The sequence below is a fragment of the Oncorhynchus keta genome, chromosome 2 (genome assembly GCF_023373465.1).
Source record: "Oncorhynchus keta strain PuntledgeMale-10-30-2019 chromosome 2, Oket_V2, whole genome shotgun sequence".
NCBI lineage: Eukaryota > Metazoa > Chordata > Actinopteri > Salmoniformes > Salmonidae > Oncorhynchus > Oncorhynchus keta.
In genome coordinates, this window is record NC_068422.1 from 19,017,031 (window position 1) to 19,076,947 (window position 59,917).

Below are 59,917 nucleotides of genomic sequence, written 5' to 3' on the forward strand. Positions count from 1 at the left end.
GTATTACAGTTTCTTGACACCAGTACTCCACCATCCTCCACAGTGTCTCCCTACCTGAAGAGTCTGTCCATGGTAGCAGCCACCAAGCTGCTCCACCTCCTGGAAGCCTTCTCCACCAACTGGTTCCTGTTCTCTGCCTCCCAGAACCATCATCTGATCTTCTTCCTGCTCGAGGTCTTCAACAACCTCATACAGTATCAGTTTGATGGTAATGCCTGGCTGTAGCTAACTCGGGTTCCATATCTGATTGTGCTGTCTTGCCAAACATGGCAATGAGTGACAAGGAGTTGGCAAGACAGCACAAAGTGATCTGGGACCCAGGCTCTATAGTCTCACGTTGTCAGTCGTCACAAAGTAGTAGAGCAAACCTGGGGTCATAAGGCTAGGTTGGCTCACTCCTCCAAAGATTTTACCAAGCACTGACTGGGCAGTATGGGAACTACACCATCTCTTGGTGGATATTGGGATAGTTACAACATGGTTGACTTTAAATGACCAGAACATAAACTGCCAGACTGACACTATTTAAGAGCACTTTTCTTTACATTATAAACCTGCCCACTGTTTGTTCCTCCCCCCTCCAGGTAACTGTAACCTGGTGTACACCCTCATCCGCAAGCGCAACATCTTCCATCAGCTGGCCAATCTGACCTCTGACCCGGTCACTATCCACAAGGTAAAGAGAGTGAGAATGTGCTCTCTAATGTAAAAATCTATACCATACAACTTTGTCCATGTTACAGCAAACGGTGGATCTTAAAATGAAAAAGGGGCCAGCACTCACTTGTTGCAGTTGAATCATTGAAGCTTTTATTGATCATTTTCTTCTCCATCCACATAACAAGGCCCTAGAGATGAAGAAGACGACATTGGCTCGTATCCCCCGTACCAACTCCCAGGAGACCATCTCCATGGATGGGTCCCGACCGGCCGTCCCAGCTGAGCCAGGGACCCTCAAAGCCAGCCTCGTGGCCATACCAGGTACCCCCTCTCCTCTTTGGAGCTCTCCATGCATGCATGTATTTTGCAAAGCACATTTCCCTATGGTATGCTAATGTTTTCTATTAACTTGGCTTTGCCGGTTGTCCACTAAGCTTCACTAACTTCTAACCTATCACTCTACAACTCAGTTCATCACAGATATTGGAATTCTCTCAGCCCTTTTTATTTAAAAAAAACAGCAGTTGATTTGGTTTAGTCATTTTCACCAAATATCATAGCAATCCCTTATTTGACATCAGTTTTGTTCCATTGTTAGAAACCATTGAACAATTATCTAAGAATCTGCTGTCACTGTAGCTATTGACAAGCTGACAAAGAAGGCTCAGGTCTCTGAGGATGGCACCATGGTCTGTCTCCAGCACAACACACGCAATCCACAGATGACCGCTGACCAGCATACACACAGCCTGCAGCCTCAAACGGCTGATGACCAGCACAAACACTCTCCACAGTCCTCTGACACCAACACCAGTGGTATAGCAGGAGCCAGCAACACAGAGTCCAACTCAGGGAGAAACAATGAGGTAAGAGCTCTAATTGGGGAGACTCATGAACCCAGCTCACTGGAAATCAATCCATGGGGGAATGATTTAGTGAATTACGAACATGTATCAGGACAAAATATATACAGAATGCAACTTCTCAGTGACATGATTTTGTAAAGAAAATGCTGTTGAGCTTAGTGATGACCACAATGGTTATTCTTATTCCTGTCAGGAGGCTTTTCCACCAGTGTCAGACCTAGCCAGGGGTTGTTTGTCCAGAGTGTCAGCATCAGCTACATACTGGAACCCTACTCCAGACTGGGTAAGAGAACTCCCTCCCCTTTCCATCCAACCCTAAACATAGAGTACATTCACAGCTGGGGTGTTGTGTACATCATTGGTAAGATCTTTCCTTCTCTCCCTCCCGATAGATGGTGACCTGCTCTCCTTTCTCTGTACTGTTCTCCGTCAGGTCCTCTCCTGGAAGAGTAAGCTTCCTCTCCAGACGATCATGAGGCTGCTACAAGTCCTGGTTCCTCAGGTGGAGAAGATCTGCATAGACAAGTAAGGGAGAAAGATCCTAATCTTTCCAACAATGTAAAATGGGCGGGGGGGGTTACTTTTCAATTCAAGAGAGTATGACAGAGCATTTGTAGGATCATTTGATTTTGATTGTGGAACCCATAACTGACCAGAACACAGAGTGATCAATATCATTCCCCAGAACTGGATTAGCATGGATGAGATTGACCAATCCTTTTAATCTAACCTGCCCAGGGACTACAGTTAAAAATGTGCCATTTGGATAAAACAGGCACTTTGACAGTACTGCTGATTTATGTGCACTGTCCCTGTAAAACTTTGTATATGTTTTTCTCTTCCAGGGGCCTGACAGATGAGTCAGAGATCCTGAAGTTCCTGCAGCATGGTACCCTGGTGGGCCTGCTGCCTGTGCCACATCCCATCCTCATCAGGAAATACCAGGCTAACGCGGGCACTGCCATGTGGTTCCGCACATACACGTGGGGTGTCATTTACCTACGGTAAGCAACATGGGTCAAATGGAAAGGGAAAGATTAAAATATTTGATGGTGATGACAGTAAATACTTGTAGTATAAGACCCAATCCATGTACAGAATGAATATGATTAAGTTAAGATCTACTTTGGAGTAATTACAAAAGAGCAGTGCAGGCTATTGCCGAATCCCGAAAGCAGGATTATTAAATTGGCCAGCTAACTTTGATTAATAGCCACATAACTTGATTTTCTGGTTGATAAAGAAATCAACATTTGTATATTGGTTGTTTAACTGTATATTGTCAGTTAAACATTATCATTATATTTCTCAAGATGATTTCAAGCAATTTTGGTCAACTGGCTAACAATTTTTGATCCAGCTATCTTTACCAGCTCCCAGGTCTAGGAATAAAGTGTACCAGCTGGTGGTCAGTCAGTGTGTTTGTCACATCTACTTGCCGAGTCACTTATTCCATGACTCACAGGTGATTGTGAGTGATTCTCTCAAATTGAATCTGATCTTTATTAACTCCTTCCCACTGGGCTTTTGTACCGTAGTAACGTGGATCCTCCAATCTGGTACGACACCGACGTCAGACTGTTTGAGATTCAGAGGATCTAACTGGAGGAGGTGAAGAGGTCTCTACGACTGCGTCTGAAATAGCACCCTGTCCCCTATATAGTGCATAGCTTTTGACAGGAGCCCTATGGACCCTTGTCAAAAGTAGTGCACTATATAAGGGGACCGGGTGCTATTTGGGAAGCACACTGTGTCTCTCTGGTACTGGGTTGTCTGGCTAGTTCCCCCTCAGAACCACAAACTCATAACCGTCTCCTACCAACTGCCATCTTCAAACCTGAACACAAGTCTGGATGAGGAAGAGGACAGATGAAGATTGAACGGATATACCTGCTCTAGAAAACAAGAATTGACCGTTTTTTTCTTGCATTTTGTTTCTTGCCAAACCCGTAAATCATCATGTAATAAACCACTTTTCCTACAAGCTGTCTGCTACTACAACTGCCAAAAGATCTGCCATATCCTGTGTGTATTTTCTATGTCAGTATATTCCTTCACTTCTTCAACCTTAATGTAACTTTTTTCCCCAAACAAAGACCATGTATACACTACCGTATGTATACGTTAGGTAATCTGCTATTTAAGTTTTTGTATGTTTTAGATTATGTATTGCACTTATTTTCGATATCTCCTTTTTCAGGGAGCTTCATTTTCCCCCTATTATCGCTGTAAAAATGTATTTTTTATTTTGGTTTGAAATAGACTTAGGCTCGCGTGAGACTCACTAAAGGATGCAGCTTTAAGAAACCTGTCACGTCTGAATTAAAAAGGCAGACTAGTGCTGAATCCCAAATCGCCCCTCCAATTCCGTGTTCACGTGCCCCATTCGCCATATGCACACGTTGTGCTGAGGGTGTGAAAATAATGGATGGCTAATTAGATCCCCCGATAGCCACTTTGACCGAGTCAGCTATGCTCTCTGCTTCAGAGTGATGTGGTATCCCATAACTCACTGCGTTATTTTTGAGTTTGTGTAATTTCACACAAAATAAATGCGGTGTGGCTTGTTATGAGCCACCTGTATTTGTTTGTGTCTAATGTTGAGGCTTTACACATGTAACATGAAATACTTCCCACATTAAATGTTTATGCTACCAATGTTTATAACTTGTAAAATGACAGTGATTTTTCTCATTTTAATTTAATGCTTGTTTTCGTATTGAAACGTGGAACATGAATTGCATCATTCAAGTCACAAGTGTCCTGAAGTTGATGGGTTTCTTCGATCCCCTCGCCACTGCGTTCTTCTATCTCCTTCTCTGACAAAGAGGTAGAATAAGGATCGGACCAAAATGCAGCGTGGTGGTTACTCATGTTCTTTAATGAAGAATAGACGATACATGAAATAACTATATATATACAAAACAACAAACGGAACGTGAAAGCCTATACAGCCTGTCTGGTGACAACTAACACAGAGAAAGGAACAATCACCCACGAAAACACTCACAGAATATGGCTGCCTAAATATGGTTCCCAATCAGAGATAACGAGAATCACCTGACTCTGATTGAGAACCGCCTCAGGCAGCCATAGACTACGTCGACGCCCCACAAAACCCCAAGATAAAAAACACACCACAATAACCCATGTCACACCCTGGCCTGACCAAATATATAAAGAAAACACAAAATACTAAGACCAAGGCGTGACAGAACCCCCCCCCCTAAGGTGCGGACTCCCGGACGCACCTCAAAACCATAGGGAGGGTCCGGGTGGGCGTCTGTCCATGGTGGCGGCTCCGGCTCGGGACGTGGACCCCACTCCATAAATGTCATAGTTCCTCCCCCTCGCGTCCTGGGATAATCCACACTCGCCGCCGACCATGGCCTAATAGTCCTCACCCAGAACCCCACTGGACTGAGGGGCAGCTCGTGACTGAGGGGCAGCTCGGGACTGAGGGGAAGCTCGGGACTGAGGGGAAGCTCAGGACTGAGGGGAAGCCCGGGACTGAGGGGAAGCCCGGGACTGAGGGAAAGCCCAGTACTGAGAGGAAGCCCAGTATTGAGAGGAAGCCCAGTACTGAGAGGAAGCTCAGGCAGGTAGTTGGCTCCGGCAGATCCTGGCTGGCTGGCGGATCTGGAAGAGTCTGGTTGACTGGCAGATCTGGAAGAGTCTGGTTGACTGGCAGAACTGGAAGAGTCTGGGTGACTGGCAGATCTGGAAGAATCTGGTTGACTGGCAGATCTGGAAGATCATGGCTGACTGGCGGATCTAGCTGCTCTGGCTGCTCCATGCAGACTGGCAGCTCTGGCTGTTCCATGCAGACTGGCAGCTTTGTGCAGACTGGCAGCTCTGGCTGCTCCATGCAAACTGGCAGCTCTGGCTGCTCTATGCAGACTGGCAGCTCTGGCTGCTCCATGCAGACTGGCAGCTTTGGCTGCTCCATGCAGACTGGCAGCTTTGTGCAGACTGGCAGCTCTGGCTGCTCCATGCAAACTGGCAGCTCTGGCTGCTCCATGCAGACTGGCAGCTCTGGCTGCTCCATGCAAACTGGCAGCTCTGGCTGCTCCATGCAGACTGGCAGCTCTGGCTGCTCCATGCAAACTGGCAGCTCAGGCTGCGCTGAACAGGCAGGAGGCTCCGGCAGCGCTGTAGAGGAGGAAGGCTCTGGAAGCGCTGAACAGGCGGGAGACTCCGGCAGCGCAGGAGAGGAGGAAAGCGCTGGCTGCGCTGAACAGGCGGGAGGCTCCGACATCACTGGAGAGGAGAAAGGCTCTGGCTGCGCTGAACAGGCGAGGCGCACTATAGCCCTGATGCGTGGTGCTGGCACAGGTGGAACTGGATAGAGAAAACGCACAGGAAGCCTGGTGCGGGGAGCTGCCACCGGAGGACTGGTGTGTGGAGGTGGCTCTGGATAGATTGGACCGTGCAGGCACACTGGAGCTCTTGAGCACCGAGCCTGCCCAACTTTACCTGGCTCAATGCCCACTCTAGCCCGGCCAATACGAAGAGCTGGTATGTACCGCACCGGGCTATGCACCCGCACTGGAGACACCGTGCGCTCCATAGCATAACACGGTGCCTGCCCGGTCTCTCTAGCCCCCCGGTAAGCACAGGGAGTTTGCACACGCAGGTCTCCTACCTGGCATAGCCATACTCCCTGTGAGCCCCCCCCAATACATTTTTGGGGCTGACTCTCAGGCTTCCATCCGCGTCGTTGTGCTGCCTCTTCATACCTGTGCCCAGGGTCCTTTTCTGTCCAATATCTCCTCCCAAGTCCATAAGTCCTTTGATCACTGCTCCTCACGATTAACAGGGGGAGTTGGCTCAGGTCTGAACCCTGACTCTGCCACACTCTCCCTGAGCCCCCCCCCAATACATTTTTGGGTCTGACTTTCGGATTTCTTTCTGCGCCGCCGTGTTTTTCTCTTCGACTCCATTCTCCTATAGCACTCTTCGCACTGCTCCAGCGAATCCCAGGCGGGCTCCGGCACTCTCTCTGGGTCGACCGCCCACCTGTCTATTTCCTCCCAAGTCGTATACTCCTATACTCCTGCTGTCCATAACATCCTCCCATGTCCATTCCTCCTTTCGCTGCTCCTGCTGCCGCTGCCTGTTACCACGCTGCTTGGTCCGGGTGTGGTGGGTGATTCTGTAACGGCGTTCTTCTATCTCTTCCTCTGCCGAAGAGGTAGAATAAGGATCGGACCAAAATGCAGCGTGGTGGTTACTCATGTTCTTTAATGAAGAATAGACGATACATGAAATAACTATATATATACAAAACAACAAACGGAACGTGAAAACCTATACAGCCTGTCTGGTGACAACTAACACAGAGACAGGAACAATCACCCACGAAAACACTCACAGAATATGGCTGCCTAAATATGGTTCCCAATCAGAGATAACGAGAATCACCTGACTCTGATTGAGAACCGCCTCAGGCAGCCATAGACTACGTCGACGCCCCACAAAACCCCAAGACAAAAAACACACCACAATAACCCATGTCACACCCTGGCCTGACCAAATATATAAAGAAAACACAAAATACTAAGACCAAGGCGTGACATCTTGAAGTCCCCCTCTGTTTCACCAGAAACACATGACAACGGATGGCCTTCCAAGCGAGTTGGTAGGGGCGAGTGGCTGGTTTGCAATTCACCATAGGTGCACTGAGCAGGACATTTGTGAACTGACAGATGGAGTCGGGGAGGGATATCTTTATGGAATGCATTGGCTTTTGAACTGCAGGCAAATGACATTCTGTGTCTGATTTCATAATGTCAATATTTTCATAAAGTAACTTCTACAGGATATCATATGAAACAAATCATTATATAAATGAAGAATCAATGTACACATGTAATTAATGTTAAAACATAGTGGGTCAAGTATTTGTTAATTTAATTTCATAAATCCCATAAGTGTAACATTAATTGAATTCACTTAGTCTATTTTATGATATTTTGTAAGATTATTATTTGCATAAAATAGAAAGAGACCAGTCTTATCAAAATTAGATAATAGTATTTATTCTCGGAGCGCACTGCCATGAAACCACGAACAACAGTTTATATACAAAATATGACGTCATAGGTTATAAATTGTCCTTCCTCCTATCGACCAGGACCCAACAGGTTCAAAAGGTTATTCCCACCCCCTCGCTCGCTCACTCCAGACACACAGTTAAATCAAGATTCAATTTCTGAAGTCTTCCTCTATTACTATTCAGCAGAGAGTTCCAGCTAATGGAAAACCTAGGAAAACACTCAATGCCTTATCTAAACATCCCAGAGCTAAGCTGAGTCGGTTCAACCATAGGTTAACTATCCTTTCTGCTTACTTAAAACCCATTTCCTCCCCAACCTAGCTGGAACGGTATTTATTAATCGGCTATAATAAAACAGAGTAGAGTTTAATTAGTTATAGTTCTATTTAAAATGTAGATATTGTTTAGTCATTATTCATAAAATTCCTAATTACAGTTATTTGATATTTAGCTAGTCCCTAGTAGTCAGTCTGCACAACTTTTCACCAAGGACAAGAAAATGTGGAGGGATCTCATTGTGGCCTTATGTCCCAGAATAAATGTAAGTCAGTTTGTTCCAGCAGAAGAGAGAACGGGAGAGGAGAGGGGGAAAATGGCACTGTAGTCAGCCCTATCCGTCATGCGGTGATGGGTAGCTCCATTTAGTGCTTCCACAGAGTGCATCCTATAGAAGACTCCAAGAGTCTGTCCCATGTTGACCAGGACAAACCAGGCTGAGAAGCCATGAGAACTGCTTCCCCAGGCAGTTCTCAAACTGGGTCTGGGCTCCAAATGCTGGGATCACCCACAGCTGAGGAGGGGAGAGAAAATGTAAGGAGACAAATTTAAATTAAATTAAATTGAAAAAGGGATAGGGTGTAAATACGAGCCTGATCCCAGATCTGTATGCACTTTCTTACCAATTCCTATGCCAAAGAGAAAGCATAGGAGTTGGCAAGAAAGCACAAACAGATCTGGGATCAGGCTAGGTAAATACTGTAAACATGACACTATAAGCCCAGAGACATAATAGCCTCAGCATTACTCATTACAATGATATTGGAGAGAATGAGGATGGCACAGATCTCCTGTGTGGCTCTCATGTACCAGGTACTTTCCCATACATGTTCACCAGGTTGTGCAGATGCTGCCTTTCCTCTCCAGTAGAGCTATACCTCCTGCTTAATCCATGTCTTTATTTTTCACTATGGTCTTCGTCTTCTGCTTTGGGACAAGAGAAGGGTCATATTTTCAGTGTGTAACTATAAATACATGTGTAACTATAGTTTAGATAGTAATGATTTATGAGTTATGATATGAGTATGCTGCTACCTGAGTGCACATTTTGAATGATATGAGTATGCTGCTACCTGAGTGCACATTTTGAATAATGATGGTTCGATGAATACATGCTTGTTCACCTCTTTTATATTTTAAATAAGCAATTAGTTAGCTAATCTTGTCCAGGGGCAGTTGGAGTACTCAACATTACGTAAACCATGAAGAAGACAAAGAAGACTGGCCTTGAATATGATGCTCCTCTCCTTTCTTCTTGGCGAGGGCCAGGCTGGGTATCGGTGGAGGCCCTCGGAGATGATGTTCTGCAGCAGGTGCTCCAACAGGGTGAGAAGGGAGTAGGAAAGATCCAGGCTTCCTAGGGGCCTGCTAGGCCCCACCGCCAGAGCAGCCACCAGAGAGAAATTGGACAAGGCCAGCTGACCCAGGGCTGTACCAACCAAGAGGGACACATCCAGGCTACATGTGGGATTATGTCCCCCCTCCTTTTACCTCCTATCCAGTTTATGGACCAACATGCCAGCCAGGGAGCAGAGGGACATGATTGGCATCACAGCTAGATGGTAGCCGTAGAACATCAGAAACACAGTGCCGGTGCTGGAGCTGGTTCACCCAGACTTGGTACAGGATGGTACAGAATGAAGACAGCCTGCTTTCTCTGCTACCGTACGGTAAGTGGTAACGGAGCGCCAAGTCTAGGACCAAAAGGCTCCTTAACAGTTTCTACCCCCAAGCGATAAGACTGCTGAACAATTGATTAAATGGCCACCAGACTATTTACATTGACACCCTCCAATTAGTTTTGTACACTGATGTTACGCACTGTTTATTATCTATGCATAGTCACTTCACCCCTACATACATGTACAAATTACTTTGACTAACCTGTACCCCTACACATTGACTCTGTACCGGTACCCCCTGTATATAGCCTCGTTATTGTTATCTTATTGTGTTACTTTTTATAATCTTTTACTTTAGTTTATTTCATAAATATTTTCCTAAATCTTTCTTGAACTGCACTGTTGGTTAATGTTTACCTTTACATTTTGTTCAGTATGTATATTAGTTAGTAATTCAGGTATAGCACCTCCCAAATCATCTGACTCAGGCCCAGCCCAGTGGAACTACGTTCCTTGTGATAATACAGTACATCAAAGAAAAGAGAAACCATGATGAAGGCCAAGAGGCCGACACATAAGCTTTAATATAATAAGTTATGTGAACACGAGCAGTGTGCAGCTTTCTCTTTTTTGAAGTTATTGCTTTATTCCCATGCACCTGCAATGAGATAACTCAGATGTGCGAGTGCTTTTGGTGGATTTTTATAATAACTGGTCCAACACTGAATGTGTTTTAGTTGTGTAAGAATACACTATATACCTGTGTCAGAACTGTCCGAGCTGTTGGACAGATCCCCACTGAGAGTGACCATCAGCCTAGACCTAGCAGAACAACACCAACACACACAAACAATCACAATGTTTTTCCTTGTTTGCTTTGTAGGTCCCTATAGACAATGCAAATTCTGAAGACCTATAATACGATGATAAATGTGTTTCTTAAGTCAAATGAAATTGAGAGGCATGCACCTGGTGATGATCTTGTGCTTGTAAATGCAGTCTTTGGAGTGAGCCCACAGCAAATAGGTCTAGTGCTTCTACACCTGCATTGCTTGCTGTTTGGGGTTTTAGGCTGGGTTTCTGGTAAAGCACTTTGTAACATCGGCTGATGTAAAAAGAGCTTCATAAATACATTTGATTGATTGAAAGAAAATACATTAATTTAAACAGTAATACAAGGACATTTCATGGAGACAAATTCAAAATAAAGGTCCCTATTAAAAATCCTATCACAAGGAGACTAGCCTGTTTAAATATATATTATAACCTTTTGAAATGAATGAAACAATGAATTGAAACAAATCAGGAAAAATATACTTTAGTGGAAATAAAGGCCAATGATTGATGACTACCTGTAGCCCAAGAAAGAGAGCCTCGACGATGTGCGCGAGAACATTAGCAGTCGGCTTACACTTCATCATCAAGGTATAGTAACCCATCTTGAAGATATGCAGCAGGAGACTGAAAACACCAAACAGAATCAGGACCACTGGCAGGGCAGGGAGACAGGGGGCAACCAAAAACAAGTTTTAGTTTAGATTGCGTCCCATGTGGTATCAAATTCGCTTTAAAGTGCACTACTTTTGAATAGAGCCCTATTGAAACAGGGTGCCATTTGAGACATCTTTTGTTGAAGCATTTCAAACAATGGATTGTGATCTGATAGTTATCCTAACTACACATTGTCACAATATAGAAGCTATCCTTATAGAACTAACTGATTGTCCCTATTGAATTACTGAGGCCCACCCTGCACTCAACCACTTTATAATACATTTAGGAATGGATGTTGGAAGTATAGCTATACATCAATGTGTTTGTATCCGTCCCTCTGTAGACATACAACCTGGTAGAATCATAGAATACAATAAGGAGGACACAAGATCACATCTATACTGTATTCATGTTAAGGGAAATGTTAACTTTAGTCTGAGGCCAAAAAAGACAGGAAATTCGAAATCTAAATTGGACATATGGACTAACAAGGCTTTTCATCATCAGCAGCTTGACTACTGCTTGAGTATTGTAGCTTTATTGAAATTGGACCTGTGCACTAAACAAGGCTTTTCAGCATTAGCAGCTTGACTACTGCAGCTTTATTGAAATTGGACCTACCAACTAACAAGGCTTTTCGGCATGAGCAGCTTCACTACTGCTAGAGTACTGTGGCTTTATTGACATTGGACCTATGCACTACAAGGCTTTTCAGCATACACAGCTTGACTACTGCTAGAGTACTGTAGTTTTATTGATCTACTGTACTTCAACAACAGATGTACTCACATTGGATGGGTTGATAAGAATTCAAACCTTCTCTCAAACAGCCTAATTCCCTAATACATATTCTTAGAGGAGGTATACCCCATTAATGTATACTGAATAAAAATATAAAACATGCACCAATTTGAAAGATTTTTCTGAGTTACAGTTCATATAAGGAAATCGGTCAATTTAATTACATTCATTAGGCCCTCGTATATGGATGTCATATGACTGGGAATACAGACACAGATGCAAGTAGGGGTTGGATAAGAAAATCAGTCAGTATTTGCTGTGACCACCATTTATCTCATGCAGTGCAACACACATCTCCTTCGCATAGAGTTGATCAGGCTGTTGATTATGGCCAGTGGAATGTTGTCACACTCCTCTTCAATAGGCCGGAGCATTAACATGCTGAAACACGAGGTGATGGAGGCAGATGAATGGTACGACAATGGGGCTCGGGATCTCGTCACGGTATCTCTGTGCATTCTAATTGCCATAGAGAAAATGCAATTGTGTTCGTTGTCTGTATTTTATGCCTGCCCATACCATAACCCCACCGCCACCATGGGGCACTCTGTTCACAATGTTGACATCAGCAAACCGCTCGCCCACACAATGCCATACAAGTGGTCTGAGGTTCTGAGGCCGGCTGGACGTACTTCCAAATTCTCGAAAACAATGTTTCATAGAGAAATTAACATTAAATTCTCTGGCATTAAGCTTTGGTGGACATTCCTGCAGTCAGCATGGCAATTGTCTTGCTGTGGCATTATGTTGTGTGATATTCTTCTTACCAAACCACATGACCTTTGTTTTGGAGGTGTTCAGAACAATGTTAAGGGCAGAGAAAGCTTGTTGGACATTAAGAAAGCGTTTAAAACAAAATGCTGGCAGGGGGCAGTTGAGTATAAGACTGTATAATCTGCATATAAATGGATGAGAGAGCTTCCTACTGCCTGAGCTATGTTGTTGATGTATATTGATAAGGGGGGGAGGATCGAGCCCTGGGGTACACCCTTGGTGACAGACAGTGGCTGAGACAGCAGATGTTCTGACTTTATACACTGCACTCTTTGAGAGAGATAGTTAGCAAACCAGGCCAAAGACCCCTCAGAGACATCAATACTCCTTAGCCGGCCCACAAGAATGGAACGGTCTACCATATCAAAAGCATTGGCCAAGAATAGCAGCACAACATTGCTTAGAATCAAGGGCAATTGTGACATTATTGAGGACCTTTAAGGTTGCAGTGGCACATCCATAACCTGAGTGGAACCCAGATTGCATACCAGAGAGAATACCATAGACATCAAGAAAGCCAGTCAGTTGATAATTGACAAGTTTTTCCAGCACTTTTGACAAACAGGGACAAATAGAAATAGGCCTATAGGTATATAACAGTTACGAGCAGCTTGATTCCCCCTCACCCTTAAATAACGGACTAACCGTGGCTGCCTTCCAAGCAATGGCAACCTCCCCAGATAGGAGAGACAGGTTTAAAAGATCAGAGATAGGCTTGGTGATTATATGAGCAGCAACCTTAAAGAAGAAAGGGTATAAACCATCTGAGCCATATGGCTTTTTGGTGTCAAGTCTCAGGAGCTCCTTTAGTACCTCGGACTCAGTGACCGCCTGCAGGGAGAAACTTTGTAGCGGGGCAGGGGGAAAAGAGGGAGGAGCATCTGGTTTAGTTGCATTAGAAGGGGTGGGAGATGAGGAAATGTTGGATGGGCAAGGAGGCGTGGCTGAGTCAAATAGGAATCCTGACTTAATGAAGTGGTGATTAAAAACTTCAGCCATGTGCTTCTTGTCAGTAACAACCACATCATCAACATTAAGGGTCATGGGCAGCTGTAAGGAGGAGGGTTTATTCTCCAGGTCTTTAACCATTTTCCAGAACTTGTGGGGTTAGACCCACAGAGAGAGAACTGCTCCGTAAAGTAACTAACTTTGGCCTTCCGGATAGCCTGAGTGCATTTATTCTCATTTGCCTGAACGAGAATCAGTCAGCCTGAGTATGTGTGTGCCGAGCCTTCCGCCAAATGCGATTCTTGAGGTGGAGTAACTCTGCAAGATCACGGTCGAACCAGGGGCTGAACCTGTTTTTAATTCTCATTTTCTTTATGGGGCGTGATAGTGAACAATATCACTGAAGATATCAAAAAAGAAGGTCCAAGCTTGTTCGACAGAGGGGATCAAGCTGATTCTATACCAATTTACAGAGGCCAAGTCATGAAGGAAGGGTTGCTCATTAAAGTTTTTTAGCAAGCGTCTATGACAAATCAGGACAGGACCTTTCACTGAGTAGCCATTACGAATATTGGCTGTAAAACAATGATCACTAATGTCATTACAGAAAACACCAGACTGGTACCTATCAGGATTATTTGTGAGGATAGCATCGAGGAGAGTAGCCTTTTCTGGGTGTTTGGAGTCATACCTTGTGGGATTGGTAATAATCTGAAAAATATTTAGGGAGTCCCATTGCTTTAGGACTTGGTCAGGTGGTTTAAGCACGTCCCAGTTTAGGTCACCTAGCAGGACAAATTCAGACTTAGTGTAAGGGTCCAGGAGAGAGCTTAGGGCAGGTAGGGTACAGGCCGGTGCTGATGGAGGACAATAACACAACAACAGTCAACAAAGAGCTATTTGAAAGTTTATGCTTAAAACCAGAAAATCAAATTGTTTGGGGACAGACTTGATGGAGACAACTGAGCACTAAAGGTGATCCTTGGTAAATATTGCCACTCCCCACCTTTGGAAGATCTGTCTTGCCGAAATCAATTGGTCTTAGGCCTGCACCACCTTTGGAGAACGCATGAGCTTAGCATGTCTGGAGGGGATGAGGACCACAGTACAATCCTCCCCGTCTGATAACCGTTTTCCACCCTCTGGGGTGATGCGTTGTCACGGCACCACCCCTTCGGCCCCCCCAAACTCAGTACGGCTGAGGAGTTGAGGGGGGATGACGACGAAGCCTCCTGGAGACGTTGGAGTTGGGTGACAGTGCTTCAGTGTTCCAAGCACATCAGGGATCGATCCAGTCCACAGCGCCATCTGTAGCTGGCAACACCACTACGGAGGAACCCCGGCGTTGATGGAAGCAACACGGGAGCTTTTAGCGAGATTGGATACCGCCCTTGATATCAAGCTGGAAGAAAACACCATCTGAGCAGTTCCTTATCCCCACGTGCCCCAAGTTTGCTTTGACTCTCTGCAAATATTGTAGCAATATCAAGTAGTGGGTGCTTACATTGCAACAACCAGACCAGGCTGTAGACACTCCTAATGGATGCAGAGACCTTGGGTCTAGACCACTATCCAGTGATGGATGGCATGGTGGCTGCCATGATCCTCCCTGACAAGAAGATTGTTGGCAAGGTGCCTCGCCCCAAAGAGTAAGAGTAAGCGATGAACTTCTGGGACCCTCACCATCATGACGCAACTCGTAAACGCAGCTACGATGCTCCCTCACCCTGCTGATCCCTCGCCTCCCAGGGATTGGTGACAAGCTTCTTAAGGAGGCCAAAGAAGTGTCAAGACTGCTCACTATGCTCCAGACGGATATGACACGTGCCAATGGCAAGGCTTTGGCTTCAGTAGTGACTTCACACCGCCATCTTTGGCTGGCACAGTCTAAACTGCCACCAGTTCAGAAAACATTTTTGGAGCTCCCCTTCACGCCAGGTTCCACCTTTGGGCCAGGGGTAGACATCATACAGAATACTCCAAAACTGAGCAAAGACAGAGAGACTTTGCAGGAGTTCTTGGCAACTGCATGCCCTACTGCTGCCCCTCAGAGGAGCAGGAAGACAGGGCAGGATGTTTTGAGGGCGCTCCAGCAACGTCTTGGCCCCCCTTCTCCCCCACCAAGACGCAAGGAAATGGGAACTGGCATTTTACATAACCTAACAGCAGAAGGACAGGCATCATGACCATCCTCACAAGCAGCATCACGGGGCTAAGAAAGTATATCACGCTCGACCTGAAGGATGCGTACTTCTACGTTCATTTTCATCGAGATCACTGGAAGTACCTCCAGTTTGCATTTGAAGGAGTGGCTTACAAATTTAAAGTCCTCCCATTAGACCACTCACTGGCGCTGCGTACATTCACAAAGTGCATGGGTGCAGTCCTAGCGCCTATCATGTCCCAGGGCATTCTACTACTAAACTACCTGGGCGACTGGCTGGTGTAGGCTTAATCAAGAGAGCAAGCTACAGCAGACACACGGATAATCTTGAAGCACATTCATGACCTGGGCCTCACCCTAAACAGGGAGAAGAGCAACCTGACTCCCTCACAGACGGTGGTCTTCCTGGGGATGTTTATTTACTCAACTCTTATGAGAGCACGTCTCCCTCAGGTGAGATTAGAGAAGATACAGGTCTTACTAGACCGTTTCCGGGTTGGACGAGCTTTGTTCATATTAGAGTGGCAGAAGTTGCATGACTTGTGATTGGATCTGTATTCCAATAAACCCTCAAGAAACCATAAGCACCATAAATATAGCTCCCTTATAACCCAGTCTCAGTAAAGAACCCAGAGGAAGTGGGCACTCCACACCACACTACTGCATGTCACAAGATGTGTTTGCCCACTTAGATAATGCCCATAGAGATAACACAAGTCTTCAAGTCTCCAGCAAGGTTCATCAAACCACCTCGGTTACCTTTCACCCACCTTTGACCTCCTACTCAGAGATCACAGCTCCTATATAACTGATTGGGTTCGAAATCAGGCCTACTGCACAACAACAAAACGTTCTGTGGCAAACAAAAGCAGATTAATCTGCGCACCCCATTAAATGATAGTACATCCGAGGTGGTTAGGTGATCCATCCATGTGATGAGAAGCCTCGTAATTACCAGGCTGATTACAGTTTGTACCAAACCATTCATTTTAGCTTGCAAGATCAGGCAGGCCACAAGGTGATCATGAGCAACCTTGACTGAGAAATAAAGACATAAACTTCCGTTCAAAAGTTTGGGGTCACTTAGAAATGGACTTGTTTTTGAAAGAAAAGCCATTTTTTTGTCCATTAAAGTAACGTAAAATTGATAAGAAATATAAAGTAGACATTGTTAATGTTGTAAATAACTATTGTAGCTGGAAACGGCAGATTTTTTAAAAGAATATCTACATAGGCGTACAGAGGCCCAATTATCAGCAACCATCACTCCTTTGTTCCAATGGCACATTGTGTTAGCTAATCCAAGTTGATCATTTTAAAAGGCTAATTGATCATTAGAAAAACCTTTTGAAATAATCTTTTGCAATTATGTTCGCACAGCTGAAAACTGTTGTTCTGATTAAAGAAGTAATAAAACTGGCCTTCTTTAGACTAGTTGAGTATCTGGAGCATCGAACCCACAAATGCTGATGCTCCAGATACTCAACTAGTCTAAAGAAGGCCAGTTTTATTACTTCTTTAATCAGAACAACAGTTTTCAGCTGAATGATGTCTTGAGATGTATCCACATAATTTTCCACCCTCATGATGCCATCTATTTTGTGAAGTGCACCAGTCCCCCCTGCAGCAAAGCACCCACAACAGCATGATCCTGCCACCCCCGTGCTTCACGGTTGGGATGGTGTTCTTCGGCTTGCAAGCCTCCCCCTTTTTCCTCCAAACATAACAATGGTCATTATGGCCGAACAGTTTCATCAGACCAGAGGACATTTCTCCAAAAAGTACGATCTTTCTCCCCATGTGCAGTTATAAACCGCAGTCTGGCTTTTTTATGGCGGTTTTTGAGGAGTCGCTTCTTCCTTGCTGAGTGGTCTTTCAGGTTATGTCGATATAGGACTCGTTTTACTGTGGATATAGATACTTTTGTACCTGTTTCCTCCACCATCTTCACAAGGTCCTTTGCTGTTGTTCTGGGATTGATTTGCACTTTTTTGCACCAAAGTACATTCATCTCTAGGAGACAGAACGCGTCTCCTTCCTGAGCGGTATGACGGCTGCGTGGTCCCATGGTGTTTATACTTGCGTACTATTATTGAACGTGGTACCTTCAGGCGTTTGGAAATTTCTCCCAAGGATGAACCAGACTTGTGGAGGTCTACAATTATTTTCTTGGCTGATTTCTTTTAATTTTCCCATGATGTCAAGCAAAGAGGCACTGAGTTTGAAGGTAGGCCTTGAAATACATACACAAGTACACCTCCAAATGACTCAAATTATGTCAATTAGCCTAACATAAGCTTCTAAAGGCATGCCATAATTTTCTGGAATTTTCCAAGCTGTTTAAAGGCACAGTCAACTTAGTGTATGTAAACTTCAGACCCACTGGAATTGTGATACAGTGAAATAATCTGTCTGTAAACAATTGTTGGAAAAATTACTTGTGCCATGCACAAAGTAGATGTCCTAACTGACTTACCAAAACTATAGTTTGTTAACAAGAAATTTGTAGAGTGGTTGAAAACTAGTTTTAATGACTCCAACCTAAGTAAATGTAAACTTCAGACTTCAACTGCACATCAAAATATATGTTGTTACAAATATAACATACATTGAAGACCAATTTATCCTTAACTACAACAACATTCTCAGTAATGGGTACAGAAACGTTTTACTTGCAGCAAACGTTGTGGAAATTAATATTTGTGTCATTCTCAAAACTTTGGACACGACTGTCTGTATGTGGTGGTTCTGGCTTGTATAGCGCACTGAGTGAACCCCCCCCTTAAACCCCCTCATTCGCCCCGCCCGCACCAGGGGGCGCCCGTGCCGCCCCCGGCAAGATGCCGCCCTGTGCGGATGCATTTGTCGCCGTACCTAAATCTACCGATTTGTATTAGTCTATAAATAAATGTCTTGTCCAAAATTCGTCATCTCTCCCATGTCTTATTCGACGAGTGTTTTTGAAAGTGTAGGGATAATAATTAAGGCATAGTTGTTCTGAAATGTTTATTGCTTTAATATAACACACATACATTAATGATTCATTTCGGTTGCCTATCCTGAAGTGAAGTTTGTTCTATAGAAAGTATTTGACCAGCCACAAAATTTAAAAAAGGTTGGGGGGGATTTTCGGCATAACACAGGCTCAGGGATTCGAACCTGCAATCTTTTGGATACTTGCCAAACTCAGACTGAGTTGAATATGTTTAATGAATAAATGCGTTCACAATTAATTGTGCTCAGTAGGTTCAAACAAAAACAAATGGTTACAGTGAGATCTCGAGGATCTGCACAGGTCTAGGAGGCGACAACCCCTCCCTGTTTGACAACTGCTTAGTGTGTCCCTGGCAACCGCTCCGGCTTCTTTCTCTCCACAGTCCCCGGTAGTCACTACCTCCTTCCGGAGGGAAGCAACAACCGAAGACCCAATGACACCCCGCGCCTTTAGGACAAACCTGCCCCTTCGGAGAGCAAGCTCTTCGCCTTGATGCCAAATAAGCGACCGTGAGCCAGGCTACCGGAGCCATAGGCACCATGAACGACAAGTACCACCGGGCGGCCCGGGATGGCTACCTGGACCTACTCAGAGAGGCCACTCGGAAGGAGCTGAATGCGCCTGATGAAGATGGAATGACACCGACTTTATGGGCTGCGTACCACGGCAACCTTGACGCGCTCCGGCTTATTGTGGGAAGAGGGTAAGTGTCGTTAAGTTTCCTAAGCAGCCTATAGCACAGACAATAGCTTCAATCGCAACTCATCACCAAGGCAATTAACTTAACATTTTGCTCAGCTTTCCCCTTTGCAAATCGGGTCTACCTGTTGAACTATCAACAAACAGGTGTGGAGGTGTCACTGTCACATGGCAATGTGCACATCTCACTTCCTTCCATCTGAAAAGTCAGTAGAAAGAGCCATATATAGGCTAAAGAGGTGACTAGTATGTATATATAAGATCTTATCTCTGATATACAGCTCATTTTACCTATAGGTGGTCACTGGAATCGAAACCACCATCCTGAAGTTGAGCTACAAAAGACTACTAAAACCTCCAGTCAGCTGGTTGAAGCCCTGATTACTGTCTAGGAACAAAATGTACATTCAAATGACTGTTAGTGCCAGCTCAGGATTTATGTTGGCTGGTTTCGCCCTCCTCACCCCATCCAACCGTGCTGTTGATGTAATGGACAGCTCTTTGCCTCCATTTTAACAGCCTAATTAAAGGCAAAGGTCACTGGCAGGAGGATGGCCTACCCAACATTCTCTCACATACCCATTCACAACCATGTGGCGTGAATACTTATACATGCATGCACGCACACACGCAAGCACCTTCACAGACACACACTTGAAAAAAATATGTTGCTTCAATTTACAATTGTAAGGCAACTAGTTGCAATAAGATTGTGAGTTTGTTCAACTTTTGGGCATGTCTGATCCAACATACATTCTCAAGTATAATTGTATGTTAACTCAGCTTAGAAGTTTAGCTTGACTGAACATGCAATTCAACTTGAGATTGTATTCTACATTATTTCTGCCAGTGTTGATTTTTCGCTCTGTAAGAGTGGCATTAAGTGGAGTAAAATAACTAGTGATGCACCAATATTACATTTTTGGCCGATACCGATAACCAATGTTTTCTTTGCCCAAAAAATATTAGCGGCCTTTTAAGCATTCTAGTACAGTTAAATAGTTAACACACACACATGGACGCAGCGGTCTAAGGCACTGCATCTCAGCACAAGAGGCGTCACTACAGTCCCTGGTTCGAATCCAGGCTGTATCACATCTGGCCGTGATTGGGACTCCCATAGGGCGGCGCACAACTGGCCCAATGTGTTCCGGGTTTGGCCGGGGTAGGCCGTCATTGTAAATAAGAATAGTTTTTTAACTGACTTGCCTAGTTAAATAAAGGTTACACACACACCACACGGACCAAAAAGTTATTTTGTTGGCCTTTACGGATGTCCCCATTACCAGTAAAACATCATCAAAACATATTTCTTTCACTTACTTGCTGTACTGTTTCGTTGTTCATTTGTTCAGTCGTTTCAGTCTCAACCAGGATTTCATCATACATGTCAAGCAGTGAAGTTTTAGCTCTGTCTGTCTGTGGCCTCTCTTCCTCAGTGCGCGCTGTCACTGTGTCCGTTTCCATCTGTCCAGCTGCATATGTAACATTTCACGTAAACCCTGTTTCTTGTCTGGATTGAAGTAGTAGTCCTTGTACATAGCATCGGGCATGGTGGCGACACAGTAAAGAGAGAATGCCACTGAATCGCTGGTTCACAGCCTGTGTCGGCAGTTTTGTTGAGCAAGTGTTTCAATGCATGACGGAGGGTATCACTTCTGCTGCAGGCGCAGTTGATGAGCTAATTTCTCGAGTCTGTTGTTCGAATGGAGATAGCTAGTGTTTCCAAGTTTCAAATGTGTTCTCTAATGCCATTGAAATGGCAGCAGTGGTATGAGAACCAGCACATTCATGTGCATGAAGTACGACTTTCCTCAGTACGAAATCCTTGACAACCCACTGTGCTGTCAGACTCAGCATGTTTATGGGGCTGATATTTCTGGTCCAAATGTCATTTGTGAAGCTAATAGCAGTGACGCTATTACTGTGTAACACCGGTAGGGCAACATCAGAAAAATAGCTCACTTGGTAGTGTGTACTGGTGCTCGACCAGTCGGCGAAAGTCAACATCACCCAGGACAGAGAACAGTTGATTGTCAAGGGCAATGAATACCATTATCTTGGTGTTAATGGATTTTGCCATTGAGTTGTCTCACTGAATTTGTTTAACTCTTTCTGCTCAACTTGTTGACTGCTCGATCCACACAGCAGACATTGTGGGCTAGTTTAGGAATGCTGTGTTGCACGTGTAGCGCAAAATATGACGTGGCGTCATTACGTCATGTACGTTATATATAGGTCTGCACGTCAACTTTGACATCGGTTTTGCACATCGACGTTACGCTAGACATTGGGACGATGTCGATGTTGGTATTTTTAGCTAATATCGTCCGATTCCGATATCTTCACAGATATATCGTGCATCCCTAAAAATAACTCCCATTTGTTGGTGTTAATAACCAGAGTTATTGTTTTACACTGTTGAGGGTAAAACAGTCCCATCGAAACCACACTCATTATTATCATATTTCTGAGCATACTCTACTGCAGGTTGATAAAAAAGTTGTTAATATCTGTGTTTGTACATTGATTGATTGATTGATTAATTTTATGTTTCAAAGATCAAACATGCATTTTTCTGAACTAAGCCAATCAGTTAGTTAGATTTATTGCACCCGTTAACACTTTTTAAAAATATATATTTTATTTATTTAATTTCAATATATCAGGGGGTGCTGCAGCACCCTCGGTACTCCTAGTTCCCGCAGCTATAAGTAGTAGTAGTGAAGGGGTGGAGTGGAATCATATTCATTGATGGTAGCTTTGATTACGAGTTGAATTAATGTATCACGTTATGTATCACAGGGCCTTCCTCCCTATGTAATACATCCAGTTGAATTACATATGAAAATGCTGTTTTCAATCAGATCAACTTTTGAAAGGGCCCACTCCTTTTACCATATTGTTCGCTAGATAACAGCTATACTCTTTGTTGCACACAAAAAACCACTAGGCATACATCACCTAATTAGGACCTACTGTATTACTGTATGTCACTGTACACCCTCAGTGGTCTATCAATGGTGCTTTCTGACTTTCAATGGGAAACAAGAGAGACTCAGGATTTAGGAGTAAGGCTATATTATCATTCGATAAATCAGCTACTCTTTCAGCTACTGAAGCACCTTTGTGTACAGTATAGGTAAAAAGCCCTCTCTTTTGTTGAAGGTTTAAGTGCTGGACAAAGCAGGTTTGGATGGAAAGGGTATAGTATTTACTCCCTATTTAAGAGAGCCCTGTCCTATGACAACCCACTATGGTTGACACAGCACCCAGGAGAGCAGAAGAGATTAGGAGGAAGAGGATAGGGAGAGAGGGCAGAGGAGGAGGGTAGGGAGAGAGGGCAGAGGAGGAGGGTAGGGAGAGAGGGCAGAGGAGGAGGGTAGGGAGAGAGGGCAGAGGAGGAGGGTAGGGAGAGAGGGCAGAGGAGGAGGGTAGGTAGAGAGGGCAGAGGAGGAGGGTAGGGAGAGAGGGCAGAGGAGGAGGGTAGGGAGAGAGGGCAGAGGAGGAGGGTAGGGAGAGAGGGCAGAGGAGGAGGGTAGGGGAGAGGGCAGAGGAGGAGGGTAGGGAGAGAGGGCAGAGGAGGAGGGTAGGGAGAGAGGGCAGAGGAGGAGGGTAGGGAGAGAGGGCAGAGGAGGAGGGTAGGGAGAGAGGGCAGAGGAGGAGGGTAGGGAGAGAGGGCAGAGGAGGAGGGTAGGGAGAGAGGGCAGAGGAGGGTAGGTAGAGAGGGCAGAGGAGGAGGGTAGGGTCGAGACTCGAGGAATAGAGACGTGGAGGAGAGACAGTAGAGGAGGAGAGGGGGATGGTAGGGTCGAGACTTGAGGGATATGTCAAGACCTTAGTGACAGGTTTATAAGACATGGTGGTAATTAAGTGTGGAGAGAGCAGTAGAGGCTGATGTCTGAGAGAAGCTGTAGTGGCAGAGGTGTTGCGTAGATATTAACAGCATAGATATTAGCAGAAGAGGAAAGGTCAGGGTGACAGATAGGACTAATTGGGCAGACTGGTCCTCTAACAACACTTCCAGGGGACTGATGCTACACCACAGGGCCAGGCTGAAGGTGGATGAGCTAAGGATGGACAGGACCAGAGCTGTGGTGAAGGTCAGAGGGCCTGCTAGAAGGTAAAAGCAGTTTGCTGTAATTGAACTATGCTGATCTGGTCCTACCTCTTTTCTGCATTTTACAGGCCTCTTTGTTTTCTTATCTAGAAGGTAAAAAGAAAAGAATGGGGCTGTACATGTAGGTCTGGGTGGTTTCCCAGATCCATATTGCTTAATCTTGGACTAATAAGCACTGAATGGAGATGCTCTGACTGTGTAACATATTTCATACAAGTTATGCTTTTTCTATTTGTGTATTATTATTTTTCGTTATACAATGGGTGGGTCTAATCCTGAATGCTGATGGGTTAAAACTGCATTCCAGCCATGTCTATTCCACAGAGATTAGAGATTGAGCAAACAGATTTGGATATCAGAAGCTGTAGCCTATTTTCTAAACAATTATACATAAAACAAAAAAGTGACGAGGCTGTGTTTTAATTACGTAACAACAACCATTGTTTTGGTCTGTAACTGGGCCATAGGGTAGGGTTGGCTGACTGTTGGGTCAGATCCCTTGGTTGTCTTGTTGATAGTCAAGCACAATTGACCATGAGACGTAATCTGTAGGTGGAGAGTCAAAACATGACGATGCACATCGAATTTATAAATGCATGAAGGATCAAATGTGTTAGTAGGAAGTATCAGAATATTCACAATTAGTAAAACAGATCAAATCAAATTTTATTTGATCTGTCTTACTAATTGTTTTACTAATTGATACTGTATTACATGACTGCCCAACCCTCTTCCTGGAGATCTACTGTCCTGTGGGTTTTCAGTCCAACCCTAGTTTAACACACCTGATTCTACTAATTAGCTGCTTAACTAGCTGAATCAGAACTGCTAAATTAGTGTTGGGCTGAAAACCTACAGGACAGTAGATCTCCAGGAAGAGGGTTGGGCAGCCCTGCTGTATTGACTACCTTATGCCAGGATATGGGCCCATATGTATATTTTCAGAGTAGTAATTCAGGAACAGTTTGGCCTTTCAGATCAGAATGAATACGATTATATGGACAGAGGGGGAACTGATCCAAGATTAGTTTTTACAGACATGTAGAAGTTAGGGTAGAGATTAGCAGCCAGAGGGGGCACATTTTGCAACATTCTGATAGAAATACAGGGCCTTTGGAAAGTATTCAGACCCCTTCACTTTTTCCACATTTTGTTACGTTACAGCCTTATTCTAAAAATGAATTTTTTAAAAAACATTTTGTTCAGCAATCTACACACAATACCCCATAATGACAAAGTGAAACAGGTTTTTAGAAACTTTTGGAAATGTATTTTTAAAACCCCCCAGAAATAACTTATTTACATGAGTATTCAGACCCTTTGCTATGAGACTCGAAATTGAGCTCAGGTGCATCCTGTTTCCATTGACCATGCTTGAGATGTTTATACAACTTGATTGGAGTCCACCTGTGGTAAATTCAATTGATTGGACATGATTTGGAAAGGCACACACCTGTCTAGTTAAGGTCCCACAGTTGACAGTGCATGTCAGAGCAAAAACCGAGCCACGAGGTTGAAGGAATTGTCTGTAGAACTCTGAGACTGGACTGTGTCAAGGCACAGATCTGGGGAAGGGTACCAAAAAATGTCTGTGGAACTGAAGGTCCCCAAGAACACAGTGGCCTCCATCATTCTTAAATGGAAGAAGAACCACCAAGACTCTTCCTAGAGCTGTCCGCAGGGCCAAACTGAGCAATTGAGAAGGTCAAGGAGGTGACTAAAAACTTGATGGTCATTCTGACAGAGCTCTATAGTTCCTCTGTGGAGATGGGAGAATCTTTTTGAAGGACAACCATCTCTGCAGCTCTGCACCAATCAGGGCTTTATGGTAGAGTGGCCAGTCCTCAGTAAAAGGCACATGACAGCTACTGCCTGTCACCAAGGGAGTACCCCAAGGCTCGATCCTAGGACCCATGCTCTTCTCAATTTACATCAACAACATAGCTCTCTCATCCATTTATATGCAGATGATCGAGTATTATACACAGCTGGCCCCTCCCTGGATTTTGTGTTAAATGCTCTACAACAAAGCTTTCTTAGTGTCCAACAAGCTTTATCTACCCTTAACCTTGTCCTGAACACCTCCAAAACAAAGGTCTTGTAGTTTGGTAAGAAGAATGCCCCTCTCCCCACAGGTGTGATTACTAGGTGTGATTACTACAATTTCTTCAACAAATGATCAGGTCTTATCAAACATACATTGGTAATGGAAAGAAAACACAGACTCTTTGTTTAAGTATTGAAATACTCATTTTAGTAATACAATTGTAGGCAGAAGATGGTACAGAGTACAGTATAACAGTATATGATAGTTCCCCAAGTTCTGCAAAATGTCTAAGACATCCTGTAACTCATATAGCCTCTCTCATTCCTCCTTGTGTGAGTTTCCCTGGCAACAACATTTTAATAAATCTAACCTCCCTTGACAGCAGTAACCATCTTATCAGCAATTAAAGCTCAGAAGTGGGATCGACTGAAACTTGACCTTTCATCACAAGTATAGTCATAAAAATGTGAACGAGTATAAGCATCTTCTGACAGGTGGCTGAGTTCATCAAGTCTGTGGCAGCTTTGTGTTCTCAGAAAACCAGATAACCACGGTGGGATCCAGACAGGAGGAGTCTGAACGTTAAACGCCTTCTGAGAGTGTCTGAAGGTCACAACACTCAAAAACAGGTTTTAACACACACACACTCTCCTGAAGAGGAGACCTTACAGTTTATCATAACATCATTTATTAACCCCCTTCAACTACTTTGAGGGTTTAGAGCTTTTTCATTTTTAAATGTTATTTAAACTTTAACTACGCAAGTCAATTAAACCAGTTATGCATTAGGGGGCGCTATTACATTTTTTGGATGAAAAATAGTTCCCGTTTTAAACAATATATTTTGTCACGAAAAGATGCTCGACTATGCATATAATTGACAGCTTTGGAAAGAAAACACTCTGACGTTTCCAAAACTGCAAAGATATTGTCTGTGAGTGCCACAGAACCTATGTTACAGGCGAAACCCAGATAAAAATCCAACTAGGAGGTGCCGCATTTTTTGAAACCGCCTCATGCCAATGACTCCTTATATGGCTGTGAATGAGCTACGAATGAGCTTACGTTTTCCACGTATTCCCCAAGGTGTCTACAGCATTGTGACGTCTTTTTAGGCATTTCCATTGAAGAATGGCTGTAAGGGACCATATATAGCATGTGGTCACATGGTGTCTCCCGCAGAAAATCTTGCGTAAAATACTGAGGTAGCCATTTTTCCAATCGCTTCTTATGAGAAACCAATTGCCTTGACGGATATATTATTGAATATATATGTTAAAAACACCTTGAGGATGGATCCTAAACAACGTTTGCCGTGTTTCTGTCGATATTATGGAGCAAATTTTGAAAAAGTTTGGCGTTATAGTTGCAGCATTTTCCGGTCGAATTCTCAGCTAAGCATGATGAAGAAACGGGAGCTATTTCACCTTCAAAAAAAAAAAAATCTAGCAAATAACATTTGCTATCTAACTTGGAGTCTCCTGAGTGAAAGCATCCAAAGTTCTTCAAAGGTAAATTATTTAATTTGGTTGCTTTTCTTATTTTCGTGAAAATGTTGCCTGCTGCCAGCAGAGCTAGCATAGCATAATGCTATGATAAACTCACACAAATGCTTGTCTAGCGTTGGCTGTAACGCATATTTTGAAAATCTGAGATGACAGTGTTGTTAACAAAAGGCTAAGCTTGTGTTTGAATATATTTATTTCATTTCATTTGCGATTTTCACGAAAGGTTTCTAGGGGTATTTATGTCCGTTGCGTTATGCTAATAATGCATTTGAGGCTATGATTACGCTCTCGGATACGGGTTTGCTCGTCACAAGAGGTTATTAAGAACAAATTCTTATTTGCAATGATGGCCTACACCGGCCAAACCCGGATGACACTGGGAAAATTGTGCGCCGCCCTATGGGACTCCCAATCACAGGCGGTTGTAATACAACCTGCAGCTTGAGGTTGTCACCTCGTACAAGTACTTGGGAGTATGGCTAGACGGTACACTGCCCGTCTCTCAGCACATATCACAGCTGTAGGCCAAAGTTAAATCTAGACTTGGTTTCCTCTATCGAAATCGCTCCTCTTTCACCCCAGCTGCCAAACTAACCCTTATTCAGATGACCATGCTAGAATACGGAGACATCATTTATAGATCGGCAGGTAATGGTGCTCTCGAGCGGCTAGATGTTCTTTATTATCAGATTTGCCACCAATGCTCCTTATTGGACACATCACTGCACTCTATACTCCTCTGTAAACTGGTAATCTTTATATCCGTTGCAAGACCCACTGGATGATGCTTATTTATAAAACCCTCTTAGCCCTCACTCCCCCTATCTGAGATATCTACTGCAGCCCTCATCCTCCACATACAACATCTGTTCTGCTAGTCACTTTCTGTTAAAGGTACCCAAAGCACACACACATCCCTGGGTCGCTCCTCTTTTCAGTTCGCTGCAGCTAGCGACTGGAACGAGCTGCAACAAACACTCAAACTGGACAGTTTTATACAAATCTCTTCATTCAAAGACTCAATCATGGACACTTACTGACAGTTGTGGCTGCTTTGCGTGATGTATTGTTGTCTCTACCTTCTTGCCCTTCGTGCTGTTGTCTGTGCCCAATAATGTTTGTACCATGTTTTGTGCTGCTACCATGTTGTTGTCATGTTGTGCTGCTACAGTACCATGCTGTGTTATCATGTGTTGCTGCCTTGCTAGATTGTTGTCTTAGGTCTCTCTTTATGTAGTGTTGTCTCTCTTGTCGTGATGTGTGTTTTGTCCTATATTTACAGTTGAAGTCGGACGTTTACATACACTTAGGTTAGAGTCATTAAAACTATTTTTTCAACCTCTCCAACATGTCTTGTTAATGAACTATAGTTTTGGCAAGTCGGATAGGGCATCTACTTTGTGCATGACACAAGTTATTTTCCAACAATTGTTTGCAGACTGATAATTTCACTTATTATTCACTGTATCACAATTCCAGTTGGTCAGAAGTGTACATACACTAAGTTGACTGTGCCTTTAAACAGCTAACAGCTAGGCTAATTGACATTATTTGAGTCAATTGGAGGTGTACCTGTGGAAGTATTTCAAGGCCAACCTTCAAACTCAGTGTCTCTTTGCTTGACATTGAGGGAAAATCAAAAGAAATCGGCCAAGACCTCAGATTTTTGTTTTGTAGACCTCCACAAGTCAGGTTCATCCTTGGGAGAAATTTTCAAATGCCTGAAGGTACCATGTTCATCTGTACAAACAATAGTACCCAAGTATAAACACCATGGGACCACACAGTCGTCATACTGCTCAGGAAGGAGACGTGTTCTGTCTCCTAGAGATGAACGTACTTTGGTGCGAAAGGTGCAAATCAATCCCAGAACAACAGCAAGATGCTGGAGGAAAGGGGTACAAATGTATCTATATCCACAGTGAAACGAGTCCAATATCGACATAACCTGTTAGGCCGCTCAGCAAGGAAGAAGCTACTGCTCCAAAACCGCCATAAAAAACCCAGACTACGGTTTGCAATTGCACATGGGGACAAAGATTGTACTTTTTGGAGAAATGTCCTCTGGTCTGATGAAACAAAAACAGAACTGTTTGGCCATAATGACCATCATCTGGAGGAAAAAGGGGTTGCTTGCAAGCCGAAGCACACCATCCCAACCGTGAAGCATGGGGGTGGCAGCATCATGTTGTGTGGCTGCTTTGCTGCAGGAGGGACTGGTGCACTTCACAAAATAGATGGCTTAATGAGGAAGGAAAATTATGTGGATATATTATAGCAACATCTCAAGACATGTCAGGAAGTTAAAGCTTGGTCGCAAATGGGTCTTCCAAATGGAGAATGACCCCAAGCATACTTCCAAAGTTGTGGCAAAATGGCTTAAGGACAACAAAGTCAAGGTATTGGAGTGGCCATCACAAATTCACCCAACTTATTGTGGGAAGGTTGTGGCGGGCTACCTGAAACGCTTGACACAAGTTGAACAATTTAAAGGCAATGCTACCAAATACTAATTGAGTGCATGTAAACTTCTGACCCACTGGGAATGTGATGAAATAAATAAAAGCTGAAAGCAATCATTCTCTCTACTATTATTCTGACATTTCACATTCTTAAAATAAAATGGTGATCCTAACTGACCTAAGACAGGGACTTTTTACGAGGATTAAACGTCAGGAATTCTGAAAAACAGAGTTTAAATGTATTTGGTGTATGTAAACTTCAGACTTCAACTGATATATACACACACACACAACTCAGCAAATAAATAAACGTCCTTTCACTGTCAACTGTGTTTATTTTTTAGCAAACTTAACATATGTAAATATTTGTATGAACTTAACAAGATTCAACAACTGAGACAGACATAAACTGAACAAGTTCCACAGACATGTGACTAACATACATGGAATAATATGTCCCTGAAAAAAGGGGGGTCAAAATCAAAAGTAACAGTCAGTATCTGGTGTGGCCACCAGCTTTATTAAGTACTGCAGTGCATCTCCTCCTCATGGCTTGCACCAGATTTGCCAATTCTTGCTGTGAGTTGTTACCCCACTCTTCCACCAAGGCACCTGCAAGTTCCCGGACATTTCTGGGGGGAATTGCCCTAGCCCTCCCCCTCCAATCCAACAGGTCCCAGATGTGCTCAATGGGATTGAGATTCGGGATCTTCGCTGGACATGGCAGAACACCGACATTCCTGTCTTGCAGGAAATCACGCAGTATGGCTGGTGGCATTGTCATGCTGGAAGGTCATGTCAGGATGAGCCTGCAGGAAGGGTACCACATGAGGGAGGAGGATGTCTTCCCTGTCACGCACAGTGTTGAGATTGCCTGCAATGACAACAAGCTCAGTCTGATGATGCTGTGACTCACCGCCCCAGACCATGACGGACTCTCCACCTCTAAATCGATCCCGCTCCAGAGTACAGGCCTCGGTGTAACGATCATTCCTTCGACGATAACCGCGAATCCTATCATCGCCCCTGGTGAGACAAATCCGTGACTCGTCAGTGAAGAGCACTTTTTGCCAGCCCTGTCTGGTGTCTGGTGAGGACCTGCCTTACAACAGGCCTACAAGTCCTCAGTCCAGCATCTCAGCCTATTGCGGGCAGTCTGAGCACTGATGGAGTGATTGTGCTTTCCTGGTGTAACTTGGGCAGTTGTTGTTGCCATCCTGTACCTGTCCCGCAGGTGTGATGTTTGGATGTACTGATCCTGTGCAGTTGTTGTTACACGTGGTCTGCCACAACTGTCCTTGCTGTCTCCCTGTAGCTCTGTCTTATGCGTCTCACAGTACAGACATTGCAATTTATTGCCCTGTCCACATCTGCAGTCCTCATACCTTCTTGAAGCATGCCTAAGCAGCCACGTTCACGCAGATGAGCAGGGACCCTGGGCATCTTTCTTTTGGTGTTTTTCAGTCAGTAGAAAGGCCTCTTTAGTGTCCTAAGTTTTCATAACTGTGACCTTAATTGCCTACCGTCTGTAAGCTGTTAGTGTCCACAGGTTCATGTTGATGAATTGTTTATGGTTCATTGAACATGCATAGGAAACAGTGTTTATACCCTTTACTGCCCTGCATCACGCACTCCTGCCATCTATTACGCACACCTGCCTTCCCTCGTCACGCCCATCAGCGATACTGGACTCACCTGGACTCACCTGGACTCAGTCATCACCTGTTTATTTTCTCCCCTATATTTGTCAGTTCCCTTGCTCTGTTCCCTGCTGCTGCATTAATTGTTTTTTTGTCTGTATTACTTGTTTGCTGATGCTGTTTCTTTCTCCTTCCATGTCCGTTCTATATTAAATGTTTGACTCCCCGTACCTGCTTCATCTCTCCAGCATCATGCATGTGACACTTTACAATGAAGATCTGTGAAGTTATTTGGAGTTTTACTAATTATCTTTGAAAGCCAGGATCTTGAAGAAGTTACGTTTCTTTTTTTGCTGAGTTTATATATTAAATAAATAAAAACAAATTATCACAGCCCCTGTCCCCGCAGGAGGCCTTTTGCCTTTTGGTAAGCCGTCAGTGTAAATAAGAATTTTTTCTTAACTGACTTGCCTAGTTAATAAAATAAAAATATTTCTTTTTTTTAGAGTAGGGCTGTAAATGTGGAAAAAGTCAAGGGATCTGATTACTTTCCGAAGTCACTGTATGCTATGTAAAACAAACATGCCTCGCTGGCATGTAGAATAAGGAATCACGTTCGGCAACGTTTGGCATCTGGACATGGCACAGGTGTTGACCTTGTGGCTCTGTGTAGTCACAGTTTCTCTGGGTGTCTGTGAGAAAAAAGACTCTCAGTCCATGTGTTGAATAATACATGGTAACACCACTGTAATGTTTTACCTGCACCCAGTCAATTATTGATCACACCACAACGGGGGGAACACAGGAAGGGGAGGGACCCTGACCCGCAAAGCAGGAAGTGAAATATAATTCTCTGTGCAAACCCTGTGTCACACACATAAGTACATACACTATGGCCCCGTTTCCTGGAATTAGGTTACACCTATTCGTAGAATTAAATGTTCTCCATAAACATTTATAATTTGAGTACTTATTCTGATGACAGCTGTTATTGATGGCCGATGCTGCAGTAGGAGTAAAAGGCCTAAGTATGTTTTATTGTGTACTCTGTAACATATGCTCTTAATCCCTCTGTTCCTTTTCCCTCTCTCCCTCTCCCAGAGGTGACCAGGACAAGTGTGATATCTGGGGGAACACTCCGCTCCACCTGGCCGCCGCCAACGGCCACCACAACTGCCTATCCTTCCTGGTGTCGTTCGGAGCCAACGTGTGGTGCCTGGACAATGACTACCACACGCCCCTCGACATGGCCGCCACCAAGAGCCACATGGACTGTGTCCGGTACCTGGACTCCATCGCCGCCAAGCAGTCGGCTCTCAAGCCCAAGGTGAGGTGTCAGGACCAATGACAACACAGCAAATTCTTCAGTGTCAAAAAATAACTAAATAACACAGAAAGTGTTGAGTCTATGGATCCATATAGACACCGAACAATGTTAAATTAAGACACTGCTTAGTGTAAAGCACTATTCTAATATTTCCCAGAGTGCGTCGCCTTTCCAGTAAGTTGTAGCATTACCACCCTTGACTGTATTTGTTAGTGACAGAGACATAGTTGTTGCATTCATCCATTCTCGGTACTGTGGACTTCACCAAGTGAGATCCTAAAATAAATATACTCTCTCTCTCTCTCTCTCTCTCTCTCTCTCTCGCTCTCGACACTTACACATTCAAGGGTTTTTCTTTATTTTTTACTATATTCTACATTATAGAATAATAGTGAAGATGTCAAAACTATGAAATAACACATGGAATCATGTAGTAACCAAAAAAGTGTTAAACATATCAAAATATATTTACATTTTAGATTCTTCAAAGTAGCCACCCTTTGCCTTGATGACAGCTTTGCACACTCTTGGCATTCTCACAACCAGCTTCACCTGGGAGGCTTTTCCAACAGTCTTGAAAGAGTTCCCACATATGCTGAGCACTTGTTGGCTGCTTTTCCTTCACTCTGCGGTCCAACTCATCCCACACCATCTCAATTGGGTTGAGGTTGGATGATTGTGGAGGCCAGGTCATCTGATGCAGCACTCCATCACTCTCCTTCTTGGTCAAATAGCCCTGACACAGCCTGGATGTGTGTTGGGTCATTGTCCTGTTGAAAAACAAATGATAGTCCCACTAAGCATAAACCAGATAGGATGACATATCGCTGCAGAATGCTGTGGTAGCTATGCTGGTTAAGTGTGCCTTGAATTCTAAATAAATCATTGACAGTGTCACCAGCAAAGCACCTCCACACCATCATATCTCCTCCTCCATACTTCACGGTGGGAACCACACTTGTGGAGATCATCTGTTCACCTACTCTGCATCTCAAAACCCAAAATCTCAAATTTGAACTCAGCCCAAAGGACAGATTTCCAACGGTCTAATGTCCATTGCTCGTGTTTCTTGGCCCAAGCAAGTCTCTTCTTATTGGTGTCCTTTAGTAGTGGTTTCTTTGCAGCAATTTGACCATGAATGCCTGATTCATGCATCCTCCTCTGAACAGTTGATATTGAGATGTATCTGTTACTTGAACTCTGTGAAGTATTTATTTGGGCTGTAATTTCTGAGGCTGGTAACTTTTCAATGAACTTATCCTCTGCAGCAGAGGTAACTCTGGGTCTTCCTTTCCTATGGTGGTACTCATGAGAGCCAGTTTCATCATAGTGCTTGATGGTTTTTGCTACTGCACTTGAAGAAACTTTCAAAGTTCTTGACATTTTCCCCATTGACTGACCTGCATGTCTTAAAGTAATGATGGACTGTCGTTTCTCTTTGCTTATTTGAGCTGTTCTTGGTATAATATGGACTTAGTCTTTTACCAAATAGGGCTATCTTCTGTATACCACCCCTACATTGTCACAACACAACTGACTGGCTCAAACGCATTAAAAAATTAAGAAATTCCACAAATGAACTTCAACAAGGCATAATTGTTCATTGAAATGCATTCCAGTTGACTACCTCATGAAGCTGGTGGAGAGAATGCCATAATTCCATACGTACAGCATTTCATAAGGCCTTATTTTGAAGGCCTAGTTTTACCCTAATAGAGGGACCTGAAACTCATACACCATCACTTTGAATCAAACCACACCCATCATTATCATATTTCCCAGCATGTTCTATTGCAGGTAGATTTTTAGAAAAATGGTTTATTTCATTATCTATGTTTGTTCATATACATTGATTAATCTTATGCTACACAAAGATAAATAATACGTATTTTCTTAAACTCAGAATCCAAGATGGCGTAGCAGTCGGACGTCTTGTCGCGTCCCTTGTATATATTGTTTTTTTTTAAACATAGTTTTTAAACATATTTGTCTTCGCATATCTTTTAAAACATTTTGCTGAACCTCAACTTCGAAATACTCTCCTGCAACCCGCCTCACCCAATGTAGCGCGGATCTGCTTTTTTTTCTAAAGTACTTACTTATATGTACTTCGGATCCGGAACCCCTCAACTGAAGCTAGCCAGCTAACTACCAGCAAACCATTGCTAGCGGTCATCAGCTAACCTTTAGCTCGGAAAGCTCTCGCCAGTTCGAACAATGCGACTCTAACCAGAGCATAACGGACCTATTATTATTTATTTTTTTATCCCCGGATTCCCACCGCAAACGGAACATTTTCAGCTGGATCTTCACAACTAGCTCACTAGCTAACCGCAACCCCGGATGATTACTCCTGGCTAGCGTTTCCATCCACTTAGCTTGAAGCTAGCCCGGCCAGAGCTCCTGTGCTACCACCGAAGCATACTCCTGGGCTACAATATCCGGACCCACGACCGGTCTATCGATGTCACCGCATGAAGAGGCATAAACAGACTCACCCCATCCCGACGTCCCCCAAAGACTAACTTTCTAGCCCTTGCTATCTGCTTGCTTGCTAATTCGGCCTGCTAACTGCTAGCTTGTTTAGCCCCAGTCCGCTAACTGCTACCTTGCTCAGCCCCGGCCTACTAACTGTTAGCTTGTTAGCACAGGCCTGCTAACTGTCTGAATCGCCGCGTCCCCAGCCAGCCCAACCACTCACTGGACCCATATTTACTTTCAATCTCTTTTTGATTTTTAATTCGATTATACCTTCCGGTAACCTGCCTCACCCAATGTGATACGGAATTGCTATTATTTTTAATTTTTAGAACACATTCAAGAACCTCCAGAAGCTAACCAGCTAACTAGCTACAAGCTATTTAGTCATTGTTAGCCACAGCTAGTGGCTTTACCTTCTGCACAGCCAGACAGTTTTTTTTTACCTGGATAATACTCGCCAGTCCTATCCACCGCTGCCACCTGGACACTGATCACTTGGCTACATAGCTGATGCATGCTGGACTGTCCATTAATCACGGTACACCATTCTGCTTGTTTATGTTTTATCTGTCGGCCCCAGCCGCACTCAGGCTCTGTGTGTATTTAATCCGACCCTCCCTGCTTAGTCAACGCCATTTTACCTGCTGTTGTTGTGCTAGCTGATTAGCTGTTGTTGTCTCACCTACTGTTTAGCTAGCTCTCCCAATACAACACCTGTGATTACTGTATGCCTCGCTGTATGTCTCTCTCAAATGTCAATATGCCTTGTATACTGTTGTTCAGGTTAGTTATCATTGTTTTAGTTTACAATGGAGCCCCTAGTTCCACTCTTCATACCCCTGATACCTCCTTTGTCCCACCTCCCACACATGCGGTGACCTCACCCATTACAACCAGCATGTCCAGAGATACAACCTCTCTCATCATCACCCAGTGCCTGGGCTTACCTCCGCTGTACCCGCACCCCACCATACCCCTGTCTGCGCATTATGCCCTGAATATATTCTACCATGCCCAGAAATCTGCTCCTTTTACTCTCTGTCCCCAACACTCAAGGCGACCAGTTCTGATAGCCTTTAGCCGCACCCTCATACTACTCCTCCTCTGTTCCGCGGGTGATGTGGAGGTAAACCCAGGCCCTGCATGTCCCCAGGCACCCTCATTTGTTGACTTCTGTGTTCGAAAAAGCCTTGGTTTCATGCATATCAACATCAGAAGCCTCCTCCCTAAGTTTGTTTTACTCACTGCTTTAGCACACTCTGCTAACCCTGATGTCCTTGCCGTGTCTGAATCCTGGCTCATGAAGGCCACCAAAAATTCTGAGATTTCCATACCCAACTATAACATTTTCCGTCAAGATAGAACCGCCAAAGGGGGAGGAGTTGCAGTCTACTGCAGAGATAGCCTGCAAAGTAATGTCATACTTTCCAGGTCCATAGCCAAACAGTTCGAACTACTAATTAAAAAAATGACTCTCTCCAGAAATAAGTCTCTCACTGTTGCCGCCTGCTACCGACCCCCCTCAGCTCCCAGCTGTGCCCTGGACACCATTTGTGAATTGATCGCCCCCCATCTAGCTTCAGAGTTTGTTCTGTTAGGTGACCTAAACTGGGATATGCTTAACACCCCGGCAGTCCTACAATCTAAGCTAGATGCCCTCAATCTCACACAAATCATCAAGGAACCCACCAGGTACAACCCTAAATCTGTAAACAAGGGCACCCTCATAGATGTCATCCTGACCAACTGGCCCTCCAAATACACCTCCGCTGTCTTCAATCAGGATCTCTGTCACGCCTTGGTCTTAGTATTTCGTGTTTTCTTTATTTGTTTGGTCAGGCCAGGGTGTGACATGGGTTATTGTGGTGTGTTTTTTGTCTTGTGGTTTTGTGGGGTGACTAATTAGTCTATGGCTGCTTGAGGCGGTTCTCAATCAGAGTCAGGTGATTTATCGTTGTCTCTGATTGGGAACCATATTTAGGCAGCCATATTCTGTGAGTGTTTTCGTGGGTGATTGTTCCTGTCTCTGTGTAGTTGTTCACCAGACAGGCTGTATTAGGTTTTCTCGTTCCGTTTGTTGTTTTTGTATATTATAAGTTATTTCATGTCTCGTTCACTTTTATTAAAGAACATGAGTAACCACCACGCCGCATTTTGGTCCGATCCTTGGTCTACCTCTTCATCAGAGGAGGAGATAGAAGAACGCCGTTACAGAATCACCCACCACACCCGGACCGAGCGGCGTGGTAACAGGCAACAGCGAGAGCAGATGCAGCGAAAGGAGGAATGGACATGGGAAGACGTTTTGGATGGCAATGGTTGTTACACTTGGGAGGAGATACTGGCTGGAAGAGATCGCCTCCCATGGGAACAGGTGGAGGCACTTAGGAGAGCAGAGGCAGCCGGAGAGAGGAGCCGCCGTTACGAGGGAACACGGTTGGCAAGGAAACCCGAACGTCAGCCCGAAAAATGTATTGGGGGCTCAGGGAGAGTGTGGCAGAGTCAGGGTTCAGACCTGTGCCAACTCCCCCTGTTAATCGTGAGGAGCAGCGATCAAAGGACTTCTGGACTTGGGAGGAGATATTGGACGGAAAAGGACCCTGGGCACAGCCTGGTGAATATCGATGCCCCAAAGAAGAACTGGAGGCGGCGAAAGCAGAGAGGCGCTGGTATGAAGAGGCAGCACGACGAAGCGGATGGAAGCCTGAGAGTCAGCCCCAAAAATGTATTGGGGAAGGGCTTACAGGGAGTATGGCTATGCCAGGTAGGAGACCTGCGCAAACTCCCTGTGCTTACCGGGGGGCTAGAAAGACCGGGCAGGCACCGTGTTATGCAATGGAGTGCAAGGTGTTTCCAGTGCGGGTGCATAGCCCGGTGGGGTTCATACCAGCTCTTCGTATTGGCCGGGCTAGAGTGGGCATCGAGCCAGGTAAGGTTGGGCAGGCTCGGTGCTCAAGAGCTCCAGTGCGCCTGCACAGTCCGGTCTATCCAGAGCCACCTCCACACACCAGTCCGCCGGTGGCAGCTCCCCGCACCAGGCTTCCTGTGCGTGTTCTCTATCCAGTTCCACCAGTGCCAGCACCACGCATCAGGCCTAGAGTGCGCCTCGCCTCTCCAGCGCGGCCGGAGTCTCCCGCCTGTTCAGCGCTTCCAGAGCCTTCCTCCTCTACAGCGCTGCTGGAGTCCCCCGCCTGTTCAGCGCTGTCGGAGCCTTTCTCCTCTCCTGCGCTGCCGGAGTCTCCCGCCTGTTCAGCGCTTCCAGAGCCTTCCTCCTCTACAGCGCTGCCGGAGCCTCCTGCCTGTTCAGAGCAGCCAGAGCTTCCAGTCTGCATGGTGCAGCCAGAAATGCCAGTCTGCATGGAGCAGCCAGAGCTGCCAGTCTGCATGGAGCAGCCAGAGCTGCCAGTCTGCATGGAGCAGCCAGAGCTGCCAGTTTGCGTGGAGCAGCCAGAGCTGCCAGTCTGCACAAAGCTGCCAGTCTGCATGGAGCAGCCAGAGCTGCCAGTCTGCATGGAGCAGCCAGAGCTGCCAGTCTGCATGGAGCAGCCAGAGCTGCCAGTCTGCATGGAGCAGCCAGAGCTGCCAGTCTACATGGAGCAGCCAGAGCTGCCAGTCTGCATGGAGCAGCCAGAGCAGCAAGATCCGCCAGTCAGCCATGATCTTCCAGATCTGCCAGTCAGCCATGATCTTCCAGATCTGCCAGTCAACCAGACTCTTCCAGATCTGCCAGTCAACCAGACTCTTCCAGATCTGCCAGTCAACCAGACTCTTCCAGATCTGCCAGTCAACCAGACTCTTCCAGATCTGCCAGTCAACCAGACTCTTCCAGATCTGCCAGTCAACCAGACTCTTCCAGATCCGCCAGCCAGCCAGGATCTGCAAAAGCCAACTACCTGCCTGAGCTTCCTCTCAGTGCTGAGCTTCCTCTCAGTGCTGAGCTTTCTCTCAGTGCTGGGCTTTCCCTCAGTGCTGGGCTTTCCCTCAGTGCTGGGCTTCCCCTCAGTCCCGAGCTTCCCCTCAGTCCCGAGCTTCCCCTCAGTCCTGAGCTACCCCTCAGTCCCGAGCTGCTTCAGTCCCGAGCTGCCCCTCAGTCCCTAGCAGCCCCTCAGTCCAGTGGGGTTCTGGGTGAGGACTATTAGGCCATGGTCGGCGGCGAGGGTGGATTATCCCAGGACGCGAGGGGGAGGAACTATGACATTTATGGAGTGGGGTCCACGTCCCGAGCCGGAGCCGCCACCATGGACAGACGCCCACCCGAACCCTCCCTATGGTTTTGAGGTGCGTCCGGGAGTCCGTTCTGTCACGCCTTGGTCTTAGTATTTTGTGTTTTCTTTATTTGTTTGGTCAGGCCAGGGTGTGACATGGGTTATTGTGGTGTGTTTTTTGTCTTGGGGTTTTGTGGGGTGACTAATTAGTCTATGGCTGCTTGAGGTGGTTCTCAATCAGAGTCAGGTGATTTATCGTTGTCTCTGATTGGGAACCATATTTAGGCAGCCATATTCTGTGAGTGTTTTCATGGGTGATTATTCCTGTCTCTGTGTAGTTGTTCACCAGACAGGCTTTATTAGGTTTTCTCGTTCCGTTTGTTGTTTTTGTATATTATAAGTTATTTCATGTCTCGTTCACTTTTATTAAAGAACATGAGTAACCACCACGCCGCATTTTGGTCCGCTTCTCCTTCAACAGACGAACGCCGTTACAATCTTAGCGATCACTGCCTGTATCCGCTACGGAGCCGCAGTCAAAGGACACCCCTCATCACTGTCAAACGCTCCCTAAAACACTTCTGTGAACAGGCCTTTCTGACCTGGCCCGGGTATCCTGGAAGGACATTGACCTCATCCCGTCAGTTGAGGATGCCTGGTCATTCTTTAAAAGTAACTTCCTCACCATTTTAGATAAGCATGCTCCGTTCAAAAAAATGCAGAACTAAGAACAGATATAGCCCTTGGTTCACTCCAGACCTGACTGCCCTCGACCAGCACAAAAACATCCTGCGGCGGACTGCAATAGCATCGAACAGTCCCCGCGATATGCAACTGTTCAGGGAAGTCAGGAACCAATACACGCAGTCAGTCAGGAAAGCTAAGGCCAGCTTCTTCAGGCAGAAGTTTGCATCCTCTAGCTCCAGCAGGTGTATCTCACTGATCATCCCTAAAGCCAACACCACATTTGGCCGCCTTTCGTTCAAGTTCACTGCTGCCTGTGACTGGAACGAATTGCAAAAATCGCTGAAGTTGGAGACTTTTATCTCCCTCACCAACTTCAAACATCTGCTATCTGAGCAGCTAACCAATCGCTGCCGCTGTACATAGTCTGTCGGTAAATAGCACACCCATTTTTACCTAGCTCATCCCATACTGTTTTTATTTATTTTATTTTCTGCTCTTTTGCACACCAATATCTCTACCTGTACATGATCATCTGATCATTTATTACTCCAGTGTTAATCTTCAATATTGTAATTATTCGCCTACCTCCTCATGCCTTTTGCACACAATGTATATAGACTCTCCTTTTTTCTACTGTATTATTGACTCGTTAATTGTTTACTCCATGTGTAACTCTGTGTTGTCTGTTCACACTGCTATGCTTTATCTTGGCCAGGTCGCAGTTGCAAATGAGAACTTGTTCTCAACTAGCCTACCTGGTTAAATAAAGGTGAAAAAAAAGAAAAAAAAAGAAATGTTGCACGTGAAACAACGCAGTAGATTTCGCACAAAAGCTCTAACAGGATAACTGATATATCCTTACATGACTTTGTAGGTTGGAGATTCTGACTCAAAAGGAATAACAGTAGGGAGCACATGATGCCGCGGAGCTGAGCAGACGTTGACAAATCGAGCTCTTCAAAGTTATTCTATTATTACCTAAATAACACCATTGAAACAATATTCTAACATCGGCTGATAAATTGTCAAGTACTTACCTTCCCAAAGAGCCATGGACCTCCGACCGAGAGGCAAGAAGGACGACCAAAACGTTGTTGATTCCCAAGATAACGATAATGCTACAGCTAGCAAGATTAGCATTAGCCCTCATAACTCAGACGACAGTTCCAGACTGTTGCTCTCAGCCTCTTGCGAGCCTGCCAACATGCTGGCTGCTCTCCCCTGGGAAATTGAGGATGGTAACAAAGGTCTTTCTATGAAAATTGACAAGAAATGAACTGAACTCCATTTTTCCATTGACGACCTGAAATCCTCCATGAATGATCTCATTGAGAACGACTGAGGCTGAGTTGCACATTAGCACAATTGAAGATACCATCGCTCGACATTACCAGGTTCTGATACAACTGCAGAAGGACAATGCCTGCCTCAAAAACAATGTAGACCAGATGGAGAACCAGAGCAGACGTAGTAATATCCGTGTGGTGGGATTGAAAGAGGACATCGAGGGCCGTGACCCGGTCCGTTTCTTCACTCATTGGATCCCGGGATGTCCTAGGCATAATCAACCTCACCAAGCCGCTGGTAATCGAACGCGCCCACAGAGCATCAGCGCCCGAAACCCCGGCCAGATGAGCCCTCTCGGGCCATTCTGATCAGGTTCCTCCGTTTCCAAGACAGGGAGAAGATACTGAAACTCGCAAGAGCCAAAGGGGACATCACCATCGATGGAAAGAGGGCCAGCCTTTTTCCGGATATGAGCGCGGATCTCGCCAGACGTCACAAGCAGTTCAGACCTGCCGCCAAAGCACTGAAGAAGAAGAACATCACCGGCTACCTCATCCACCCTGCGCAGATGAAAGTTCAGTACAAAGGCCGAAGCCATCTCTTCAACACACCGAGAGAAGAGTTCACTTTTCTCAAATAACTGAACCGCGTCTGAACCAGGGCGGTCTCTCTGGGGGATAAAATGCAACGTCTGAACCAGGACGGTCTCTCTGGGGGATAAGCTGCAACGTCTGAACCAGGGCGTTCTCTCTGGGGGATAAGATGCAACGTCTGAACCAGGGCGGTCTCTCTGGGGGATAAGATGCAACGTCTGAACCAGGGCGGTCTCTCTGGGGGATAAGATGCAACGTCTGAACCAGGGCGGTCTCTCTGGGGGATAAGATGCAACGTCTGAACCAGGGCGGTCTCTCTGGGGGATAAGATGCAACGTCTGAACCAGGGCGGTCTCTCTGGGGGATAAGCTGCAACGTCTGAACCAGGGCGTTCTCTCTGGGGGATAAGATGCAACGTCTGAACCAGGGCGTTCTCTCTGGGGGATAAGATGCAACGTCTGAACCAGGGCGGTCTCTCTGGGGGATAAGATGCAACGTCTGAACCAGGGCGTTCTCTCTGGGGGATAAGATGCAACGTCTGAACCAGGGCGGTCTCTCTGGGGGATAAGATGCAACGTCTGAACCAGGGCGTTCTCTCTGGGGGATAAGATGCAACGTCTGAACCAGGGCGTTCTCTCTGGGGGATAAGATGCAGTTTGTTTGTTTTCTCGGACTGAACTGCTGATATCTTCTTGGAATTTGGATCCTTTTACCCCGCTATCCGGTCGATATAATTGATTTGTACATTTTCAACTAACCATTTTTTCCCCGGGGGAAGTTCTATTACATTTACAAGAGAGTATATTTTGGTTTAGTCAATATCCACTGGGCGAAGCAAATAAGTGGGCTTAGGCCCACTGCTTTCCCCCCCATTTATGTTTCTCTTCAGAAAAGAGACTCAAGCAGCCCTTACCGAGGGCAGTAAATATTCAGCCATAAATGTCTATTCACAATGTTTGTTTTCAACTTAGAGAGCTCGCAGGTTTAAGTTTACACCAAGGTTTAGCTCGTAAGAGCAAGATGGAAACCGAGCAGCAACGTATCTCTACAAGTGTATTCATGTTTGATTGTTGGGATTGTTGTTTTAGTCTGACAATCGGGGTGGGTGGGATTATTATTATTTTTTTTTCTATGTTTATTGTTGTTTCCTTCCTAAAGAGACACATAGGTCACTTCTGTTTTCAAACCAAAGTTGAAACATTTCCTGACTATTTACATATAAGAGATTTCCATTCGGTTACATTTGAAACCCAACCTATGCTTAATCCACTTAAATATGTTACACTAAAAGGTCTTAACAGCCCGGTTAAAAGGAAAATAGTCTATACATACATTAAGAAATTAAAGGCTTACATTGTGTCTTTACAAGAAACACATCTTACAGCCAGTGAACACAAGAAATTGAAGAGGGAATGGGTAGGACAAGTTTTTGCGTCCTCTTAACGCCAAAGCAAAAGGAACTGCAATTTTGATAAGTAGACACATCCCCTTCTGCGTCAACAACACCATCTCTGATCCCTCGGGCAGGTTTGTTTTGGTGCAGGGGCATATGTTTTCAGAGTCTTGGACCCTATTGAATATTTATGCTCCTAACTTCGATGACCATATGTTTATTCAGAATGTCTTCCTTCAGGTCGCTCAAGCACCACCAGGATGGCTACTGGTTGGAGGAGATTTTAGATACAGTTCTTGATAGGTCCTCTGATAAACCCTCACTTCTTACCAAAGCCGGCAAGCTCACCATGTCATTCATGAAAGATATCAATTTACTAGACATCTGGAGACAGTTGCACCCACAGGATAGGGACTTCTCTTTTTATTCACACCCACACAAGACACACACACGCATAGATACATTTTTACTATCGACCCAACTGTTTCGTAGAGTGTTAGATATCGAGTATCTCCTCAGATTGCTGAGTGACCATTCTCCTCTGATATTATCAATTTCCATTCCTACCAAGGTAAATGGAGCATATAGTTGGAGACTAAATTCTACACTCCTAAAGCAACCTGAATTTTGTGCATTCATCAAAGAGCAGATCAATATTTTTACTTTGACAAACAAACCATGACAATTTCATTCTTTGGGACACATTGAAGGCCTATCTTTGGGGACAGATAATTTCCTATACTAAAGGGCTGAAGAGAAAACATGGTGCGGTACTGAGTGCCCTTGAATCTGAAATCTCAGAGCTAGAGAAAACCTACCAAAGAGGCCAGACTAAAGATCTATACAGGCTTATGGTAAAAAAACTGAAATATAATATTCTGAACACATATCAAGCTGAAAGGGCCATCACTGAATCAAAACAGCGTTATTACGAGCTTGGAGAGAAAGCTCACAAAGTATTGGCATGGCAACTGAAAGCAGAGGAAAGTAAGAGGACAATTAAGGCTATAGAAACTCTTACTAATGACCCTACTGAAATACTTGTAAGAAATCCTATGAAGACCTCTACACTTCCCATTCAAGCGATGATTTATCAGAGATCGACTCCTTTCTCTCCTCTCTCAACCTCCCATGCCTGTCAGAGGAAGACAGAGAGCGCTTGAGTGAACGCCTCTCAGTTCCAGAATTGTTGGAGGCTATTAAATCCTTACCTTCTAATAAATCTCCTGGAGAGGATGACTTCCCTCCAGAGTTCTATAAAGAATTTAGGGAGCTGTTGGTCACCTGCCTTATGGAGGTACTTAAAAAAGCCAGGGAAGACAACTGCTTTCCAGAGTCTTTCTCTCAAGCAGTGATTACTGTAATCCACAAGAAAGGCAAAAACCCACTAAAGTGCGCCTCATATAGACCAATATCTCTCCTTAACACAGATTGTAAACTGGTCACCAAGATGCTATCTAAGAGACTGGAGTCATGTCTTCCCCTGTTGGTCAAACCAGATCAGACTGGCTTCATAATTAAAAGATTGTCCTCCAATAATCTCAGAAGGTTCTTTGATATAATTAATCTTGCTAACAAAAACAAAATACCTAGTGTTGCAGTCTCCCTCGATGCTAAAAAGGCCTTTTGATAGGGTTGAATGGCCGTACCTCTTTCGTGTCTTGGAAAGGTTTGGTTTAGGTATCGTGTTTGTAAATTTGATAAAATCACTCTACAAATCTCCTAAAGCTAGGATTGCTACCAATGGGGTTACTTCCTCCTCTTTCCCTCTCTATAGGGGGACCGCCTACCTCTACACTCAGGTCCTTCTCGGCGGTCATCACTGTACCTGCCACCGCATTTAATTCAACCTCACTCTTGTCACGTTCAATTTTCTTCTGTAGCTCTTCCAAAAGTTCTGTGATATTCTCCATTCCATATTCACTCACAACTCATTCCACTTCCCTTCTTTTTTTTCATGTCCGCCATCCTCTCCTTCATCAGATTTTCCAGAAGCCTTATGCAATCCCCCACTCCATATACAGTGGGGCAAAAAAGTATTTAGTCAGCCACCAATTGTGCAAGTTCTCCCACTTAAAAAGATGCCAGTGGGTCTCGAATATGTAGAGGGCCAGTGAACTGAGATAAGGTTTTAGTATTACCTAGCTGAGTAGAGTGTTGGACATTTTGTAGATGACCGGTAGGATAGGTAGGTGTTTGGGCTGAAGGAGGCTTTGTTGTGAATAAAAGCCGAGTGATTGGAGATGTTTGATGTGAGTCTGAGAGGCCTGTAATTTTAATCATAGGTACACTTCAACTATGACAGACAGAATTAGAAAAAGTATCCAGAAAATCACATTGTAGGATTTTTAATGAATTTATTTGCACAATTTTAAGTGGGATAACTTGCACAATTGGCGGCTGACTAAATACTTTTTTTGCCCCACTGTGTGTGTGTGTGTGTATATATATATATATATATATATATATATATATATATATATATATACTCAGCAAACTGGCCAGGTCGCCAAAAAAATAAAGGTGGACAAAATGTAATGAATTTCCTCCTCTTCTTCCGAAGAGGAGAGGCGAAACGGATCAGAGGACCAATACGCGGCGTGGTAATTGTCCATGGTACTTTTTTAATGCGTAAAGGTACACATGAACAAACTAACAAAAAAAACAAGAAATGTGAAAACTCAAAACAGTCCTATCTGGTGCACACACAGAGACAGGAACAATCACCCACAAACACACAGTGAAACCCAGGCTACCTAAGTATGATTCTCAATCAGAGACAACTAATGACACCTGCCTCTGATTGAGAACCATACTAGGCCGAAACATAGAAATTCCCAAAACCTAGAAAAACAAACATAGACTACCCACCCAACTCACGCCCTGACCATACTAACTAAATACAAAACACAGAAAATAAAGGTCAGAACGTGACACAAAAAATATATATATATATATTTTTGTCCACCTTTATTTAACCAAGTAGGTCAGTTGAGAACAAGTTCCCATTTACAACGGCGACCTGGCCAAGATAAAGCAAAGAAGTGTGAATAACAACAACAACACAGCAAGCTGAGATAAGGCGGAGCTTTACCTGGCACAGACTTATAGATGACCTGGAGCCAGTGGTTCTGGCGACGAATGTGAAGCGAGAGCCAGCCGACGAGAGCATACAGGTCGCAGTGGTGGGTAGTATATGGGGCTTTGGTGACAAAATGGATGGCACTGTGATAGACTGCATCCAGTTTGCTGAGTAGAGTGTTGGAGGCTATTTTGTAAATGACATCGCCGAAGTCAAGGATCAGTAGGATAGTCAGTTTTACGAGGATATGTTTGGCGGCATGAGTGAAGGATGCTTTGTTGTGAAATAGGAAGCCGATTCTACATTTAATTTTGGATTGGAGATGCTTAGTATGAGTCTGGAAGGAGAGTTTACAATCTAGCCAGACACCTAGGTATTTGTAGTTGTCCGCATATTCTAAGTCAGAATCGTCCAGAGTAGTGATGCTAGTCGGGCGGGCGGGTGCGGGCAGTAATCGGTTGAAGAGCATGCATTTAGTTTTACTAGCGTTTAAGAGCAGTTGGAGGCCACGGAAGAAGTGTTGTATGGCATTGAAGCTCGTTTGGAGGTTTGTTAACACGGTGTCCAAAGAAGGGCAAGATGTGTACAGAATGGTGTCGTCTGCATAGAGGTGGATCAAGGAATCACCCGCAGCAAGAGCGACATCATTGATATATACAGAGAAAAGGGTCTGCCCGAGAATTTAACCCTGTGGTACCCCATAGAGACTGCCAGAGGTCCAGACCATAGGCCCTCCGATTTCACACACTGAACTTTATCTGAGAAGTAGTTGGTGAACCAGTCATTTGAGAAACCAAGACTGTTGAGTCTGCCGATAAGAATGTGGTGATTGACATAGTCGAAAGTCTTGGCCAGGTCGATGAAGACGGCTGCACAGTACTGTCTTTTATTGTTTCTGTCTTCTCTGCTGGGCAATCCGGTTTCCGAGCTGGTGCACCTTAAAAATAAAAGAGAGCCGCACACTCTTAGAGCTCAGATGCAAAAATGTAATTACCAACGTTTCGACAGCCAAGCTGTCTTCATCAGGGTATAGTACGGGTGCACCTTAGCCACGCTCAAGGTACTAAACGATATCATGGAAATTGCAGATATATATATATATGCCATTTAGCAGACGCTTTTATCCAAAGCGACTTACAGTCATGTGTGCATACATTCTACGTATGGGTGGTCCCGGGAATCGAACCCACTACCCTGGCGTTACAAGCGCCATGCTCCACCAACTGAGCTACAGAAGGACCCATAATGGATGCAGGCAATGAGGCAGTGATCGCTGAGATCCTGATTGAAACCAGCAGAGGTGTATTTGGAGGGCAAGTTGGTCAGGATAATATCTATGAGGGTGCCCATGTTTACGGATTTAGGGTTGTACCTGGTGGGTTCCTTGATAATGTGTGAGATTGAGGGCATCTAGCTTAGATTGTAGGACGGCCGGGGTGTTAAGCATATCCCAGTTTTGGTCATCTAGCAGAACGAACTCTGAAGATAGATGGCGGGCAATCAATTCACATATGGTGTCCAGGGCACAGATGGGAGCTGAGGGCGGTCTTTAACAGGCGGCAACATTGAGAGACTTGTTTCTGGAGAGATACATTTTTTAAATTAGAAGCTTGAACTGTTTGGGAAAAGACCTGGAAAGTATGACAGAACTTTGTATGCTATCTTCTGCAGTAGATTGCAACTCCTTCCCCTTTGGCAGTTCTATTTTGACAGAAAATTATGTAGTTAGGATGGATATCTCCGAATTTTTGGTCGTCTTCCTAAGCCAGGATTCAGACATGGCAAGGACATCAGGGTTGGAGGAGTGTGCTAAAGCATTGAGTAAAACAAACTTAGGGAGGAGGCTTCTGATGTTAACATGCATGAAACCAAGGCTTTTACGGTTACAGAAGTCAACAAATGAGAGCGCCTGGGGACACACAGGGCCTGGGTTAACCTCTACATCACCCAAGGAACAGAGGAGGAGTAGGATGAGGGTAAGGCTAAAGGTTATCAAAACTGGTTGTCTAGTGCGTTGGGGACAGAGAATTAAAGGAGCAGATTTCTGGGCATGGTAGAATAGATTCAGGGCATACTATACAGACTGGTATGGTAGGGTGCGGGTACAGTGGAGTTAAACCCAGGCATTGAGTGACGATGAGAGAGGTTGCATCTCTGGAGGCACTGGTTATGCTAGGTGAGGTCATTGCATATGTGGGAGGTGGGACAAAAGAGGTATCTGAGGCATGTTGAGTGGGGATAGGGGCTCCTCAGTAAAATAAATCAATGATAACTACCCTAAACAACAGTATACAAGGCATATTGACATTTGAGAGAGACATAAAGCGAGGCATAAAGCAATCACAGGTGTTGATTGGGAGAGCTAGCTAAGACAACAACGGGTAAGACAACAACAGCTGATCAGCTAAGACAACAACAGGTAAAATGGCGATGAATGGGCAGAGAGGGTCAGTTAACAGGGCCTGAGTTCGAGGCTGGGGCTGACAGATAAACAAAATAAACTAAATGGAGTACCGTGATTTAATGAACAGTCCAGCAGGCCTCAGCTCTGTAGCCAGGTGATCATAGGGTCCAGTGAACAGCAATAGATGAAACAGGGAAGCCGTTAGGTAATCGTTGTTACTACGCTAGCAAGCAGGAGACACGGCATACATAAAGATAGCAGGCCGGGGCTAGCAGAAGCATCTTCATCGACGTCCGGCAAAGGCCGGATGAGGGCACAACGGATGGAATTAGGTCGGCAGTCGTAATGGATCGGCGGGACTCCGTGTCGACAAAGGGTCCAGGCCAATTGGCAAAATAGATATTGTAGCTGGAGTAATTTTGTTTGCTAGCCGAGGGATGCACCTGGCTCGAGGCTAACTGGTGTTTGCTTTGGGACAAGGGTGTTAGCCACTATAGCCACTTGGTAGCAGCTAGCTAGCTGCGATGATCCGATGCAAAGGTCCAGAGCTTACGGCAGGAATCTGTTGGTGTCGTGGCTTCCAGTCGTGTTAGTGATGAGTCAGGGAGGCATCAGCTGTGTATCCGAGTGACCATAGGGTCCACTGAGCAGGCCGGGAGATGGGCCTGGCTCAAGGCTAGCTTTGGGGCTGGGCCACTCGGTAGCAGCTAGCTCGCTGCGATGATATGGAGTAATGGTCCAGAGCTACGGCAGGAATCTGGTGATGTTGTGGAGAAAAGCAGTCCAGTATGCTCAGGGTTGACATCGCGCTGTGCAGACTGGCGGGTATTATCCATGCTAAATGCGGCTGGTGTCTGAGCTAAAGGTAAAGGCCGCTAGCAGTGGCTAACAATGACTAAATAGCTAGTAGCTAATTAGCTGGTTAGCATCTGATGGCTAGCTTCCAATGGAGGTTATAGCTATAAGGTCTAAAGAATTGCAGATCCATTTCACATTGGGTTAGTCGGGTTGCCAGATGGTATATTTCATTTCATAATGGAAAAAGAGATTTGAAATATATAAGAAACACACAAAAAAAAATACATTTACACGTGACAATTACAAACATGTCTGCACTGCTACGCCATCTTTGATTGCCATATATACACATAATACAGTTGAAGTCGGAAGTTTACATACACTTAGGTTGGAGTCATTAAAACTCGTTTTTCAACCACTCCACACATTTCTTGTTAATTTCTTGTTGGTGTCGAGAGAGTGCAAATCAATCCCAGAACAACAGCAAAGCACCTTGTGAAGATGCTGGAGGAAACAGGTACAAAAGTATCTATATCCACAGTAAAACGAGTCCTATATCGACATAACCCAAAAGGCCGAACAGCAAGGAAGAAGCCAGAGCTCCAAAACCGCTATAAAAAAGCCAGACTACATTTTGCAACTGCACATGGGGACAAAGATCGTACTCTTTGGAGAAATGTCCTCTGGTCTGATGAAACAAAAATAGAACTGTTTGTCATAATGACCATTGTTATGTTTGGAGAAAAAAGGGGAGGCTTGCAAGCCGAAGAACACCATCCCAACCATGAAGCATGGGGGTGGCAGCTTCATGTTGTGTGGGTGCTTTGCTGCAGGAGGGACTGGTGCACTTCACAAAATAGATGTCATCATGAGAGGAACATTATGTGGATATATTGAAGGTAAAGCTGTATGTAAACTTCTGACTTCAACTGTATGTTATTCCCTTCTTGTCACGCACTCTGTTTTATAGACTAAGCTATGAGACTACCTAAACCATATAAACTGGAACAACTCTTTCAGTAATGGGTAAAATAGGTCCACGTAACATATTGGATTAGTTTAGATTATTTTCTGGGTAATTTATATTTGAGTGGCATACGATCAATTAATTAATTAGCCAATCAATCGATGTACATGCACAAACATAGACATTCAAAAAACAATTCTAAAAATATACCTGCAAAAGAGAATGATGGGAAATATGATATTAAAGGCTGTGGTTTTTGTTGAAAGTGATACTATGAGTTTCATTCCCCTGTATTAGGCAAGAACTAGGTCCTCAAAATAAGGCCTTATGAAACACTTATGGTATTGTGTTCTAGATTTTTTTTAAATTACATTAACATATTAGCTTAGGATCTCACCTGGTGATGTCCATAGGACTAAAGGTAGATGAATGCAACAGTCATCTCTCTGTCACTAACAAATACAGTCATGGGTGGTAACTTTACAATTTACTTGAAAGGCAATGCGCTCTGGGAAGTATTTGAATAAGGCTTTACACTAAGCAGTGTTAAACACTCTTACGGGGTCTATATGGATCCACAGACTCAACAATTTCAGTGTTGATTTAACATTGTTCATTTTGTTTATTTTTAACACTGGAGAATTAGCTGTGAAGGAACATATGCAGGAAGAGTCCTATTCCATCTTTAATTGAGATAACAAAATGCATATTTTGTATCAGTAGGTTGTTAAAAAATATAGTATATTTAAATAGTTTTTAAAATTGTAGTCAATTCCACTGCCGCATGCAAACTGCTATGGTGGTATTTGTGGAATTTTAAATGGTGAATAAATAAATCTACCTTTCCTATAAGCTGGTGAGCAAGCTGAAAGACAGAGCATTCCGCATGGCGGAGAGGAGGATAAAGGACTGTGTGAAGATGCAGCAGAAACACCACCAGCGGATGGAGAGGAAGTTCCTGAAGGAGAGTGTAGCGTCGGATAACTCAGATGCCATGAGCTTCACTAGTTATAACAGCAGCAGCACGCTAAACCGCAAACTTCCTCAGTTCAACACTCTCACTTCCAATATGCCATACTCACAGGTCAAAAGCATGTCTTCCTTGCTACTTCACTGTCAATTTCTCATGAATGCATTTCCTATTATTTTGATAGTCAACGGCAGTTTGAGTAAATAATTTGATATTGTTTTTGGTTCCTGAGTAAGCTCGGGAAATGTCAGCATTATTCAAATGTCTTGCTTTACATTTTGTAAATGATCTGTGTTAATGTCCTCTTCTGAGTCCACATTTCGATCTGTGCAATCCTCTCTCTCTATAGGCCACTCTTCACTCCACAGCCAAGGGTAGGACCAAGATTAAGAAGAAGCTAGAGAAGAAGAAACAGGTGGATGGCACCTTCAAGATCTATGAGGATGGGAGGAAGAGTGTACGCTCGCTGTCTGGCCTTCAGCTTGGCCAGGACGTCATGTTCCTCAAGCAGGTAAAATACGTAGCTAGGTAGAGACACAACACCCAAAACAGTTGGTGAGGTTCTAACTAACGGAAAATACAATTTAGAAAAATAAACACTCTATGCTCCCAAACATTAAATGGGAGAAACCATTACATTTTCCACAGGCTTAGTGAGGAAACCTGGGTCCGCGAGATTAAAATTGTTCTCAACTAGCTTACCTGGTTAAATAAAGGTGAAATAGAAAAAATAAAATGGGTTCCTATTCATTAATGTTCCTTCAACAGGGCACCTATGCCAACTCCAAGGATCGCTCGCGTCTCAACATCCGGGACATGTTCCCTCACCACGACAACAACCACGATTACCATGACGATGATCATGACGATTATGATGATGACCATGCGGACACCATCTCCCACATTTCCCATGCCATAAGCGACCCGGGCCTTCACGAGACAGCCTACTCTGAGATCAGCGCCGACTCAGGCCGCGACTCTTTGTTCACCCGGCCAGGTCTCGGAACCATGGTGTTCCGACGGAACTACGTATCCGGCGGTCTCTTCGGGATCGGAGCCCGGGACAAGGTTTTTGTGGCTGGCAGTGAACCCGTAGGCCGGGCCCCTAACGTTCGTCTCCGTGGCCACCTCCCACGTCGCCAGCCCAGCCTGGACGATGCAATAGAGATAGGCAGCATCGGCAGTGCCCTGAGCCTCCAGGAGAGGCACCTACAGGAGCTGCCCTGGGAGGAGGCTGATGTGGGCCTGGACGAGGAGCTGGAGCCTGAAAACGGCCCACTGGAGACCTTCCTGGCATCCCAGGGCCTGGGGGAGTTCATGCCCATCTTCAGGAAGGAGAAAATCGACCTGGAGGCCCTACTGCTCTGCTCGGACCAGGACCTGACCTCCATACACATCCCCCTGGGATCCAGGAAGAAGCTACTAGAGGCATGTAAGAGACGGTTGGACACCCTGGAGGAACCAGAGGGCATCGAGGACACTGATCTCTGAAGGTCAGTATTACTTCATGAATTCTATGACAGGCAAAGCACCTTACTTTGATAGCCTACACATGCCTCAAACAATAGAGGGAATCAAGAACACTGAGCTTTGAAGGTCTGTACAGTAGATTCTTTAAAGGCCTAATGCCTTTTTTAAAATCTCAATATAAAATAATTTCTGGATAAAAATTAAGTACCTTACTGTGATTGTTTTCAATCAAATGGTCAAAAAGAAAATGATGTGGGCGTGGCCCTATGATGTGGGCGTGCCCCAAGGGTCAATACTGGGGCCCCTCCTGTTCAGCCTGTACATTAATTATCTGCCTTCTGTCTGTATTGGGTCTGAAGTTCAAATGTATGCAGATGATACAGTGATATATGTGCATGCAAAGAGCAAACAACAAGCTGCACAAGAACTCACTACTGTAATGGTCCAGGTTACAAAGTGGCTCAGTGACTCGTGTTTGCATCTCAATGTGAAAAAAACTGTTTGCATGTTCTTCACAAAGAGGGCAACAGATGCTACTGAGCCAGATGTCTATGTGTCAGAGGAGAAGCTCCAGGTGGTATCCGATTTTAAGTACCTTGGCATCATACTTGATTCCAACCTCTCTTTTAAAAAGCATGTGAAAAAGGTCATTCAAATAACTAAATTCAATCTAGCTAATTTCCGATTTATACGAAATTGTTTGACTATAGAGGTAGCAAAACTGTACTTCAAATCTAGAATACTCCCCCACTTAACATACTGCTTGACTAGTTGGGCCCAAGCTTGCTGTACAACATTAAAACATATTCAGTCTGTCTACAAACAGGCTCTCAAAGTGCTTGATAGGAAGCCCAATAGCCATCATCATTGTCACATCCTTAGAAAACATGAGCTCTTGAGTTGGGAAAATCTTGTGCAATACACCGACGCATGTCTTGTATTCAAGATCCTTAATGGCCTGGCTCCCCCTCCACTCAATATTTTTGTTAAACAGAAAACCCAGACATATGGCAGCAGATCCACAAGGTCTGCCATGAGAGGTGACTGTATAGTTCCCCTAAGGAAAAGCACCTTTAGTAAATCTGCATTCTCTGTGAGAGCTTCCCATGTCTGGAATAGACTGCCATCAGACACACATAACTGCACCACATATCACACTTTCACAAAATGCTTGAAGACATGGCTAAAGGTCAATCAGATTTGTGAACATGGTCCCTAGCTGTGTGTTGCCGCTTTCCATGTTGTCTGTAGCTTGTGAGGTGTGGAAACACTTTGTTGCTTTTATGAATTTTTTCTTGCTGCTTTTTGTTCTATGTTGCTCTGTCTGTATGCTATGTCTTGCTTGTCCTATGTTGCTATGTTGCTATGTCTATGGTGCTATTGTCTATATTGTAATTGTTTTTAATAACCTGCCCAGGGACTGCGGTTGAAAATTAGCCGGCTGGCTAAAACCGGCACTTATACTGAAACGTTGATTAATGTGCACTGTCCCTGTAAAAATTAAATAAACTAAACTAAACTAAAAAAACAAATAGCTTCTTAGCAAGAGCAATTTCTCAAGCAAGAATTTTGTTGGGACTGTCTGGGAGTGGGAAGAGGAAGTCTGAAAACTAGCTAATTGGCAGAGAGGTTTAGAACTCTCTTTCTTATTGGTCTATTAGCGATGCCACCAGGCAAGCCTAAACTACATACCACCAAAACAGGCTGACATTTCAAACAGCTCTTAAGGCGTCGACATGCTTCCCAGCCGAAACCGTTCGTGCATATATTATGACAACATTTTGTGACGATTTTGTTGATTTTGTTCTACGGCAAGGTTTTTTTGGGCTGTTTGTGCACACAAAACATTTTCTCAAGGCAAGCTGAAGTTTTGTAGCCGAAGTTTACACCCCTTCATCGGGATTGGTCAACAGTAGGGATTCTTCAATTAAGTGTTTGTTGTCATTCAATGAGAGACGACTCGTTTTCCTGCACATTTTTTCACTTGATGTATACTCAAACATCTTAGTGAGATGGAACATTTAAAAGATCTCCTCTGCAAAAATGTCAAAATTAATGACAGATTTCTTGAGTTATCTTAGATTAATTCAGACTATTTTGAGGAAGTGTATACTGGTTATGGCATGTCAAGATAGACAAATAGTACTATTACTGCAATTTTCTCGTTTTTCAAGATATGGTATTTTAACTTCGCCAAGTCTAGTTCTGTGAAGAGCAAAACAAACCTAGTATGCGGACACCTTTACACCAAAAGGACATTTTCACAGTATTTTTCCAACCTCATAGTGTGGATATATAAATATAGAGTATATCACAAAAGTGAGTACACATTTTAGTAAATATTTGAGTATATCTTTTCACGTGACAACATTGAAGAAATGACACTTTGCTACAATGTAAAGTAGTGAGTGTACAGCTTGTGTACAGCTTGTATAAGTGTAAATTTGCTGTCCCCTCAAAATAACTCAACACACAGCCATTCATGTCTGAACCGCTGGCAACAAAAGTGAATACACCCCGAAGTGAAAATGTCCAAATTGGGCCCAAAGTGTCAATATTTTGTGTGGCCACCATCATTTTCACCAGAGCTTCACAGGTTGCCAGAGAGTTCACCAGAGCTTCACAGGTTGCCACTGGAGTCCTCTTCCACTCCTCCATGACGACATCATGGAGCTGGTGGATGTTAGAGACCGTGCACTCCTCCACCTTCCGTTTGAGGATGCCCCACAGATACTCAATAGGGTTTAGGTCTGGAGACATGCTTGGCCAGTCCATCACCTTGAGCCTCAGCTTCTTTAGCAAGGCAGTGGTCATCTTGGAGGTGTGTTTGGGGTCATTATCATGTTGGAATACTGCCCCGCGGCCCAGTCTCCGAAGGGAGGGGATCATGCTCTGCTTCAGTATGTCACAGTACATGTTGGCATTGATGGTTCCCTCAATGAACTGTAGCTCCCCAGTGCCGGCAGCACTCATGCAGCCCCAGACCATAACACTCCCACCACCATGCTTGACTGTAGGCAAGACACACTTGTCTTTGTACTCCTCACCTGGTTGCCGCCACACATGCTTGACACCATCTGAACCAAATAAGTTTATCTTGGTCTCATCAGACCACAGGACATGATTCCAGTAATCCATGTTGTTAGTCTGCTTGTCTTCAGAAAACTGTTTGCGGGCTTTCTTGTGCATCATTTTTAGAAGAAGCTTCCTTCTGGGACGACAGCCATGCAGACCAATTTGATGCAGTGTACGGCGTATGGTCTGAGCACTGACAGGCTGACCCCCCACCCCTTCAACCTCTGCAGCAATGCTGTCCACATTTATACATTTTTTTCCCCCCAAAGACAACTTCTGGATATGACGCTGAGCACGTGCACTCAACTTCTTTGGTCGACCATGGCGAGGCCTGTTCTGAGTGGAACCTGTCCAGTTAAACCGCTATATGGTCTTGGCCACCGTGCTGCAGCTCAGTTTCAGGGTCTTAGCAATCTTCTTATAGCCCAGGCCATCTTTACGTAGAGCAACAATTCTTTTTTTCAGATCCTCAGAGAGTTCTTTGCCATGAGGTGCCATGTTGAATTTCCAGTGACCAGTCAGTATGAGGGAGTGTGAAAGCGATGACACCACATTTAACACACCTGCTCCCCATTCACACCTGAGACCTTGTAACACTAACAAGTCACATGACACCGGGGAGGGAAAATGGCTAATTGGGCCCAATTTGGACATTTTCACTTAGGGGTGTACTCACTTTTGTTGCCAGCGGTTTAGACATTAATGGCTGTGTGTTGAGTTATTTTGAGGGGACAGCAAATGTACACGGTTATAAAAGCTGTACACTCACTACTTTACATTGTAGCATAGTGTCATTTCTTCAGTGTTGTCACATGAAAAGATATACTCAAATATTTACTCAAATGTGAGGGATGTACTCACTTTTGTGATATACAACACAATATAATAATATAATATAGGCCACTTAGCAGACACTACAGACTGACAGTACAGCAAGTCAATTTATTTGTATCTATTTTTTACTCTTGGGTCAGTACTAGTAGAATTCCTACCTATGTGTGTGGATGTAGATGATGTAGATGAATGGGACCATCTAGTGGAGAGCAGTAAAACTACACCACAGCATGGCAAAATTATATAATTTAGGACTTCAGCTCAAATCAAATTGTATTTGTCACATGCGCCGAATACTTACTATTGAAATAGGCATAAGCTTTTATAGTAGAAGTCTTCTATGATTTCTACTACGATTTCTACATTGATTATATAATACTGTACATGTTTTCTTTTGTTTCAGTCACAGAGCAAAGATCCTTTACTGTCATTCAAGATGACACAGGAGACCTAGACTTGGCAGTGAATGTGATCCTGCTCTGTCTGGATCAGTTCTAGTTATGAGATGGTGTTATGATCCACAGAGCCTGGTTCTGATGCCTGTATACCCAGGGACGTTGCTCCCTGCCTGGGGACATAGAGAAGATTACACTGGGTCTGATAGAGTCCCCAGTGTTCTGGTGCTGTGCATGAGAGGACATCTTTAGTCACATGGCCAAATGGTCTGGTAGGGCCACAGATGCCATGGGACTGTGCCCACACACATGCTATCACTGGCACACAACCTTGTGATTAGGAATTATTCTCTCCACTCACTGATGCTCTCACGTTGCCCATATGTAATGTTGTATTCCATTTGCAAGTGAACATTTCATAATGTTTTGTCTGTATATTTGTGCAAACGTGTAATGTTATTTATTATTTATAGAAAATGTTTAATTTATTGTTTATTACAGACGTTCATGTACAGTTTTGTTACTTTACTGTGTATAATAATGGTACTACAGTTAGCTAAGACGCTAGGATGCCCATTCCCAGACTACAATGTCTTAAAAGGCACCCTATTCCCAATAAAGTGTCCTTAAAAACAGAAACGTGGGTATGTCCCAAATGGCAACCTATTCTCTACATAGTGCACTACTTTTGACCAGGGTCCATATGGTTCTGGTCAAAAGTAGTGCACTATGTAGGGAATAGGGTACCATTTGAGACATATCCACATTTCTGTTTTTAAGGAGAGTTTGTGTTTTTAATGAATATACTGGAACATGGTTCCGTGAGATTATCCGTCAGTCAGTCTGTCTGTCTGTGTCTTCATCCCAAAAGTACCCTATCCCTTATGTTGTGCACTTATTTTTACCAGTGCCCTTAGGGTTCCCTATGCACTATATAGTGAACAGGGTGCTATTTGGAATGCATTCTGTCTGTGCTAAGGTAACTGTTATCTGGGGTTTGCTGAGGGGCTCCAACCCCGGGGTATAGTGTTTCACAAGAGGACTGCCTGTGGACTGATGTGTATGACTGTGCATGAATGTGTTTGAATGTAACTTCAATGATTATGTATGAATACAAACTTTGTGAAACAAAATAAGTCATGTTTGGATGTACTCTCACACATAACAGTTATAATAAAACCTTTATTACAATTAATGAAAGTTACTTTTTGACACTGATTGTTAATATCTTGGTAATTGCAACTACAACTGCAACGATGGTTCAGCTGGATAGGTCTTCCCTGCTGTTTCTGTCACTAGAGTTACATTGTGATAACATGACTGACAGCTCCTGTTAGGAATAGAACAACACAGAGTTGATGTAGACTAGAGGGACGAATGAAGGTCTGTCTGATAGCCTAGTGCTCTTATGTCCCCTGGGCCATGTGTGTAGTCTAGAGGGATGAATGAAAGTCTGTCTGATAGCCTATTGCTTCTATGTCCCCTGGGTCCTGTATGTATAGTCGTGGCCAAAAGTTTTGAGAATGACACAAATATTAATGTTCACAGTCTGCTACCTCAGTTTGTATGATGGCAAAAGGCATATACTCCAGAATGTTATGAGTGATCAGATAAATTGCAATTAATTGCAAAGTCCATATTTGCCATGCAAATGAACTGAATCCCCCAAAAACATTTCCACTGCATTTCAGCCCTGCAACAAAAGGACCAGCTGACATGTCAGTGATTCTCTCGTTAACACAGGTGTGAGTGTTGACGAGGACAAGCCTGGAGATCACTCTGTCATGCTGATTGAGTTCGAATAATAGACTGGAAGCTTCAAAAGGAGGGTGGTGCTTGGAATCATTGTTCTTCCTCTCTCAACCATGGTTATCTGCAAGGAAACATGTTCCGTCATCATTGCTTTGCACAAAAAGTGCTTCACAGGCAAGGATATTGCTACCAGTAAGATTGCACCTAAATCAACCATTTATCAGATCATCAAGAACTTCAAGGAGAGCAGTTAAATTGTTGTGAAGAAGGCTTCAGGGCACCCTAGAAAGTCCAGCAAGCGCCAGGACCGTCTCCTAAAGTTGATTCAGCTGAGGGATTGGGGTACCACCAGTGCAGAGCTTGCTCAGGAATGCCAGCAGGCAGGTGTGAGTGCATCTGCATGCACAGTGAGGCGAAGACTTTTGGAGGATGGCCTGGTGTCAAGAAGGGCAGCAAGGAAGCCACTTCTACAGGAAAAACAACAGGGACAGTCTGACAGGCTGATATTCTGAAAAAGGTACAGGGATTGGACTGCTGAGGACTGGGGTAAAGTAATTTTCTCTGATGAATCCCCTTTCCGATTATTTGGGTCATCCTGAAAAAAGCTTGTCTGTAGAAGACAAGGTGAGCCCTACCATCAGTCCTGTGTCATGCTAACAGGGACCATTCATGTGTGGGGTTGCTTCTCAGCCAAGGGAGTGGGCTCTCTCACAATTTTGCCTAAGAACACAGCCATGAATAAAGAATGGTACCAACACATCCTCCGAGAGCAACTTCTCCACAGTTTGGTGACGAACAATGCCTTTTCCAGCATGATGGAGCACATTGCCATAAGGCAAAAGTGATAACTAAGTGGCTCAGGGAACAAAATATCAATATTTTGGGTTCAATATTTTGGGTCAGGAAACTCCCCAGATCTTAATCGCATTGAAAACTTGTGGTCAATCCTCAAGAGGAGGGTGGACAAACAAAACTCCATAAAATTCTGACAAACTCCAAGCATTGATTATGCAAGAATGGGCTGCCATCAGTCAGGATGTGGCCCAGAAGTTAATTGACAGCA

The 59,917-nt window shown here is 44.4% G+C and overlaps 2 protein-coding genes across 4 annotated transcripts in view; both read left to right on the forward strand.

Moving 5' to 3' along the window:
- The window catches only part of LOC118397403 (protein HID1-like), a 22,378-nt gene extending 18,868 nt beyond the window's left edge, over nucleotides 1-3,510 (forward strand). For 2 of the 3 annotated variants that reach the window (XM_035792111.2, XM_035792100.2), the window contains exons 13-20: nucleotides 44-208; nucleotides 585-676; nucleotides 846-981; nucleotides 1,300-1,526; nucleotides 1,720-1,809; nucleotides 1,960-2,051; nucleotides 2,372-2,530; nucleotides 3,065-3,510. In XM_035792111.2, the coding sequence (XP_035648004.1) occupies nucleotides 44-208; nucleotides 585-676; nucleotides 846-981; nucleotides 1,300-1,526; nucleotides 1,720-1,809; nucleotides 1,960-2,051; nucleotides 2,372-2,530; nucleotides 3,065-3,128 (1,025 nt within the window). In that variant the 3' untranslated portion in view covers nucleotides 3,129-3,510. Of the gene's footprint in view, nucleotides 1-43; nucleotides 209-584; nucleotides 677-845; nucleotides 982-1,299; nucleotides 1,527-1,719; nucleotides 1,810-1,918; nucleotides 2,052-2,371; nucleotides 2,531-3,064 lie in introns of those variants that run through there. The other variant, XM_035792122.2, reaches the window with a different exon arrangement.
- Nucleotides 3,511-18,629: 15,119 nt separating this feature from the next.
- On the forward strand, nucleotides 18,630-58,287 carry LOC118397411 (pre-mRNA splicing regulator USH1G-like). Its single transcript, XM_035792134.2, has 6 exons — nucleotides 18,630-19,361; nucleotides 32,236-32,461; nucleotides 51,212-51,442; nucleotides 51,678-51,839; nucleotides 52,097-52,821; nucleotides 57,111-58,287. The coding sequence occupies exons 1-5, from the start codon at nucleotides 19,198-19,200 to the stop codon at nucleotides 52,817-52,819; spliced, it is 1,506 nt and encodes a 501-aa protein (XP_035648027.2). The 5' UTR covers nucleotides 18,630-19,197; the 3' UTR covers nucleotides 52,820-52,821; nucleotides 57,111-58,287.
- The last annotated feature ends 1,630 nt before the right edge of the window (nucleotides 58,288-59,917 follow it).

Excerpts from the sequence above, each read along its gene's own strand:
- LOC118397411 (XM_035792134.2), top strand. The coding sequence starts at position 19,198 with ATGAACGACAAGTACCACCGGGCGGCCCGGGATGGCTACCTGGACCTA. Across the intron at positions 19,362-32,235 it reads CGGCTTATTGTGGGAAGAGG|AGGTGACCAGGACAAGTGTG; the intron begins GTAAGTGTCGTT and ends TCCCTCTCCCAG. Across the intron at positions 32,462-51,211 it reads AGTCGGCTCTCAAGCCCAAG|CTGGTGAGCAAGCTGAAAGA; the intron begins GTGAGGTGTCAG and ends CTTTCCTATAAG.